The 61,912-nt window shown below is 37.7% G+C and overlaps 1 protein-coding gene and 1 long non-coding RNA gene across 8 annotated transcripts; one reads left to right on the top strand and one right to left on the bottom strand.

Moving 5' to 3' along the window:
- Positions 1-1,714: 1,714 nt before the first annotated feature.
- Positions 1,715-12,466, bottom strand: LOC111260975 (uncharacterized). Of its 4 annotated transcripts, XM_022834131.2 has the most exons (10): positions 11,310-11,376; positions 10,029-10,220; positions 9,071-9,256; positions 6,676-6,984; positions 5,995-6,233; positions 5,316-5,739; positions 4,553-4,732; positions 3,932-4,195; positions 2,649-2,996; positions 1,715-2,346 (listed from the first exon to the last, which is right to left on the bottom strand). In XM_022834131.2, exons 1-10 carry the CDS (start codon positions 11,334-11,336, stop codon positions 2,158-2,160), a joined length of 2,358 nt encoding a protein of 785 aa, XP_022689866.1. In that variant the 5' UTR covers positions 11,337-11,376; the 3' UTR covers positions 1,715-2,157. The 4 variants fall into 4 exon arrangements, with proteins under 4 accessions (XP_022689866.1, XP_022689852.1, XP_022689850.1 ...); XM_022834117.2 differs by lacking the exon at positions 11,310-11,376 and adding an exon at positions 12,358-12,466 and having other exon boundaries at positions 5,316-6,233; XM_022834115.1 differs by having other exon boundaries at positions 5,316-6,233.
- Positions 12,467-12,966: 500 nt separating this feature from the next.
- LOC111260945 (uncharacterized) lies at positions 12,967-45,800 on the top strand. 4 transcript variants are annotated; one of them, XR_002680657.2, is made up of 5 exons: positions 12,967-14,966; positions 32,446-32,623; positions 33,739-33,837; positions 42,162-42,373; positions 45,036-45,800. It is a non-coding gene; the product is annotated as an uncharacterized LOC111260945 (long non-coding RNA). The 4 variants fall into 4 exon arrangements; XR_015311305.1 differs by lacking the exon at positions 42,162-42,373 and having other exon boundaries at positions 32,391-32,623; positions 45,036-45,195; positions 45,463-45,800; XR_002680652.2 differs by having other exon boundaries at positions 32,391-32,623.
- The last annotated feature ends 16,112 nt before the right edge of the window (positions 45,801-61,912 follow it).

The raw sequence follows: 61,912 nt of genomic DNA, 5'->3' as shown, positions 1-61,912 counted from the left end.
AGTGTAATAATATTCTAAGCACATAGTATCAGCCGAAACATGGTGACTAGCCAAGAATATATCGATAGTGATAAAGCAGTCCGGTCATCCGATCTTTTCACTTGTCTGCATGGGGCTTCTTAGTTTTCGCGTCTGTTTTGCTCAAGTAGGCACATTTTGCGCAACTTTTTTTTATCATGGTTTGTCAGTTTCCATCGTTCGTACTGCTTTATGTACACAATCAGACAAAGTATAAGTCTGCATCTTGTTTTGGACGCGAGATTTCGTGTACATATGAGGGATCATTATTTCAAAAGGTCTAAAAAAGTGGGCGTAGCTTACGTCCCATTTCAAAAAGCTATGGGTCAATTTTCAAAATATGATGTTCACTATTGGAACATAGTTTTAGTACTTGAAATCGTTATTTGAGATTTATTTTACTAATTAACCAATTAATAATTAAAGACCCATTAATCAAATTATAGTGTTAATAGGTTACGATTTACGTATTCCAGTATTTTTAGACCGTTTAAGATCATATTACGTAAGCGTAAGCCGAGACGTACATTATTGCCACGACACGATGAAATTTCCCAGAGACTATTAAATGCAAAGACCAACAAGCAAGATGCAAAGTGCTTTCTACTGCTTGAAGATTTTACATTACAATCATCAAGACGAACCTGTTTGCTAATGCTTATCCTTATATTCCGAAGCTGTCCTTACTGATCGACGTTTCAGTTTTACTAAGCGTTGGACAAAACATATAGTTACAAAACCCTTGGTCTTTTGGCCTTAATTTTTCATAACAGAGCATTCTTAGCTATGTCAATGACCAAATAAAATCTTTGCATTAGAACAACTTGTTTGATAACTAGGGCAAAAGCAGAAATGACCCGAAACTTTCCTGCTTACACGAGTAAGCTTACTCTAAAAGTAAAAAAAAAAATTCGTTGTTTACTGAAATCCTTGCCACGAGTGAATTCTACCTACTTTATAGAAAAATAACTTTCACAAAATACCATATGCCTACTTGCCAACGACAAGGTGGCTAGTTCATTTTTGTTAAATATCATCCATTATTATACCAATAAAGCTTATACAAATTTATAATGATGAATCGATTTAAACCGCGCTCGTTTTTGTTCAGTCAAGAAAATATATATAGGACGATCAACGTATCACTATCTCTCTGCGTAAATTTAGAAGGTAGTTCCACTCGTACTGTACGTAATTAGTACTGCTCGTAGTATACAATTGCTGTCGCCTTTACAGGTATTGTAGCGACAGTAACAATTCAAAAGCTCACGGGCAGTTTCCAGTCAACGAGGTCTTTAAATGCGAAGTTTTTCATTTAAAAGTTGCGAATTTTTTTAAATCTTGCACGATGTTTTAGGGATTCCTATTACAACGTACATATGACGTAGCTGTTTATGGAAACACAAAAATAAACACTACTGCTTTAATTCTATTGTATTGTATTGTATTTATCTAAGCGACTAATATTAGTATAGGACACATATTAAAGACAATTTTTTTGTTTCATCCAACTGCGAGTTATCAGCCCAAAATGTAGCTTACAAGCAGCAGAAGTAGACTCAGATAATTAAGGCAAAGAATTGCTAGTTTTGGGTCAATTAACCTAAGAAATGATTTTGTTGAAGGAGCTCCTTCTCACATTTCGCAGGGCCCTTCCTAGCATTTCACTACATCAAGATCAAAACACGACACAATCTCACGAACACTTGCCCAAAGTGTGACCAATGACCACTTGGATTCGTATTGCAAGATGACATTTATTCGAAAGAGAAAAATCAAAGATTTTCATACTATTATGAATGTCTATATCTTCCTATAAGTTACGGACCACACTTCCAGCGTTCTCGAAGATCGAGACAGAATACTTTAAACTACAACTTATACCAATTAAATATACAACTTAGTAGGTTTTCTTTCTATCACAGCCCTGTCTCTCACAAGCACTTAATTTTCAACGCTTGCCTAATAATAAGACACTGTATGGTAGACATCACTGTTGAATGTGTTTTGGAAAATATTTTGCATATTAGAAGCGTCATTTTCTAGGAAAAGGACAATTGCATGATTGACTAAGGGCCAAATTGTACAAATAAACAACATTTAATTGTTTTTCTTTTTAGAAAAAGCTTTTGTTTAAATTTAATTTTTCCTCTTCAGAGAGCAAAGGCCCAGTACCTTACACAGATCTTTAACAACTAGCTTCTCAGTAACGATGTTCGTCATAAATACTTTATCCGATTCCGGTCCAGAAGGGAAACTCACACGAAATTCACCGTCTGCTAAGTAGTTTTGCAATTTCTTCGTTTTTTCAGGTGTCCAGGAATTTTTCTGAAAATTTCAACAAATGGTACAGAAACTAACCGGTCAACAATACAAACTTACTTAGTATTAATTTTTGTGTGCCTTTTGTCCTCTTCCATTTCCAACAAAGAAATATCTATTAATTTAATTTTACACCAAAGCGCATTCCCTAGAGTTTTAGGTTGACGCGTCTTATATCAGCATAGCTTATGTAAGTAGAGTGATCAATATCTTAAATATGGAATATACTGCAGCATTTAAAAATCGCGGGACCACTCAAACGCAGGTATTTTTGCCAGCTATTGCAAATGTAGAAAATTCTCACTTACATCGAATTCGCAGCTTGCTAGACTTACACGCGTCGCGAGCGCAGGTACTAGAAATGCTGCAAGAGGCGGCCTTCTACATTCGGTAATATCAACCTGGTATACCGATCTGCCATAGTCGATCATGTGTAAATTGATATGAGATCCATTAACTTCAGTAACTTTTGCGCGTTTTCGATGGAATGTAACGAAGTGTCCTTTCTTGAGACACATAATTTCAGTGCACCGCAGGGATGGTAAACTGTAGATTTCTGATTCCATAGCTTGCCTTTCTTCCAAGGACTCACTGTTTATAATCCAAATGTTGTGCGGATCATTTGCGTGGCTGACCTTGTATGTCGCGTTATCAATCTGAAATATTAAATGTAGACATACTCATTGATTTGTGGCATATTATAAGCAAAATATTCAAGTTATACATAAACGGTAGTTTCTAGCAGTGTTCTGAAGATGGACAACATTGCATAAATAGTAATAATAAGTAGCAAACTCTGCTGAAATAACGAAACGTGATGTTGCAGAATTCATATTATAAAGTCGCCGGTTCCAATTTCACGGGGCGGACACAAATCGATGCGAAGCTTTACTTACGCATTACGGTTCTGTAATTAACCTTATTATTATTATTATTATTATTTAAAGTGCCTATACACGTAGTGCAAGACAAGTACTGAAGTCGTAGGAACGTCCCACTCACTCAGCACGCTACGTATAAAATTAAAAGCCCACAATTTAAGGTGACAGCAAACCGAAGTCCTAAAAATTCGAGGGCCAATGAAAGAGTTTAAGAAAGCGCAAAACGTCGAAACAAGATAGATAATCTCATCTTAAAACCAGCTTCTAATATGTTTATAAATCTTGCAGCAATTTTCGACCAGTTTCAGTCTGACCTCTATCTCTTATAGGATCATTCATGTTAGCACATGAAAAATCTCGGATTATGATATAGGCCGTTGGTTTTTTCAATCTATAAGTTTAATAGAGGACTCATCAGGCTCAAAAACTGATAAACTAACTTGGCTAAAAATTAACCATTCCTCACATGCAGAAAACAAAACTCTGGTTTCAATCATGATAAATTTGTGGTCTTTACTCTAAAAAAACTAGCTTTTTTTTTAATACAGAGAAAAGCGGATTAACACATAATCGCTACAGCAAATTGTGTGCTTGGTTTATTCTTTTAAATATATAAAATTTGTCTTTTACAGGTTAGTTTTAAATGTTAAGCGCATTGAAAAAAGAAAGATTTTCACTTAAAAAAAAAAAAGTAAGATTGATAATCTTACTTTAAGTGCGGTATTCATCGGCATGCTAATAAAATTGGTCGCTTCTTCATCGTACACGATGTCCTTGATTAGATATATTTTCTCATGTACATCCTGCCGTGAGCCGACGAGCAAGACCTGAACCAGCTCTGATCCAACCGCCTTGTCTAGCTTGTCTAACACATTGAGCTCTGGTAGGTGGTCCTCCAGTTCACAAGGAATTGCAAGCTGACAAGTTTTCAGGACACTTTTTGTATTTTTCCCCGTTGGAAGTAAGCGGATATTCTGTTTAGGATCACAAACAAACAGTAAGAGAGTATAGCGGAAGTAACATGAAGATGCTTAATTTGACTCGAAAAATGCCAGTTTTATGCGAAAATAATTTGTATGACTGAATAGCAACTCTTTAAAATAATCCGATAGCGACATGAGATTAGAAATTTCGACTTTTTTAATCAGAGACTGCTTGCTAGCACACATACTTTAAGCACAATCCTAGCAACCATACGTCTGCGAAGATATGATTTCGACTTTACAGTAACAAAATAATAACAATCTATACAGTAAAAAGCAACTTACACATTATGTGTCAAAACAGATATCTCCTGATAATTAAACACTCGTATAATCAAATGACCTTACCTTGCGAGGCACTATTTCTGAGTTGCCGAAATCGAGAAAATATACTTTGACTTGGTCGTTTTTTACGTAACCGTCAAACCTAGCTCGATACAACACATCGTCATAGGGCGCAACTACAATTGTACTGCGCGGACAAAGATGATCATCCGAAGGTTCTTCTTCACAATCGGCCTTCAGAACCTACAAGTTTTTACAAAGTGATTATTCCCATTCTTTTTATAAAACATTCGGCCATACATATTCAAAGAAGGAGTAGAATGTCTCAAATATAACTAACTCAAATCTATCATATTCAGAACTTACTTTGCTAAAGATAATAATCGATTTAATTCTAAATTCGTATAGGTAAACAAATCTGCGTCATCAGGGGTTGAAACATTCGTATCTGGGTTTAGTCTGTTTCTCAGCTCACTTCGCACAGGCGTTCCTCTCTCTCAATTTTATTATAGATTTTCGTGTAAAAGTCAGAAACTGCGAAGCGGTTTCTATGACGCATACTTTGCACTGTTTTGTCTTTTTGAGAAACTTGCCCAAAGGTAACTTTGTTGAATAGAGGACATTCGATAACACCACATAGGTTGTACTGCAAAGAATTTTTTAACTCCATTAAACCGCAAACACCAACATTGGATCTATTTGGACAAAAAATTACTGGATTAAGTGTGACAGATCCCCTTAAAATAAAAGGGGGTACACGCATTCGTATAAGCGCTTGATGCGCGTGTAAAAAAACATCATAAATACTGTCTTTGGGTGGCCCTACCTCATCGCAAATTGCCCTTTGCAGATTGTTGTCTTCTCTGAGCACGATATACACGAAGTGTTTTTCCCTGTCAATGTAGGTAACTTCTGCCAACACGTACCGCCATAAAGGCGGTACCCGTACTTGGAAGGCACCTTTAAGTATTAGTCCGTCGGATTCCCTCGAAGAAAAACTACTGCGCCGGCTTGAGCTGGTTGAAATTGGATCAGTGCCATCTGGTGGATGAAACTCTGCCCCGGTTTGACCATCTCTATCGACCTTGGTTAATTGTTTACCACCATCCTTTAAACCACCCTCAGGATTCCCGTCAAATGAACCATCTTTCGGTTGAGCACCACTTGGATGAGAAGTCTGTGGTAGTCGACTAGCTAAGGCGCCATTGACCTTACTATTGACTTTTTTTTGGCCATCGACACTATTATCACTGAAAATGTATTGCTCTCTGTCATTGAGTTCTAAGTTATAGTCTCTGTTGCAACTAGTATTATTGAATTGCTCATTAACATCGACGAGCTGTTCCGAATGGGTAAATCTCGGCTGATTCATACAGATTTTTTCTATGGCATCGCGAGCCCCTCGGAGTACCTCAATCGTATGCGGTCGAGCATTGAGTTCATTATTCTGGCGTGAAGTTGCCATTAAAGAAGTACTGGAAGGAACAAATTCCGCGGCGTCGTACCTCAAAGGTGTAATAGGTTGCTTCTTGCTGTTAGAGTCACCAGCAGCGTAGTCCTTAACAACGTTGCTAAAGTGGTCCGCCATGGCCGAATCGTCGATATGTGTTGTTGTTACCGTCGTAGTACTTGTCGTGCATACCATAGGCGCCACTAGGGGTGATGAAAATGTCCGAGGCAGCTGTATGCTGAATTCGTCATTGGCGACGTGACGATGTTCTCTTGTGTTTTTAAGAGACAGGAACTGAGTGAGTATACAAACAAATGAGCGGAAAAGACGAAGGAAAATAAACAACATTTATTAGAGAGAACAAAATTGCTAAACTGGAGAATATTGCTTATAGCCGAAAATACAAAATCTTTACAAGAGGATCTTCTACGTTCAAATGAATACGTTATTAAAAACGATAAAAAACATAATGGCATCACAAAAAGTTCTTCCCCAATATGCTTATACTGTAACTGTACTAATGCATTATTTCAGCACCAATATCGTCCTATCTTTTTTCTGTATAGATGGTAACATGGTAGCGTTCAAAGAATGCAACAACTAAAAATATGGCGAGATATTTAAAAAATATGTTCTTCCGGTATGAGATTTGGAGATATACGATAGCTTGAATTGAACGTTATTATCTTAACAGGTTATTTAATTTATATAAATCTGTTCCTAGTCAGTAACGGACCCTGAAATTTGTAGCGGAAGCTTGCTCTGACAATTTGGCATCAGTTTCACTGTTGCCCTGTAGTGCTGAGACTGAGCCATGTTTCATCGGTGGCTTCCCACTAACAGGAATCATCTGGTCTCTGGTTTCCCTAATGACTGCACTCTGATTTTTTGCTCCGACATTAACAGGCAGTTCCTCGACTGGTGTGCATTCACTAACATCTGTGACCGTATCGAAGGAGTTATTACTCACTGCGGCTGTACATGACACCTCATCTGTGGCTGTGGTCCAATGATTACTCGAAGCAGAAGTTAAAACAGATGTAGGCTGAAAAATGCCAGAGTTGAGAGCTATTCGTAAAAGACGCATATTGAATACGCAGGTAGCTAAACTTCGTCCATTTTGCACTGGTTCCACTCGTTCATTTAATAAGAAAAGGTCTTGTGAGTTTATCGCCATTGCGCTGATAAAATACTTTCAAGCAAACGTGTCTGTAAGATTGTCGATTGCTGTACTTTTACATTTTGTTCGTTTTGATTTAATTGCAATCAATTGTAAGGCAAATTTCCTCCAAGTATACTAGTAATTAAAGAATCTCTAAATACTGTGCAATGTTGTATAAAGACCTGATATGCGGAAATACATCGTTCCTCTTTTCTGTTAAACACAGATAACTACCGATTAATAAAGAAATGCAATCCCCTTTGAAGATGGCGGCCAAGCATTCTTGCAAGGCATCTTTAAAAAATTCTCACGTATTCATGTTGTTTTAGAGTTTTCATCATCTAGGCTAACTTTGACGTTTAGTAATCTAGTCAACCATGCAAATTGTTGGCGCAAAAGTCAAAATTAATGAACATAAAGTATGCGTTTAGCGTTCATTTTATTTGATTCTTGCGCTATTTTCAACTAAAACTTAGGTTTCTAAGATTTTGAAATGAATTGTAAATGCTAATGCTTAAATATAAATACCTCGAAATACTTTTAGCTAATTAGGCTGCCCCAAAAACACTTTTTTGTTCTCTATACATGTTTCGGCTACAATTTTTTTAATCACTTTTAAGATAATTAATCGAAATAGTTGTATTTACTTTTCACAACACAGCAGTAAACAGTTTTATGGACGAAATGTTGGTTTTGATTCTTGAGAGCATCTATTCGCCAAACCTAACCCATATTCTAGAAGTATATTTGTATTTGCTATTTGCATCTATATAGCAATTAAACCCAGGCCGCACAGACGCCAACAAAGCTCCTCTCTCATGAATGAATCCAAACTTTTACCAATATTCAAGGTGTGGGTCCACGTTGACATCCGGAGAGGATTCATCACTTTTTCTTTTTACGGCGAGTTTTTCCATACGAATGTATCCATATAACAAAGTATTCGATCCCGGCTAGTACCAACGCTCCCAAACTTATCATAGCTTTTACGTGAAGCCATTTACGTGACATACTAGAATATTTTTTTAATGTTAAAATAGCAGGCTTTCATCATCCTGAAGATGACTCATTATTCCGGTGTTACACGTTTGAGTTGTTTGATGTACTTGATGTAATTCCATTTCCGATACTGATACACAACCATGTAATGCCACTTATTTAGTTACAATTTTATGTAGTCATTGCAGGTAAGAGCAGAAACTTTCATAGTTTAATCCGGACTTCGCTTGTCTTGTACTTTTTTTTTGTCTTGTACTTAATCACGTATAATAAAGGTAGTTAATCTAGTAAAGGTAGTAACCTTTATCTCTGCATTGGTCCGGTTATCTGGCACTCTGGCATATAAATCACTTGGTGCAGCAACTAATATTTTAAATTGACTATGACAGATTATGGCTCTCAAGTGAAATAATATTTACTGCCAACTGCACTAAACGGTGCAGTCATCATTGTAAATACAACCTATTATTTAACGTATTACTTTTCAACTCACCTAGTTTCTAGGATGTCCCCTGGCTAGACAACCGCCAAGAGCATTACGAGGTGATCCCATTCTAAATTATTAACTTGATATGTAAGCCAGTATCGCACGTTCTCTAGTGCGTCTAGTTATGTTCATCGAATACGTATAACAACAATTTCAACAAACTTGGCGTGGCCTATGTTGATTTGCTAATAAATTGCATCAGCCATAGCGCACTATCAGATTAAAACCAATCTAATTAGTGCTGCATTATTAAAGCTGCATTACATTAGCTGTATGAAACGTGCCTTCCCTTGCGTTCAACACCAGTCTGTTATATTAGCACTCAGGCCCTAGTGCACGCTTTCTCATCGTGCCTTAACGAAGTAAGAGACGTGTTTTGCGAAAAAAAAAAAAAGAGGCGCAAAACATCTGTTTTATATGAATCTACCTTTGCTGTATAAAATCTGAGAAAAAAAATAAACACCTGCTATATAGAATACGCACCTGAGTAACATCCTTTTTAACTGGAATAGCCGCGAGTGATGCACGGGTATTTTCAATCGCAAAAACTTGAACTGGAAATTCTAGCATCGATGGCGTGTTATATGTTTTCATGCATTTTATGGCTTGGTTCACGGCCTGGAACGCTTTTTCCAGTGAAAACATTGCCGATTTAACATGTGCGCTGACCTTAAGCGAATAAAACCATCGCAGGATATACGAGATAATGAACAAAAAATTAAGATTAATTTCGAACGTACAGTTAAGTACGCGTGCTGGCGAGACCAGAAGCCATATAATAATATTCTGGAATATCCCATTTTGCTATTTATGCTTCCCAATAATCGATAAGTACCTTTTGTGATGATGCACAAAAATGTTCACTCCACTAACACGTAAGCATTGTCTCACTTTCCCTTAATTCAGTGTAGGTTAACTACATAAAATGTAGATAATCTTCATATAATTTTTCATTGCATTATATTAATAAAAAAATTAATATCAACCATGATGACCGACGCTAGACCTTCCAATTAGGTCGACGAAAAACAAGCAGATTTTGTCATTACAATAGAGTACATGCATGTTAGAGTGATCAAGTTTTACTACGCTTATATCTTTTTATACATTCTAAAATTTTATTGAAAAGTTTTCAGAATACTTTTTACAAGTTACAAGTAAGAATAACAAACGAATATACAAAAAAAACATTTGTTCGTATTGTGTTGTTGTAAAATTTGAATATCGATTTCATCGAGATTATATAATGTGTACTATGCTTGCCAAATTTTTTCGCTGATCTTTGTACAGACTCAGGTATTACAAAAAAAACCTTTTTTTGTCGATAACTCTTTTAGGCTAGCCATGCGTATCAATAGCATTATTTAAGGAAGGGCGCAAACACACACAGTTGTGCTTAGCATGGCTGCTTAATGAAAAAACATTAAATAGAACCTCTTACCTCTTCACAATTTTCGACGCAGTATTCAACGTCTGCTGAAACAACAGACGCTAAAGCTTCCGCACTTTTCGAAGTCAGCTCAATCTTCCATACCAACGCATTAATATCGATCCTTAAATTTGCCAGGCTTGACTGCCAAACAAAAGAAGCCATCCTGGCAACCGTAACGTAAGGCTTGACGGAAACCACTAACTAAGAAAAAACACGGAGCAAATAAGCACTTTACCTCTCAGGCACCATTGAAATAAAATAATAATCATCAGTACTATAATAAAACTATTCTACTTCAACGATGCTTATTTGTGCAATAATTGTTGCTTTGATGCAAGGGGTTTTTAACTGCCTTGTTCTGCAGTTTAGTTACGTGTACGAAGTGTAGCATCTAAATCTTAGCGGCTTTTAATGAGTGAAATAGAAGAAGGCAAAAGCATGGCAACCGGTGAAAAAGGAAGTGAAAGTAAAGGCGAATCGAGGACAACGTGAAGATGATGGAGTGCAGCTTTTTGTTTGAGATGACTGATGGACTGGGTTTGGCAGGCGAGACGTATGGAAACTGGATACCGCCCAGATCTTTGTTTTGTTGCAGTTTCGTGATATTACTAGGTAAAGAAGCATATGGACAGATCAGTCATCGTTAAATACTATAGCTTTAAAAGATACTCAAATACTAATCAGTCATTTTAGGTAAACGACGCAATTTTGAAATTAAAAAAAAGACTTGTTATTCCAACCGTATGACATGCTACCATGGGATCGGTAGCAAAGTGTCATCATTCACTTAAGTTGAAGCGCTAGTAGAAATCACTTACATCAAAAAATATCTAAATTTAGTTCCGTGTGACAGCCTTACTTGCAAAAAATAAATATATATAAAATAAATTTCCGTAAGAATTGTGATGCCGCCGCTTCTTAAAAATAGATGACTATGTTCTTTGCAATTATCATGCACTGTTCATACTATGCCTGCGTATGTAAATAAACGCCGTTTCTAATTAGCTCATAAGAATCTATATTTCCACATTTTTCCGAGCCATTTGTTAGAAGGTTGAAGCTTTTACGCTTCTTGAGTCAAAAAAATCACTTTTCGAGACCTTCTCTAATTGATCAATTGGCTGTATCCCAAAAGTTACTACCGTTTTCAAAAATAAAACGTTTAACATATTAAAAAGTGCATTAAAAACGTACTAACAAATCATTACTAACTTTATTAAAGAATTTATGTAAATTATCATTAACATGTTAAAATTGCTAAAAAATAAACTAAAAAAGTTTATAGCTTACCTTATATAAGTAAGTTGTTAGAAGCATTTACTTTTTAATTGTCGAGCTTTGAGCACTTAATAATTCACTTAATCCATTGCAGGGCAAATGATGTTAGCTTTGATAATAGTATGCATAACGTATTTCCCAGAGACATGGTATCACATAATTTTATACCCACTATAATACGGAGATCTATATTCTATAGCTACAATAGCTGAAGAGATATGAATGTTTGCGTGTACACTAAGAGAACAGTGGCATATTGCATATATGAAGTTCGGTGCCACAACAACGTTGCCCAGTAAGTTTTATTTATATTATTCATAAACATGTTTGTAACGAAAAATTAAATGTAGTTTATATTAATTTTAATTGCTGTACGTACAGTCTTTCAAGACCTTAAAGTTTCTCACCTCGTTTGCAGGGCGTAAACAAAGCAAAATCTCGGTTTTTTTTTTCATAGACAGTAACGGCGAATTCCTTGAATTCGCCACTTTATACGGTACGTTAATAGACGTTACGCTAATAACTCCCGTAACAATGAATTCATGCTACCATGAAACGTTAACTCATAGTGGTTCTAGTCGAAAACCAAAATGCGTCATTTTAAGTTGCGCATATATCGGTGTAAACATGATTGCTGCTTAGTTCGGTTGCGTTTACAATAAGCGCTCAAGTAATATAACACTCACAAGGCTTTCACCAACATGTAATAATAAGATAATTTAATATTCTTATCGAATTAAAAATTTTGAGTAAGATTAAATTAAAAATCCTGCTTGATTCATAATTTTATCTGAAAGACAAACACATTTAACCCAGGCGACACTTCCTAGCAGCTTCTCTGTTACAGCTAATAAACTGATAGCTGCACTGAGCTCCGTGCAGGGAGGGTCCTCCACGTTTACTGAGGACTTTTGACTCGACTGTGCAAGATTTGTGCAAGTACAGGTGCGGAGAGTATAGTAGCATGTCAAGGCTTTGAACGTTTATGGTACATCATAACAATAAAGTGAGTAAGCTGAGACGAGTTAACCGTGCTATCTAATTAGGAAAATATACTCACCCAGTTTGGGTCTGAGCTCTGTCACTAATGCACGATCCGTTTTATTTTGCGATAATAATGTACTTCATAATAAAATACATTAAACTCACTTCTATTTACCAGCGAATAGACGAAATTCATCAATAACAAACGGTCGTTCGTCTGCTCTAGCCGCGGTCATTTCAAATCAGTGATCAACACAGAATCAACAGAAACAATTCTGAAAGTTACAATTAGTCGAAACAATGCATAAAGCATTACTCATAGCGTCGTCGTATTGGTCGAACAAAGCAACGAGCGTAACAGAACTGTAGATCGCTTGCGCGCTATGGATCTTTTATGGAGATATGAAGAATATGGTTAATGGTTATGCACTTACTATTGGTATTATAGCACGTGCTATATTTATAACTATAGCAACTGCAGAGTTCATTTTTCCTATACAATATACAATCACATTTCAACCTAGCTCGTAATAAATGTACAAATATAAAACTAAAACAACCTACATTTCAATAACGGTTCCTATTCCCGTCATCCAGCTCTTGTTGCTGCCAGCCCCATGTACGTGTATTTTGTGTACACTAGCGTATTTTTCAGCTAGAATTGCTCTCTCCGATTGTGGTAAGATATAGATATCCAGTTTCATTAGACGTTGAAGTGGTTTTGCCATTTCGACCAGTGCCTCTATTAAACGGTTTGCGCGTTTAAAGCGCTTCGTTCCCCAACATAATTTCAGTGGCGCGTTCGTAATCCTTCGAGGTTGTTCTTAACAGTTGGACTCAGCCGTCATCTAACTCCATCTGAAGTTCGTTGTAATGCTACCTATGTTTATTTTCTTCGGAAGAAAACCTGTTTTATAGAGTTAACAACGGATGAGCATTTATTTGAAATATTATTTGAATTGAAGTTGCAATGGTATTTTAATTAAACGCATTTTTAAGTAAGTATCATTGTAAACAATACACGAACTGTACGTTATAAAGGAGTCAGGATTGATAGATTCCAAATTCAGATAGATAGTAGTGATATCCTGTGTTACCTGGTTTCATTTTTATCATTTCAAGATAGTTATATCAGGTTGTGAATATAATCCTATTAGCTTGGCCCTCTAAGGTGCTACCAAAAAAGTCACACGACAGCCTCACGTATGTTCTAAACGAATTTTTCACTAGACAAGAGATACACTCAAACGTATTGACACCATAGGTATACTACTGAGGCTTGTACTGCACGACAGGCAAGCACGTAGTTAGACCTCTAAGGGCCTAAAGTTACTGCCTAATTTTTGCAGTGCGATGCTAGTTTCAGCTCGTTGCTATGTCGCCGGATAAGCACGGGGAACTAGTTATTTAACAGTATCATTATAAGATAATTTCTTTTTTCCTAGTGTGAGGCAAACTCGGTTAGCTTCCGGCTGAAAATTTGTGAGCTAAAGTGTACATTAGATAGAATGATATTGTGTCGAACATCGTAATGGGTGTCTTAGTAAGTACGACGTAGACGTGAAAGGCCGGCCGCGAAGAAATGCAAAATTAACTGCGACGGTATTATTCGTTATTAATAATTTTTAATCAATTATTAGTATTAACAATGGAAATAGTATAACCGCCTTTAGAATTTACAATTAGTTAATGTATTCCCTGTTACCAAAGTTTAAATGGAGTAACTGCTGAATACATTTAAAAATGGTAGCTAATTTCCAATTCAAATATAATTAAATTTAAACAAGCTTTATTTGAACATTAGGCGCTAAGACAGCATCAGTTTGAAGGAACTGAGGTCAGTCTAGAATTACCTGACAGGTTCATGTAATATAATTAGCATATTAAATGTTTTAATTCTCGACAGTATATAGTTTTCAATGCTACATGCAAGAATTGGTAAATAGTTTTAAATATTTTCTGTCTGTATTGGTAATTCAGGGCATTCACTACGTATTCTAACTACCCGCTAGCAATGGTCGATAATAATTTCTAAAAAGATATCTACAAAAATCTAGAAGTACATATTGGAGAAGCTTCTATCTGAGACCGAATGACGAAAACTTTCTATGCGTAGCTTGAGAAAATGATTAGCCCAGGTTAATCTTCGTCCAACTATCAAACCAGGGCGTTGTGCGGATGCATTTAATTTAACGACGTCCATCAAGATTCGTTGGATTGCTTGGTATATTGATGAAGCTTTAGGAGATTATAAAGGGGACACGTTCCATTTTAGAAATGTTTGCAGAAAAACTAAATGTAACGTAGCTACATTTAACGTTCTCAGAGTCACAGATGTCTGCGTTACAAGACGATCTGCGAATCTTCCTTATGAAAATGAAGGCGTCGGAAAAACAACTGGTATATAATCCGTTTTTGCGGGACTCAGTACATTTATATAAATGATAAATATAAATGGGCCTAGGAGTGAATTTTGAGGAATCCTTCTTTTTGTTGAATAGTCATTCGAGATAGTATTCGCCAGTGCATACAGTTGAGAAGTGGTTGATCAAGTCACATGTGAACCAACTGCATATTACACGAGAAAAATCATAGTTCTGGAAGGACATCGTGCGAGCTTGAGTGAGAAGATTTTGCGATATCACCTAAAGCCAGAAGGAAGGCGTGTTCTTCATCGCAAAAGAAGTGAGTGATGTAACTTCAGATATTATAGAGGGCTAGAACACAGGAGCGCGAGCTACATCGAACTGAAGAAACATTTACTGTTGGAAAGTGAGCTGCAGAATGACAAAATCAGTTGACGTTCGACACATCTTGCAGAAAGCTTCACACGGGTCACACACTCTTACCTTTAACTAACTTGGAAGACCTTTAGCGCTATTAAAAACAACTGTCTGAAGAAATAGGCTAAATTTTGTGCTAATCATGTGTAAATTACTGGAGGATTTCACAAGGAACAACAGTAAATAAACCAGTGAAGTCAGCTTTCACAAACATGTCAAGTGACAAAGTTAGTTCTTCAGTAATAATTGAAAAATTAAAGGGAAGCTAGACAAGACGAATGCTATCTGATTGATATTTGTTCAGTGCTCCGTAATATGCATGTTTACGCTTCTGCTCGAACTTTTTCTGTACGTATCAAGAACTCGCCTAGAGTGTCGAAACTACACCGCAATAATTTGGAGATTAGCTATTACAATGAATAAAACTGTTTACCAAAAAGGCAGTATTGTGAATATTATTTAGGGTACCTTTTAAGCAACTACCTGTGAAATGAAAACTGGTATATTAGTGACTGATCAACAAAAACAAGTATCAAATAATATATTTCGACAGAAGTTCTCATCGGACTTCTCGGGAGGGTTCCACGGGTGCTTGTCAAAAAACTAATAAGAGCAAGAATAGGATAATAACCAGAGATAGTGTGGGATTGTATAATTATCGAGATGATTCCCATCACAGGCGCAGCAAAAATCAAAGTTACATAGCTTATACGCGTTTCCTAATCTTATTTCGTTGTTCCGTAAACTACGGATAACCCGAGGATTCCTAATCTAAAAATCCATATTCAAGTTACCAAAGACAATCATGGGTATATCTTGCAAGTTGATTGTCATATCAAGTATCTCAATTCATGTGTAAGAGCCTTGGGGATTGTTCGAGTAAATTCCGGTTTAGAACGTTCAGTTTACGTAAACTTGTCGCACACGAGTGCTACGCACGTTCACGTGCAAATATAATTTACTATTTTTATTTACTACCACTAATTTTTTAGCCGAGGCGAATTTTTTTTTATTTAATATGAAGGACAACACAGGGAAACGCTTAGTGTTGCTAACAGTACCAACAGATATGGCCATAGTTCCGTCGATTTGGCTTTTCCGTGCATTTGCTCTAGTAAAAATAGCCTATCGTCCGTCAGCATCTTTGTTGCTGCTATCTTTTCGCCAATGCTTTTTTGTTCTTTTTGATGTTCGTTAGTGGCCTCCCAATGGTTTTTCTTTTCTGGATATGCTTGTATTTTTCCCGTGCAATCCCCTGTCGTATCGTCTTACGTTAAAAAAAAAATCCTTTCTACCTCTAAAATTATGTTATCAAGGATACGATATTGTTCCAATTTAAAAATAAATCAAATAATAAAAAGTTTAATCTGAGTTTTCTTAGAATCATTCGTTCTTACTCGTCTTTTTGATCAACGCCTTCGTTATAAAACCTTCTTGCTTAATCGAATATTACGATGCTATGCATACTCAGTAAGGCTATGGCGTTCGCTAACTTGGAAAGTATATTTGAGGATCTGTTCTGGCTCGGATTGATTTTCAGAGGACTCGACCGTAGAAAGATATACCTTCTTCTGACAGGTCGCTTAAAGCAACCAAGATTATTCGACGTGATCATCTTGTTCTTAAATTATTTATAGAGTGATCTTTGCGCCCTTCGAGCTGCAAATAGGCGAACGAATCCCAAAGTATACATTGCGCTGAGAGATATTTGAAGTTAAATTCGGAACAATATGGGTCCATCTTTTACTTTGAATGGCATTTGTCTGGCAAAGCTCCGTGAATAGGTAAGAGTTAATTTGTACTCTAGTCGTTAAATATCGACATCATTTATGATGCACATACTTACCATACATTTTTTTAGGTTTTCAGGCCATTTAGATCTTACCTATACACAGAGTGAATTTATGTCACTCCAAATCAATCCATCCTTGTGTGCGTGATATATGCATATTAATTATTATCAATTGTGGAAATGATGTACATGGCTAACTAAGAACAATGAATGGTAAGTTGTAAACAGGTTTTTAGAGACACATTTGTTATATATTGAAATACAATGCCAGAGGTTCAATGGCAATGCGATATTGTGCTCGACAGTTCTATAAATAAGCGCAGGCTGATCATAAGATTCGCGAGTGTAGTTGAGTTAAGAACAAACTTTTACGATAAAGGTGATGAATATTTTTATTGTTTTAATATTGTTTTATTGTTTGATCCGCTTTGCCTGAAGGAACTCAGGAGTATAAAGCTGTCCGGTGTAAGTGATCGACAGTGACTCACAGCCATTCATTATCATGCTGTTTCCTGACACTATGAGCTAAATGGAATGGTCGGTTGGTAGAACTAACCGCGGATGTTGTTTTGTATTTTACCCCCACCGTTTGTATTCAATACGCTTTACCTTTACACAATTCATTTTTATTACTCGCCCTATCCGACTCCTACTGATGATTTTACCATACAAGCAAAACTATATTAAGTTGTTTCTATTATACTTTAAACCAATCTCCAACTCGACTTCGTTTAATACTAGAAGATAACTTAAAACAGCTTCGAGTTTGAGGTTCTGTTGATATCCAAGTAATTCGCAGGTAGGTACCGTATTTACAGCATTGCCGGCAAGGGTATAATTTGAGGTTTCTTCGCTACTTTTGTATGCACCTATGCCCCAACCAAATTAAAAGCTAGCCCCTTAGCATACCATTGATCGTGTCTTCTGCTGTTCAACTGATAATATTACGTATTCCTTAAAACACTACGAGGGCTACATGAATTTGATATTATAATACTTTAAATAAAGAAGGGACTTTCCGTGTTTTGGTAATAGCTTCAAGTAGCGCTAAGTTTATCAGGCGCGTGTTTACTTTAAATAGTTAGCATATAATTTTTCCTTTTTCATTTGTGATATTCTAATCAGCTTTTGACCTCATTAAAACGGACTCCGCTATGGATGTATGCACTATGCTCAAAGACAATTAAGGGAATCATGTAGTTTTTTATCGCTTTGTTCCTCGTCTCCTTCGTATATAAGGGAAACCAATTTCGTCGAACAAAAAATTCTGTTAATCCGTTTAAACTTTCAAGATTACTTTTTGAGCTATCCAGGTTCCTTCGATACTTTAATCATACGGCCGTTCACTTCAGGTGCCCAAAGTAATGATCAAATGGTCTGAGGAATGAACGGGTTCATTATGATACGGCGTATCTTTAAAGCTGTCGATAGTCATAAGCGTATGTCGGAATGGCTTCAAGGGTTCTCTGAGAAGGCAGCAATGTCTTGTGATGTCTGGCTACGTACGGTATCTGTTAAAGTAAAATTTACTCAGAAAACGTAACTTGTACAAGGCATAAGTGCATGTATCAAGTGGAACTGAGTGGTTCAATCGCTTAAAACATTGGCCTCCTCTTATAGTTTTCTTTTTTTTTTTAACAGAGAACGAATAGTATAGGAATAACTCCTGAAGTTGTGCTAAGATCTTCTATCTATCCTACAGTTATGTATGGAACTCGACCAGATGGTAAAATGCAGCCTTACTATAGGTAAACTATCACGCACAGCTGAATGCGTCTCTTAGAGTATATGGTAATTCATTTTTCTAAAACTTTGTTAGGCGGGTGTTTCACTAATAATTTTTGCGTTTTTTGGTGAGTTAGTACCATTAACTTGAAAGAACATCCTTCTTAAGTTTCAATAATGATCGAAAGCGTTTTATTGCTTTTTATTGTCCGTTGACTTTGATCGAAAGTAGATCTATTTATTTTTCTATATATATATATATATAGAATCTTTAGATAACTGTATTATAAAACTTGATTCATTCTCTGGAAAGGACAATGTAATTAGGTCCGGAAGCCGTTTATATATTTTGTATATTTTTGCCGGAGTATATATTTTGTAGCACAATTATTATTGTATAATTATTTGACTGAAATTCGTCAACGAGATTTAAGCTCATAACGCTTCAGATTTTTCGTCGCTTAACTCAAGGCCATGAAAAGTGGTCACTATAAACATTAGTACAGGTTACACCACATGTTGCTTTATTTTTAATGGAATATGTTCTGACAACTGAATCTTAATTCGGACCATTCAAATGGCTGTAAAATAGATATTATGAATTAATGTATCGCACATAAGAACTTAGTTGTGAATATATTACATAATAATAAACATCTGACGTTGTTGTCTTCCATTCAAATAGTCAGTACCAGCTACAGTATTTATATTGCTCTTTACTAGCGTAGGTGAATAGGTTTATGTATCTATGTGATTAAGATCAACTACGTAGGTCGTTTGAATAGTATAAAATACAAAGAACACCATATAACAACCGTTTTAAAGTTAAAAAACTGTTAGCAGGAGAAGCATCGTTCTGCTTGATATACGACATTAGGACGAAAACGGGACAGTTTTTACGAAGAAAACGGACCGAAAAATATAGATGAAAGGCCTGCTATTACTGTCAAACATTTTTTTAGAGTAAGCATTAATTCCAAATATAAATAAAAACATAATACACTCAATAATCAAAAATTAATAGTTCCAAATAAAAATGTAATACACTCAGTTGTTTTTCAAAAGAGGATAGTTCAAACGACGGCCCAATTAAATTCAAATCTCAGGTTGAAACAGATTTTACACTCACACCGTATTTCTGAAAGGTCGCAAACGTGTTCTATCACTAGAAGATTAGCCTGTCTATAACATTGCGCAATATATTTCTTCGACCTGAAGGACAGCATATTGAGACACAGAAGAGTTTGGTACTTCTATAAACAATAACGGACTTCTAGTTTTTTACAAACGGACAAGTATTTTTTCAAGCAAAACTATTTGTTATTATTTTTGACTAGATTCAATTTGTTGTGTAGAAAAACTACTGCATAAATATCTACAAACCGAAGCGTATTGAATCTGTTCCAGAGTTTGAGATCTGTTTCATTAGTTTAAGCTCTTTTACTTGTGCTAGCCCCATCTGTGCCTTGAAGCCCAAGGTCTCTTCCAGGTCTGCTTTCAACAAGTTTTCTTGCGTTGCAAACACCGTTTCTCTACATGGCTCTTCTCGACACGTCCATATGAGTACACGATGGGGATTTACCCGAGGGACGGAAAGTCTTTCAGGTCTTCTACTGGATTTGTGAAATAGGAGCTTAGCTGGTTAGCTGTCTAACCCTTATTTTAAAGGACGAACAAAGGGGTAAGCCTATGAGAAATAGATGGTTTGTTTTTAGTTGAATTGAGAGAGAAAGTTCTAGCGATATAAGAGACGTTTAAACTCGACGTTTAGAAAGGTCCAAAGCGAGAAAGATGTTTTTTCAAGGAAAACTTTCGACATCACTGTCAATACGAAACCTGCTATTGAACTGTATGCTTCCATTCCTTGTACAAATGTCGGTCTTGTTTGTCTACAATAAATGCATCACTCCAATAAACGGTAGATAGCCAGCTACAGGAAGTAAGGCGACGTTTTCACCTATTTAGGAAATCCGTATTAAGCAAATTCGGTAAATTTCAATTTCGATAATTTTTTAACTAGTTGGGCTGGAATGATAATTTTTAATATGTGTTTAAGCCACTCTCATTTATTGTTTACATAACTGGCTCAGTGCTCTACCAGCTTCCAGACAAGCGTCTATAAAGCTACAAACCATTCACGTTATCATATGTAATTTTTTCATCTATAGCTTTCCAAAGCAAATCAATTGTTTATTTTTTAGGAAAGTACCGTAACTGTATGGATTTAGGAATTGAGGCCAACGTTAAAGATTCTCAATCGAGGACGTAATTGAAGCATAACGATAAGGTGTATCGTTGTCATTAAGTAACCAAATTGCGCGCTTTCGGTTACCGAGTCAACGTTACTTTTCATACTGACACATGCTCCTTGCGATCATTACAAGCGTTACCATCATTTTACATCTGAGCCAAGTCGACGATGCCATTAAACTCCCCGAAAAATTTCTTACCGGGGCGACGCATGGTTTTTTGCTCGACTGGCGATAGGTTTTTGAACCGTATGATCCAGGCCGGTTCTTTTTTAATCAATTTCTATATTTTCAGTACTTAGCTGGTAATCCTGTAACACCTTACATATGATATGCCAGTTTAAGCCGACGAATTTCAATCTTTGCTCTCGCCTAGAGCCTCCCTGCCTTCACTCATCTTCGATGAATTTTCGCAGTGCTATGGGCTTTGAGGAGCAAAACTTCGGCTACCGAATGTCGAGTTTTACGCTAAAAAGCGTTTTTTTCTGAAATTAGTATTTCGTGAAGTAAGCCCAATTGGCCTTCACTCACAAGTTTCTAGAAGACATGGAGTATTTACCAGCCCTCGTATGCTAGCGACGCGTAGTTTAAGAGTTTTTCAATAGCAGAGTTCGCCGGATTCCTCTGTAACAGGCTGAGAGGTTAAATCTAGAATTTGCCCATTTGCTTTTATTCTATAGGATCGCATGTACCAGTTCACCCTGCTTCTATGAAGGGTATATTTGAATTAAGACGCAATGTGAATTATAAGTTAACTGAAATGTATTTTATTAGTAACACATTTTCAAGAGCATGCGTTAAGTATGGTTTAGCTATTATTCGAAGAGGGAAGGTTTTTGCAAGTTTAGAAACCACAAGGTAGGCTACGTTTAGATTGGTAAATATTATATAATTGTATTAGATGTGGAACAAACGGCTCTTTCAATTAGAGGATCAGAATCAGAAGCGTGACTTTACGTTGATGTTCACGTACACCGAGGAAAAATTATGTGCTCCCTAATGAACAAAGTCTATAAAAAAATAAGCTGTTTTCAATGTGTCTATCCATAGATACTCCCGTTGCTTAAAGTGAATGGTGTAACAATAGTTACGATGTACTATTATAGAACCATTCGTGTAACAAGCTTATTATATTTTTAGGCGAGGATTTCACAATATCTATTATATTTTGAATCCTAATGGTGTAATAGACATGGACTAATTATGAATAGTTTTGAAGTTCTTGAAAGGTTTGGTCAGCAAGTCCCTAAGTTAGAAGCGACTTTCATTTATTCACCTTTACTGGTAGTAGGCAGGCACTTCATATAACCTAACCTAACCACACTATATTTTGATATCACAGAGAGTATGCAGAATTATTTGAAACGCTGTGTCATATAGATTATACGAGTCTTTTTGAGTTCGTAAGACTAATTTATTAATTATAAAATACTAAGTGCTAAAAGATTACGCCGGGGATGATATCTATTATCAGTTCTTCACACCTGGGGTACCTAGATATATCGTTGCGTTCGTGGAAATCTAGTTTTCTTCAGAGTCTACGGCGGAACCCATGCAGCAAATCGACTGACGACATGTCTGTTTAGCCGGTTCGACAATTTCCACCCGTTGTTCTTCACCGTACCCGGAGCAAAGTAATCCTTGTCAATCTTTGCGAATTTTTGTTTTCAGTTCCTAGGGTTTGTTTTGGAAGCTTCTGTTGCTCGGAGCTTAAACCGATGACATAGGTAGGGGAATAGAAGTAGCGAGTCGGCTAGGTGACATGCAAGGCGATATTAGATTACTATTTGTAGTCCAAGAGCTCCTTTAAGGAAACAGGCCTTAACGCAATTTTATTGTTCGAGCTTTTCCACTGTAAAATCTTCCTAAGTGCCTGGTATCCCATGCATTGCAATCGGAGCTACTTTGAAATCAAAGAAGCTAGAAGCGGCTGGAAGAGACAAGCGAGGGAAAAATCCGATCGTCCATATGGCCAACACTGACTTCCTGCATTTGTCGGTCACGTACGCAATAAAATACCTGCTGTGTGCAGAGAAGAGCAATCTCCAATGTGGAAACGGGCTTACGTAGGCAGGGAACAACCTGACGACGTACAAAATGTCAGTGACCGCTGTTCTGCCTCGCCTTGTAAACTTTATTGCTTCCATCTTGGTCAGAATTACCGTCGGTCTCAAATCTGTAGCTGCTGCATGCTGTCGGGCTAGAGCTTGCTGCACTTAAAACCTGTTCGATCCGTATATCACTATATCTTCCGCATACAAGACGACTTTAACTGTCTTCCTCAACCCTCTTATTTGACCAAAGAGGTCCTTCAGCGAGAGAGAGAATAAGATTGGACCTAGGCTGTTCTCTTGAGCCAGGCCACTTGTCGATCCTAAAAGCAGAAGTTTGGTTTCTCCGATTCCAATAGCTATTTCTTTGCGTTTTGCAGCAAGGAGGTTGAACACATTCATAGGGGTACCTATTTCGGTCAGCGTGAGCATAACGTTGTCGCTGGGTGCAGAGCCGAAGGCTGCCGTGAAACCGACGGAGACCGCGTATGACAGATTAAGCAGCATGGCCGATGCTCTCTTGGCATCGGCCATCAGCATTTCACATCTTGTCTCAATTATTATTATTGCTTACTGTATTGCTTCAATCTCCTGATCAGCAAACCTGAGAGCAGTTCATAACAAACGCTTTCTTTCGCTACTTCCTGTCACGACGATTGAACAGACACAACAGAACACAGTTGAACCGCCCCTTCCCTTCTTTTTGGGATCACTAACAGGGTAGCATCACTTCACTGGGCTAAGAGTCTAGTCGCATGTAAACATCAAACAATGCTATTCAGCACATTACTAGAACAATGACGCATTTAAGATGTTCGTTGCAGATTAGTTTGGCCTGGCGGCGTTCTCGTTCCGTAGGTTTCCCAAACCTCACATTAGTCCCCGCACTATGAAGTCTTGTTAAAATATTACGATGTATTGAGATTCCCTCTTTCCACGCTGCATTGGAAATGGGCATCGCGTGTGGTATCGTATTCCTTGATGCAATGGCTGCACTGTGCACTGAAAAGTTTCATCCGGGTGTTGCGCGTAAATTTTAGTGTTCATCACATTGGGTATAATGACAACCTCGTGGGTGCGACATCTAGGCATCGTAGTGGAGCTTGACGTTTAGCACTCCATGCAAATACAACTTAAGCAGTAAAATATACCGCTTTTAATATATGAGCACGAATACTTGCGCTCTCTGAGAAAAATTGATTTTCACCCTAAAACTTTACCCTATCTCTGGCTGCGTTCGTCGCAAATATATTGACAACTGAAGGTCCTGCTTGTTCTAAGAGACTCGGTATCGAGGTGAAATTGACTACCTAGCAACCAAAAATCTGCGGGTGTGTTCGAAAACGCTGTTCTCGAGTCCAGATCGGCAAAACGAGCGTTGAAGCTGCAGGCACTGACCACAGAATAGGCAGAATGGGATGGCTGGCTGGCTTCTTCACCAATGCGTACGGTTATTATAAATCAGCCGGCCGAACATAGGCTGCTACAAGGCTTAACCACGTAAGGCAATAGCGGTGTTCTTTACTGGGTACAGCGTGGGATACTTATACTACGGCGTCGTGGTCTGTTGCTTTTTGTTGCCGGGCAAAAACAGAAATGCGCTAAGTTAAAAGGGCTGGTTGCTTAGCTCTCTGTTGGAACGAAAGTGCCTGTATTGTTCAGGGCTTCCGGGAAAGAAGCGCCAGGGTTACAGACACTCACGATTCGGCTGTGTAATCCCTAGCGCCTTCTCAAGGTCCGGCCTTGATTTAGGCTCCGTGACTACCTTTGCGAATCGATCGTGACAATCATTAAGACACCGCGTACTGGAGCATATACTGCAGTCGTCAATGCTGCCAGAATTTACTTTACGAAGTCCTCAGCTGTTAGTGGTAGTGGGACTCGTCGCCTATCATTTGGCCAAACAGGTTCCGTGGGATCTAGTGATACATGAAACAACTTAACAGATAGGTAAAAAAAGATCATCAGAATCGTTATGTTGTAAAAATGGAAGGGGATATGGCTGCAGGATAAGGTGCGTACAACCAAAATTACAAGGAGACTAGTCAAAGATGTTAGCGCGTGGGTCACAAGAAAGCACGGTAAATTTACGTTTGGCCTATCGCAAATACTCAGTGGGCATGGATTTTTTTGGAAACGATCTATCTAGAATAAATCACCTGACGCCGGTTGCAGGTACTCTACGAAGTATAAATGACATCATTGAACATTTTCAGAGTGCGGTCTGACAGCTTTTGAGGATCTCTTAGTAGAACTAGAAGGTGAATGGGTTCCTTCTCCACATCTGAGAATAAACAATTTGGTTTTCAGAACGGTGTATTTCTTGTTCCACGTTCTGTTAAATGTATTTATTACAGATTGTTTCTCGAGTCTTCATAAATCTGTAAATTGGAAACGAAAGGACTGAACACTTTATTGATGTGTACAGTTCTTCAGGTAGTTTAAACGTGCGCGAAGAGTAAGACGTGTAGTCAAAAGTTGTCCACAGACCGTACTATATATGCGTAAAATAGTTAAAAGCCGATACATTCATTTGACTCTAAACAGAAGCTCGGCCGTGGCCTCTGTCTTTGGCCTCGCCAATAAGTTATTAAGCTCAGAAAGCGCTTAACGTTTTGACATCGTAAGCTCTTTCTACTTCTCCACTGTTGTATTTCCTTCTGGGTATTTAGCTCTGGGACTTTCTTCTGCGCTGGCTAGACGAACAGATCTATCAAGACAATATGGCCTAATTTTTCCCCTCTGTCAATAACATCCTCAACATCCTTCGAATTTCCCGAAGAACCTTGGGCACAGATAAAGACTAGTAGATCGGATCGGCGTCATAGGTCGAAGTCCTAAATGCCCTTCTACCCAGACCTAAAACAAACCCTTAAGCCATACTCTCTAACATGTAGAAACACTTCAGTATACGCTACCCGTTCCTGTACCCGTTTCATGTTCTCCTTGAACATCCTAAGTGAACGAGCGTTTACTACAGCTTCAGTCGGTTATCAAACAAACCTTGTTCAATTTCCTAACACTAAGCATCTTTGTCATTTCGATCGATCGTACAATGGTGTGGACGATGTCATAAGATTCACCAAAATAATTACCGATAGGGATATTTTCTACCTACCTTCTGCATTGGATGAACAGTTAGTGTCGCTCTATTTGCCCTGCTGGGAAAAATAGTGGTTGACACAGCGGCTCATGGAGTTCAAAGCATTCATCATACCCTCCAGGGCAGCGCTCTGAACATTATAGCATTGGCAATAGCCAATGCTAATAGACAATAACAGCGATAGACCTAAATGATTGTTCATTGCAGTATTGTACAGTACGTTTTTTATTATTATTATTATTATTAGTATATTTGTAACACACTAATAACCATCACTAATATTGCTCACCACGATAATCGATTTCTTTTCTTCGATCGATTTTATAATTTTTTTTTTTATTAGCTTCACTATTAGTAGCACTGGTGATGATCAGTCGAGTAGGCAATACCGGGATATTACTTTGTATCCAAGGGGAATAGTTCAAAGGAACTCAAAAATTCTTTGTGATGGAAATTTTGCATTGCCTGACTAACTCTTACATAAAGATGTACCTAGCTCATGCTTTAGAATACATCACATTATTATACTGATGTTGATGTCTATCTCATAAATTAAGAGAGGAATATTTGAACTCATGAATATCTTTACTGAAAACCTGTCTAAGAAAGCGATTGCTATCAAGAGCTCCCGGTTTCTGGCGGCAAAGCGCCATGCGAACTTGGCGAGTGTATATTCAGAACATTTTAATGCCAAAAAAAAAGGCAAGGTAATAAATACCTCAAATATGTGTTCATTACAACGATTTAACAATCTGTGCTTTATGTGTCTTACGTCTACTGAGAGATATACTACGCTTTTATATTGTGGTTGCTGCTAGTGGTCTAAAAAACATGGAAAACCACTCATTCTTAATACATTTATAATTCCGTCATAAAGTTTTAGGTAGAACTTAGTTTTTTACCTAGTCTGTAATAAGTATTACCTTGTGACTAAACCCCAATCAGACGAAGCTATGCGTAAATGCTACTTTTATAGATAATAGAGTAGAAATGAGCGATAAAACGTATCAGGGATGACTTGCTGCTTTGGCGTTCTTGCAAATCGAGCAGGTTCCACATGCGTCGTCATGTCAGCTCACTTGAGTCCTTCTATTGTGTTCGAAATGTCTACACAACAATCTGAAGTCTAACACCTCACAGTATGGAAAGAGCAAACACCTCGCCTTTAGGCTGGCTGCTTGTACAGGTTATCATCGGACGTAGCAAGTTATCTGTATGTAGTGGAATAGTTCCATTATTGTCTACTTTATACGAACCTTACACAGACACTTTACGAAATCATTATGAAGGCCCTGTTTGTTTGTTGTCTCTATTGGCTTGGCGGCTATTCAGGGTAAGAGGTTTCATTTTATGCCCTGTACTGGAACTCACGTTTTTGGTGGGCCCTGTATTTGATTGGACGGAATCAAAATCGTTGTATATTAAATAGAAGTTAGCTACCAAAAGTGTATAGCTCCATCAGAATCCGGCATCGGTAAAGCAAGTATTGATGTCACCGTGTTCACACGAATCTACTCAACGTAATCAAAAGTAATCTTCTTCGTTTGAGTGATAAGGACCATATCATGGTGTCATAGTAATAACATCGAAGAAGCAGAATTGCGGGTGGGAATTTTTAGGTGACTGATGATGCCTAGGTGAGTGCATCCCAAACACATTCAAATTACTGCGTTCTATTTGGAAAGGCACCGAGGCATGCATGCACTATGGCGAAAACTAGAGAGAAGAATAAGACATTTTGGCTTATCAACACTCGTTTGGCTTGATTACTCTACTTGAGCTTTCCGCGTAGATATACAATTTGCAGTACCAACGTTTTACTTGATGAGGAGCGTGCATCTCATTTTCAAACGAAAATATTACTTCGGTGCCAATGCAATGAAGTCTATGCTTTCAGCAGGGGACTTCATGTTACTGTCTTCATAGGATGTATTTGAAGTAGATATTAAAAACTGCTATTCAGATGTTACCAATGCTAAGCAAAATAAAGAACGAAATCGTTTTTAGTAGTAATAACAGTAACTAAAGTCACAGATGTAGGTAAGTTCATAATAATATTAGGAACCTTATAGAAAGAATATCGATTGGAAAAACAAATTAATTGCGTATAGGAAGAAAGAACAGCTTGGTTCAAAGTATACCGGAATACGCAGATGCAGAATAGGTCGCAACTGTCAATGGAACGGCATATTTTGTTTCAATCAAAGTTCACAGGTCAACAATAGAAAAACATGTTAGAAACCCTAGTTACTAGACAATTGTTGTTCACTGTAAATTCCTACTACAGTTTGCTGTCCAGAAAGGTCGTACGTGCAATCGGCGTTTCGGGGGAAAGGGTGTATGTTTCAGTTACCCCTCGATATGTTTGTCGTTTAAATAACGAATGTGTATAGCAAATGCTATTATTTTCGTCCTTCTAGCTGAAGGTCGCTATTGCTATAGCGACATAACGAAACACGAAGGTCTTTTATTTCAAGAGCAAGAAAGCACGTGAACGCATATATGTATGAGAACAGTAGGCATAAGCACATGTATTATCATTAATATCACTGATATTATCGCCACTTTGATTGCTTTTCTGACTTATGTAATTCTGCGAGAATTGTCTAGGAAGATTAAAAACTGATCTGTTTATCATAGTAAATTTTCCAGTTTCCGAAGAATTCTCAGCTTAGCACAATGGACCCCATAGAAACATCGCATCTTGCTCTCGTTCTGTGCACGAACTCCCCTTACGTTTGTCGAAAGCGTCCATATGGTTTTCAAAACACGCATCCGATATCTTCGAATAATGCAAAAACGTAGATACATCTATCGTCCATTGCGACATTAAATTTCGCTTTGTTCCTAGGATCACAGCAGAAAATTTTCTTACTAACAGAACGTGGCGCTTAGGCAACCTCAGTAATGTACTGGGCTATTGCAAGCGGAGCCGTATTTTGAAGCTAAAATCATTCTTCTGAACTATTTAGGTTGAAATAAGGGTTTTTAATGCGTTCTATAGGTACCCTCCGTACTTTTTTACACGCCAGCGCTATGAACAATCTAGTTAAAGTAAGTCGATAGTAAGATATGTGGTTCCTGTCCTTAGAGCCCCGTAACCATGCGGAGTTTGATCGAGAAAATATGCGGGTTGAAACCAATGTTAGATACTCCTTTGCTCAATCCAGAAAGAAACTGAGACATGATGATGAAAGATGACGTTGTCATCACGTAATTACACTGCATGCACGTCTTTGATTGCCGTTTATAAATCTTTAGTAAAACTCAAGATAGTAGGCTGTATTCATTGTTTCATTTTCAATCAGCATCTCATAGTAGCAGATGCCGTTTATGTGCATCGTAAGTACAACCACCTACCGAAGCCTACCTAACACTGCCCTGATACTGATACTGATATTTTTTCAAAGCGACGCCATTCTCCCGTCTGACGCTAGCGATTGAATTATCCTTCGTCTGTGGTGGTGTGCTATTTACCCATCAGAGCTCGCCTATTGGCGATATATTGCCCAGAAATTATTCAATTTTGAAGCTTGCTGGAGTCGTCTGTAACAGCCCAATATTTTCTTCCAGAGCCTAGTAGAAGACTTACGACAAATCACATTTTTTTTCTTCTTAGTTGATCCTCGGTCATGAGTACTTTATGAGTTCCAACTTGAAAGACTGTTTGAACATTATTATAAAGTCCTTAGATGCGTGCGGTCGATTTCGTGGTCACGAAATCTGCATATGTGTCCTTCAAGTTGAATACGTGTACAAAAGCACGCATAGATAGCTTTCAAAGGGTGTACGAAGTCGTCTTGACCAGCTGATAAGACTGCGCACTTGGGCACTGATAATATTAGTATCATTTCATTGTGATTACTTTGCCATGACCTTGTGTGAATTAAAACTTCCAAAAATATCGAAAAGATTGTGTCATTCTGGATTACCTGCGTATATCATGTAATTTATTAATAATGTAAGGAAAGCACTCTGTGATTCCTTAAAGATAAAGACACTGGCGGAGGGATGCCTGGAAATCTTGAATTCCCAAGCATGAGCTGAGTTCACCTATTTTACCTATTTGCATCTATTTTTTCGATGTCACGTGTTCGCTTATCTGTACGTCTGAAGAGTTCTTTAAATTTACAAAACGATAGCACCGATTTCTCAGGCATTCTTGAGGCTCAGCCGCATCTGAAAGTCTGGATATTGTTTATTCTATGTCAGGTGATCTGTTAATATGTTTCTTGAGTCCCCGTATCTCAGATTATGGACTGTAGAGAAGAGGTGGAGTAAATATAGCATATTTCATGCACTTTTAAGAGGTACTTAAACACCGATTGCCAATAATAGACTAATTCGCTGTTATGGCTCCATAAATAGCTGCCAGCAGCGTTATTCTTAATTCAATCAAGTATGCTAGACATTTTAAATCAATGTATGGCTTTCGGTAATAATGGGTAGTCCGTTGTAGGTAGAAGATAAATGACATCTACATGTAGTGTCAGGACCTAATCATTAACAAACAAACCAATGTTAATAACGTTTGCTAACCAGTTTTGTATCGTGTTATTAAGCGAGCACTGTTCACAGATGTTGACTCAATATAGCGGCGTTTCGTAACTACATTATTGTCCTAGTCAGCATCAGGTAATGTGAAGATTCGTATATCTTTTGTTGTGTTAGTGTCTGAGAGCGAGTTACAAAACAGTGGCTGTATCCGCCATGTGGCCACAGATGTCCGCTTCTTGAAACCTCTTTCCGGCCACATACACTCCAGTTGTTGCTTGCGGATAGCTTTCGATCATGATCTGAGTCAAGCAGCTGTGTCTCAAAGTTCGCTAGTAAGTTAATGTCATGTGGTATACCAAAGCAGATAGCACAGACCTAGTTTGCAGGTATTATAAAGGCATTTCAAGCGATTAAAAAGAGAGAAGAGGGCCGGTTGAAAGTGAGCAAAACATCTGGTACCGAGTGAGGATTTATTATACATGAAAAATTTCCGCTTACAGCAACCATTGAATGCTTGTACGTTGGAAATGCTAGAAGTACATAACATTTATTTTACGACAACGGCGAGCTTCCTTCCCTATGGCAATATTACAGGCATTCTTATATTCACTAATTGTTGCTAATGGTTTATATTGTTGCTGTTCCGGCTGTACTCTTCTTTATTACTGTGTCTTTTTCTAATAAAGGATAGACGAGACGGTGTCTGTGAATACATCCACGGCACGGGTCCGAGCCTCTAAATGAGGCCCGATGAAGCAAATTATAATGCGACAGTTACGTCTACCCCTACATCCTACACTCAGCCTATGCCAAGAAACGCGGTCATCGCAGAACAACACTGGTACTTGAAATTAAAAGAGATATATACTTCCCAGAAGGCACAGCCCGAGACTTGTAACAACAACTCTACCCGAAAGCCACCTAAATTAATATACGCCCTCAATAACGCCAAGATTAACAAGATGGTCCGAGCGTCACTGCTTGTAGTTGTTCTCGCTTGCTTATTTTCAATAATATAAAAACAAAGCTAAGGTCTAGCATAAGCAGTACCTCGACATTTACACTGTATTATAAAAACACCAACATGGAACTGTTAATTTTCTGTGAAAAAATACAATACAGTATTATCAATACTATGTGAGCAAGCAGTGAGTTATTCTCTCCACGTAAATATATTATTATTATTATTTTATATATTATATATTTTATATATTATAGATTGTCGCAATCTATAATATATAAAATTCATCAAGAAATCTCTCCTTGGCTCGAAGAATGTATTTATCGGTCGAATTTAGCCTTTTCAATCTTTCTAAATATGGCTCTACTAAAAGGTTATGTGTATCACGGCGTATATTACAGAGTATACTCTTATGCAAAAAAACCTCAACCTGTTTTCTAGGTCTGACCCTTACACTTCATAACATTAGTAAATGCAGAGTGAAGCACACCATGCATAAATGCAAATAGAATTCGAAGTACTTTGTATGATATTTCGACCGCAAATGTCCAAAAAAAATCGCGTTTTTTTTAGGGGAAGTCTTATTGTAAAAGCGCTAGAGACAATAGTAATTATAAACGATGTAGCGGATAAATAGACAGAGCCTCATGTATTTTTGTTATATTTAAACAAGTAAAAATATTAGTAACGCTTTCAGCTACCCATTAAGGAGTTTCTTCAAAAAATTACAATATATAGTATGGCTCCTTTGCCCGTAATTACGTTCGCCTGTACAATTTGGCTTTCATCAAATTTGCAATTTCATTTTCAAGGTCCGCACAGGCACTCTTAAAGCCTGCTACGATCGTCTGACATGAGACAGGATCTATATTTGTACCTATTTAGGGTCGAGTATATATGGATTTAATGTGAATTAAGAAGATGCGTCTTTGCCTCTTTTACCTTTAGAGAGCTCAGACGGTTCGAGTGATATGACTGTGACTCAATGCTGCGAGCGTTTCAGTTTGCGTCCATGGATGGAGCTGTCATCGTAAACGTCGTGCAATCAATTGAACGCTGGTATCATACACGAGTATTTTCGTTTGGAACCAGCACAACACCAGCTACTGCGTCTACACACCTTGTAGTCATCCTTTTGCGTTTTCCTTGATGGATACGAATTCAAAGGACTACCCATTATGGTAATGCTATAGTTTGCGTTAGCTGCTATAGATACATGTTGGCCTTATATAGACGCACACGCTGTCGGGTACTGGAGTTGTACTTCCTAAAAGATTCTTATCGTTTCCCCTAACGTCTTCTAGTTGATCCTTTGCTTCGAATATAGAAAAATTAGCGGAAGGCGTGTGCATGTTGTTCTGTTATGCATATTGTTTCTTATGGATTTTGCTGTTAACTTGTTCTATTTTTCGAATTGTCTTATTGTGTTACTGATTTGTGTTTTGTTGAGGGGTCCTTAATCATGGCTCCCTTCTTTAGCTTCGACTTCAGATTAGGTTTACTTTTCAGTATGCTAGACGAAAGATTCGAAATCCGCCAGATTTTCTTGGGCAAAGTTTCACAATATCAGTTCATTCCAGAAGCCATCTCGCGCTTTAGCATTTTAGATTCGCAACTATTAAAAGGATGCTCTACTGGCTAATGTTTCTGAATTTTCCGGTAGCATCGAACGCTGGTTTGAACTAGTTCACCGAGCAGCGTCGAGTAGTAGAACAAAACAAAAAGAAAACAAAAAGAAAAAAAAAACAAAAATATAATGGATACAAAAAGTAATTTATTCAGTTGTACATTTCGAGGGAATCGTTTATTTAGAAACTAGTTTCAAACATCTTACGCAAATTTAAGCCCCTCAGGTACAACGAAACATGTTTCCCAATTCGCGTTTTTTTTAGGGGAAGTCTTATTGTATAACGGTACTATGTAAGTAATGAGGAAAACAATCAAATATATATTTGTGATGACTGAATTGGTTATTTAAAAAAAAAAATTGATTTAAGAAGATTCTATATCTACGTTTTTTTCGGTTTTTTTTTGCTTCACAGTTTGTGACGTAAAGCAGAGTACTGTTTCTTTATTTTTAATACTAGAATAGAATACATAGAATATTAAAAATGTTTTTTCTCGAGAACTAAAGTTAAGCCTAGGTAGCTAGCGTAAACACACTGTTATCATAAATATTAGCTCTGATCAAATCGTATCAATAATTCAACCTACAACCAACTTTTTACCGTTTTTTAAAGTTTCTGTGTAATATATTTTGTCGTTTGCTGGCGTTTGTTTCGGTTTTGTATTTAAGCTTTTCTCAGAGAACATTATCGGAATATTATCTTCTTGTAATGAGGTCCCACCAGGAACGCAGTGAATCCTATCGTTCACGGTTTTACTCAGCTGATATGTACGTATGCGCACGACTTTTCTTTTGTGGCTTAAATTATTGTATTCAAGTTTTCCTTTCTGAAAGTCAGCATATGCATGCACGAATGCAGCAAATCGAAGCAAGCCTTGTTCTCTTCTATGTTAAGTTACCTAATCGTGCATTTTCCTAACCACTGTCCTGCTCAAACTTTGAAGTTTTCGGAAGATGTAATGGCGGCCTTTTGGACGATATCGATCTCGTAACTACGATTACGACCTAAGAGATTACTGTCACTTCTTCCCACGATTTTAAGAACGACTCCGCTTCAGACTATCACAGCCCAATGATATACACTGGCTTGCTATGAGTAGGCATTTGTTGTTGTTAAGAATAGGGCAAAAATGGTAGAACCACACAATATCGCGCGTAATATCATACAAAATACATATAACATGTTATTTGAAAGCCATGCGGCTCAGACGAGCACTTTTAGGACATCAGTGTAAATCGAATAATGATTAATCAAATTCAGTATTGATCTTCTATTTTTCGTTTTATAATATATATGTGGCAAGTAAAAAAGGATTGTAATTATAAGCTATTCCTGATGATCACCAATCTCAGAGTGGCGCAATGCTCGTTATTTATTGTATCTCACTCACGCAATTGCACGGTATAGCACGGCACGTTCAAGTACGTATTAGTTAGGTACTCCTCTTCTAACACACTGGTGCTCCCAGGACAGTGTGGGATAGAGTAGTTACTAAGTGGACAGGGTTTTCGGCTATCAAAGCTATGTGGCAGGAACTTTAGCGTCTATAGCCATCTGTAATACGCGATTTCTCTTTTTTTGCATTAACACAAAAACAGTATATGGGAAGTATCGAAAGTAGGAAGAACGGAAACCCGCAGGTGCCACCTAGAGTACGCATGTGATTGGCAATCATCGCTTAACATTCTATACAAATCACTGTTAATTTTCGGTGTGGATCTCCTTAATTTTTTTTCCCTGTCTCTAGCCGATATACACAATTCGTGTGTCCTTAGCTTACAGAACTGTTATCTAGAAAAGCGTTTGTTTGGCATCTACAGCGTGCATTGGCACTATGTGTTGCTATTCAGCCGCATCATATAAGTTGGCAAAAAAATTTTTTAATTGTCGAAGTAATGAATCAATGTGTTTTCGGATCACCTAAACATACTTTTCAAAGTTGACATCAATCCGGGATGATTTACGGTTTTGCCAAAACAATTATACTAATGGCTACATACTGGATCGCATGCAGCGTTAACTTTTTTATTGCTATCAATCACAAGCAGCTTGTTACAGATCACAATACCAATTGTACTTGCTTGCACGCACCGCATCCATCCAAGATGTTATTATGAACCGTTATTATACAACTCAGTTATGTGTGTACAGTAAACCGGAAAAAACGCAATGTAACAATTCTTTGCTGACGACTTTTAAGCATAAATGCGTCAAGAGACGGATATCTAAATTAGTTGACAAACGCTTGACGCGATATCTGTTTCGCATTTTTGGCTATCGTAACTGTGTCCTAGTAAGGCACTATCAATTTGTTTGTTCTTGAAACATTGCTTCTGGTAGATACGGTATTAGTAATGTGAAATGTTACACTGTAAGGGTCACTATCGGAAAAGCTTCCAGCGATTTAGAAGGTTCTTCGAAACGACAATAACGAAGTTGCCAGAAGTGCATTTTCGAAATTGTGCGCCAGTCTGAAGCAGTCGTCGATCACATTCTGAGCACCTCTACCCCTTAAGATTATTGCCAAAACTCTATTTCGACCGTCTGTTTCGAATGGCAATTCAGCCAGTGTTAAGTCGCTTGCGTTTTCCTGTTGATAGCAAAATCAATCAAGGACAAATCCTTTCACTTCAAATTCAGGACAGATCCTTTTACTTCTTAACAATATATACACTTAGAAAATCTCAGAATGCCCTAGAAAGAGAACTCAGGGTCATTGACTTTTTAATCTTGTCCTTAGTTGGACCTGACATTGGTGACTTGGTTCACGACGACCGCCAGGCGTCTTGAAAAAATTTTAATCTGCCGTTTGTCTTCTTAGGTCTTGGTGAGCGTCAAAATTAAGACAAGAACGCTGATAAAAGGATAAAATTATGCAAGCTGTAAGACTACCTGAATAAAGTGATAAAGAATGATCAAATCCCACATGAGTAGCGATCTAAAAATATTTAACGTGAGTGGATTGACAGTCTATTATCCTAAGGTCATTAAACACGTGGATACTGCAAACCAAATAGGGATTGTATTTTGGCTTCAATGCACTAATAAATACGTACATGGAATCTGCAAATAGATACTAAAATCAATATTATTTCTGAAAAACACCACTTGTTTCATATATATATATATATATATATATATATAGATACGTATATCGGGAAAATTTAGGTATATTCTGTCTCCTATGCTGTATAAAATTATCCTTAAAATTGAAATTATTTAATCGATATGTCTAAGAAGAGGGATAGCTATAACCACATCAATTGTTTCAAGTCTATAGAAGTGATCTTACCGCTTCGACCAAAAACAAGTTGTTATTTGGAGAAGGTATGAAATAACGATTACATTATCGGACAGCCTAAATAAACTTAAAAGCTTCTAATATATGTATTCCAGGAACATGACATGTCTTATTCTCGTCAGATATCCTGAAGTGTTTTCACACTCGAAGCAGCTTTGCGGGTAGGGTTTTTCTACTGCTACTAGTAATATTATCCTTATTGACTCACGGAACGTTATGCACAAACGAAGGCAACTGTCAAGTACACATATCATATTTTTTCGGTTATGAGGTTTGGCAGAAAAGGAGTTACTTGAGCACCTAAACAGAACTACGATCGACTGCAGAAACCATCCTTTGCAGGTTGATATCCCGTATATTTACTCGTTATGCAAATCTTGACTATTTGCGATATGGTGTATTTGAGATAAAGCAGACCACTATTAGTACTATGAATATCGCTAACGGGATATCTTATAGATTGTCTCGCATTGCCACCTGCTAGAATGGTACTGAATAATAACACATTTTCAGCGGAACCATATTAGTAAATGCTTTCAACTAAAAAGAAAACGTTTGCACACGTTAGGGCAGCACATTGCGTCCAAGGTCGAGGAATAACTTCAAATCTACTACTAGACGTAATCTAGTTAGCAGGCAATTTGTTTTTTGTTCAATGTGTTATTATATATCGTTTTTAGCCTTCTCTTTTTTGCTGCGGTACGTGTATGTGGTGACATTATCTCACACACAGAATGGAAGGGTTTTGAGGGTCGTATACTCAAGCCGTTTGGAACTACTTACTGGGCTGAACTGCGTGTTTGTCTAGCAGACTTTTAAAACAGCATGGTAGCAACATGCTATAGTAACCATTTGCCAAAGTTAATACTAGCAATAGCCGCATGTTTACGGTTACCATCGCAATGCACACAGAAAGATACCCATTAACGTTTGCAGCACGCCGCGTTCGACGTAATTGGCGTTTAGGTGCTAACAAGTAATTGTAAAATCCGCATCAACAGGTACTACATTTTAGTACTTTTCTCTTAGTCGCGGAACTATTAGTTCAACCAATAGCAACATGTTACCATGACACACGAGGAAATACGATTTCCTAGGGGCGGACCCATTCTAATACTGACCAATACAAGCAAGCTTGAATGCTTAATTTCATTAAGTAACTACGTTCAGAGTGAAGTTTCAGCTTTAAATACCTTAAAAACATGCGCAGCTTCCAAAGTACTCGTGAGGACCTTTTCGTGAGCTCTGAGAAACGGAAAATAGCCAGGAGGCTTGAAAAAAGGGCTGTGACATTTCTTAAAGCGATTCTGGTAATATAGTAGGTTTCAGTTAGCATATAGCTAACCGGACATCCCACGAAGCAAGATTCACACAGATAATTTAGACATGCTTATCCCTAATCCATGACAGCTTTCTCTTGGGGTGTAGTTCTTATAGAACTGAAGTGAGTGTCAAAAATGTAAAGTTTTCTCTGGGGGAGACATTTTTTTAATCATTGAATAGAAAAGATAAAATCACGTGTCTCAGGCTAGAAACGGAGCTACACAGCGTTTTTGAAAACTAGACATTAGTTATTTTTAAAGTGACTGAAATTCACGCAATCTATGCTTCTACGGTTAAATGCTTGAACTTGTATAAAGACACAGGACACATTATTTAGTAGAATAACAGCTCGTGTGAAAACCATTTTTCAATGAAGGAGACACGCGCGCCCTAAAAGATTTCTCTTTCGGTTCAATCCCGAAATTGCATTGATATAACAAAGACAATACAACAAAGAGTAATAGTAAGTTAGATAAGCTTGGTTTCGATAAGCGCATTTGACTTTTTTAACTTCGAAATAAAACTACTGAAATGTTTGTCATTTTGATCCAATAGCTCTCGGTAGCTGTGTCCTGCTAAGACTGCGTTCTTTAGGTTAATTAAGCACCACCGAAACGCCAACATAACTAATCACGCTTGAAGCAGACCACAGTCACAAAATAGTGTCTCTGAAAAATTTGTGTGATTTTCATTCATTTAATGCGGCCATCTCACAATATTTCGGTGACACGGAATCGAAACGATGACCGTTCAGCAACAGTAACGCTCAACACTGATTCTGAAATGTTTCTCAATATATCATCTGCTCCTAAAAGGTGAACACTTTTGCAAAAAAGAAAGCTTGAGTGATCGTATGATTGCAACCGTTAGGCGATGGGTCTAAACCGGTCCAGTGACCCTAGAGTTGTCGTGCGGGTCGTCGTGCTGGGATGGCCTGTTCATCATAGAGACACGTTATGGTGTAGGTTCGAACCAGGACATAGATAAACCTCATATCGTGCCAGGAGCCAGCCAGCCAGCCAGCCAGCCAGCCAGCCGTCTGATCGAATGCTTCATGGCGATATCGAACGTAAGACCCGAAGCATGGAGTTGTACTGTGTGAATAATTATGCACAGTAGCAGATTCGACGTATACAGAATTATTTGCTCGTGTCAAATCGTGAACTCCGCTCCGTAGATCTGAGAGCACTTTCGTATGTGTCTCATGTCCCTGAAAGGACATGTCGCTCGTTGCTCATTTTTGCCTGGTATAGCTGTCAATCGACGGATACTGTGACAGAAAAAGTGACAAGCTTTTTTTTTTTGATTATGACCAATGCGCGATCGTCTCAAAAAAATACAAATCAGTATTTTGCAGAACCGTTTTAATATTCACATAATAACAGTACTGGCATTTGGATAGAGCTAAATGGGAAAAGGAAAACTTAAAGCGGTACGAAATCCGTGATACGGCGGCATGTAATTGAAAAGGATTGAATTATGCATAAAAGCTTAATAGCTTTTTTTTTATCGAGCTCTATCCCCCAAAAAGTTGATCTCTTCTTTATTTTGAAACACCCCCGCTAAAATGGGGTGATGTCATAACGTAAATACGAACGTTGTGGAGAACAAATGGTACCAATATGTGCTATCTTCTTAAGTTTTGAGGTTTCTGACCCCATCTGAATTATGTTGGTTTAACAAATTTTGATTGTAAAATGGTAAAAAATGATTTAAAAAAATCAACTTATATAGAGTTTTATATGTAACATTTACGATTTTGTGAATTTTTACTTTGGATCTGGGGATGTAAACGAAAAGTACAGGGTAACTTTTATAGAAGGCTTAAGCGTTTCTTGCGAATATTTGCCCATTTCATTTAGAAGTAGCTTTGTAAATGTAGTGGATAGGCTAAATATACAACAAACGGCCCGATATATGCCTTAGCAAGCTTGGCGATTTTAAGCTACACGAGGTAGGCATACGTCGAGCATAATTTCAAGTAATTTAACTATTTGGGGATGAGGAACCAACAATCGATGATGCTCATTTTGGCCTCTAGGACAATATCTATAAGACAATAAACAGACAAATAATACACAGTTGAATAATACCATAAAGTTTGTACATTTCTGTACATACGTGTGGATGTGTTTATGCAATGCGTAATATATTACTTGCAAATTACCGGCACAACAGGACGCGCAGACAAGGAATCATTACACCTTTTTTTTTTTTTTTCGATGAGCGTTCTACTACGATCTAAGTGAAATTACTCGGTGAAAAAAATCCATAGAACTCAATCGGCCACGTTGCCACTTGCCAACCCGCCATGAGCCTTCAAGAAACAACGGTGTATGGGATTTCGAGCCTGCATACAAACAGCCGGCCAGGCGTAGGAGTTTTAACGAAGATGATAGATGACCTGAAGCTGCAGTGGGAGTAGGACAGTATGGACAGGAACAATGCATGAGCGGCTACAACAGAGCTGACAGAACAAGGTTCAATGCTAATTTTTTACCTTTTGACATTAGCAGTTACATCCGCAGAAGCGATAATATGGAACAGTGGTATAGCATAGGCATGGTAGTAGAAGCAGTTCTGCGAATCGTTCAGGCTAGAAATGTTAGGTAAAGGTCCACTTGGTAGTGGAACTTCATGATCTTTTTCTACGATGAGCATATCTCCAGGCTGTGAACTTACTGCTGATATCGGTGTTACTACCCAGCCCGACTCGTTTCGATAGTAGTACTGTTCCAAATTGAACTCCTTCTATGGAGAGTACCATAATGACGGGAGCAAATGTACGAACGCCGCGAAAGCAGTCTCGCGTGTGCAAAAATGAACCAGAACGACTATGAGCAAGCCAACGACGAAGAAATCATAACGAAATTCGAAGTAACGCAAAGCCCAGCTTTAATACGGGTTTTAGAATTGGGTGCAAACAACATATACCTACGTAGCTCAAGAATTAAGCAGACGTAGTACCAAGCAAGCCAATAAATTGGAGGGTCCCCTGACGAGCATCTATATATATATATATATATATGCGCTGTTCATGTGTTGCACATACAAACTTGAATTGGTGCCCCTATATGCGTTCTTTTTTGCGCTCTTTTACATATTCCGCCGACTGAAGTTAGGGCACATTATTATTCTATTATACGTACTATCATGCACATATGATTAATAAGAAACTCCTGAGTCCTATGCCAGCCCATGGTCTTAAAAGGCTGGTAAAAGGACTATATCAGGGCCGTTCTTTAGCTTGTTTAGCAGAAGCAATTTTTTTCGCTCTTCAGAGATAGTTGCCATTGGGGGCTATTCCTGCATTGCTGTCTCAAATAGGCCATAAATGGGTACCCCATAAGGTTGCTTTATACGCACACAATGCTTTAAAGAATATTCAATAGAATGCCTTTGTCGACCAGATGGACTTGTTGAACTTTATACGGTTTTCGTTTATTGCATCGCTTTGTTAAATTATCTGTTTCTGATGACTAATCCTATGTACAATTGAAAGCCCCTTTGTTTGCTTTGATCTTATCCGCATTATATCCCTTTGGTTTTTTTAAATTTTGAGGTACCTACACCTGCTTAAACAAAAGTCGAAGTATACGAAGTAATTTGAGTTAAAAACGACAAGCAATAAGTGAGAGTCGATTAAAAAAGACATTAAAACAATCTAAAAATCAACCATACACCCGTTTAGAAAAACGTTCATACTAGTTGTAAACCAAGATAAGTAGAATATGATTAAAATATAACGGTAACGGTATCGATCCGAAATTTAGATTTCTGCCGTATCATCGAAAATGATTCGTATAACCAAAATTGCTTTATCACTTTTATATAAGCTTTCTCATTATTTAGGACGTGCAATTTTATTATTCATTCTCATTATTTAGTCTAAATTTTCTAATTATACTAATAAGTTAGAAGAACGTCTTGTGACAAAACAGAAGATATTTTAGTTAAATAACTCAGATATTCAGGATGGAATAATATCAAAAACATGGAAACCAACAGTTAACGTCTATACCAACTGCGTTCTATACCATTTTCTTATTTAATACACTCATCCAAAAAATCAATAAAGCTCGAGGAGGTAGTTCAGCAAATTAATTTTAATTTCTCTAAAAAAAGAAGTCCGCTGTGCTACGCAACTACTTCCCCATCGTGTACGCCACTTTGTATAACTATTGTTTTCTGTATGTAATTATTGGTATGGCTGTCTTCGTCGTCTGTGTAAATCTGTCATCCTTGATTCGACCTGGTCAAAATACGGTGCTCAACTTAAGCGATCTCAAGTGTTTTTATCGTTTGGAAGATTTTAGTTTTAATTAAGCAGAGCCTAAAATAGCCTTCGACTTCTAGTCCAATAGTGTACTGAATACTAGACAGGAAGAAGTGCTAACCTTTATAGCTATCTGCCAATTGAACACTCTAATGAAATGTAAAAGTCATTAGTATTGCTTCTCGTTTTAGATGGAGTGGTGTTTTTTGCAAATAGTCAGCCCGTTCGAGTCAACAGCATTCGCTCGCAACCCATACCCCAAAAAAAAAAAAAGGGGAGTCTGCGTGTGTGATAGGGAGTCACTAGTTTAAGCCAATCGGGAAAAAGCAAGAGCTTCGTTATCGACTACTTTGAAACGTCGGAGAAGTATCGCTTACGCCTTGTCCGATCCGGTCGCAAATCGGTGAGAGACTTTAAAGTTAAAGCAATTATGCATTTTGAGTGTTCAATAGAAATAATTGCAGTTTTTTTTTCACGTTCAATATTCTTGAGAAGAAGCATAATTGTGGGAAAAAAAAACACAGAGCCAATTGACATTTCAAATGTGAATTACAGCAACCATACTCTGTGAAAATTTTCTATTATTAAAGCCAAAATTTCTAAGCACCAATACCCTAATAATTTCTAAGCAATAGTGCCTATGGCACGACGGAAGAAAATTTGGAATATATGACAAGTAAAAAGAGTAGTTAAATTTATGCCAGTCAAATGTACTGCGCGGTTAAAAACTCATTAAACAAAAATAACTCACTCACTAAACCTCAGTTGAAAACCTAACCCGAAATCTCAGAGTCGTAAATTTGGCGTCCTGCCCACTGTCCACAGGAGTAATAATAATGATGTCCGTCGCTTAAAAACCTACAAGAGACCTTAAAGATAAAAGGAAATATAAATGGAGATATCTATGAGGGAAACAGTGTGCTGCAGACGAAACAAAAACTAAACTATTACCTCTATGGCAGTACCCCGGAAGATGAAGATCGCGGTCTGTCAGATCTGACGCTTACTTTGGCAGAAATTTAAGGGTGAGAGAGAACGGACCCATATAATCGGCTCTCTCGTTCTACCAGATTTCTTCATTTTAGCTTAAGGGTTCGCACCGTTACTATTCATGGTGCTGTTAGTTAACAACTACTACGATTCGTAATGGAAGATCCCCAGTACAGATTAAGCAACAGTTCTATATCGTTATGAATCATTTGTTATGAGAGAATTTTAAAAAAACGGCCGCCCGTTCTAGTCTACTGTTTATCGTTCAGACCAGTATAATTTAGGTTCTAACCTTATACGCCTTTTTATACGAGTATGTCCAGAAAATATGCGAAAGGAATGACAAAGCTTTTTTTAGCTGAGTTATAGGATAGGACCGCGTTGCCTTTTGTTTAGTTCCTTAGGCTATGATAAAAGATTAAGTCGGTTCCATTGGCGTTAGCACCATGTAGAGCTGATACGTTTTACTCTTACATTATACCGAGAGTACTCAAATAAGAAGCCGGGCAAATTCTTTCAAAGACGTGACAAAAAATGACGGCACGGAATAGTTCATACCGAATAGAAGAGCTAGATATCGTACAAACTAGTTGAACAAGAAGTAAGCTCAAGACACGAAAGAAGCTCAAATTCTCTACGAATATAGCGTATTGCTTTCACGTGTAATAAGAAGTACCTTTAAAGTATATATTAGGCGCATATATTATATTATCTTTTTCTTTTGTATTACACAGATTTCTTTCGATAATGAATGTTATACGGAAAGCTAATTACATAAGGCAGAAAAAATCTAGCGATTTTCTTTGTCCGAAAAGCTAAAACTGTCATATCACTTATTTGCCCCATTTATTCTTGGCACGAATATATAGACATAAAAATGCAGCTAGACACAAGGAGGCAAGAGAACTATTCTCATTAGCCTTTGAAGTTAGAGCACTTCGTTGAGTGCTGAACTTATCAACATACTTCTGCTTAAACAACAACGTAAAGCGGGCTACGGCAGCACCGATTTCATTAGATTAAAGCGTTAGGGACGACCTGTAGCTATAATAATACTACCCTGAAATACGCTAAAGTTAAATCGCATGCCGGCTTGACCTCGCTGACGAGGTTAATTATTTGCTACTAAATAGAATATTATAAATACAACTCATGTGTATTTTTGCTATTCTTAATAACATTGGTACCATTTACATTTTTTTTTTTATCGAAATGCTTATGGTAACTGAAGAGGTCAATTGCGATGCACAACAATGCTCGTCGCCCATCTACTTTTGGTATGACAAAAAAGTCTGAAATTCTTCACTGCGCTCGAGCGTATAGTATAGTATTTTCTAACGGATGATTGCTTAAATAGCCCACAATTGTCGTGTATGTGACTTTTCTTACTTAGTCATATTCAGAAGTTTATTTTCTCTGATAATTTTATTGCTAGATCTGTTGTGGTAACCGATTTGCTTATCTTTGCGAAACCGGGGATCCTGCTCACTTGAAAGAAGAACAACGACAGTTCTTTCTGTTCGTCCCTTTGGATCTACTCTGAAACTTTTCTTCAAACGATTTTCTTGCTTCTATGGCGGCTTTAGGCGAACATCCCTTTCCGAATTAAAGCCTATTACTACGACACGCGCTTTTGTTCTATTTGGGTCGACATGTTCTGTTAGGAACCTGTTTACTAAACCATCTTTTGCCATTCTAGAGGACACGTTAGTAACCATGGAATACCATCGATATAAAAGCGTGCACTTAATGGTACTTTTCATATCACTTTACGTAATTCGGCTAACAATTAAAGAAAAGCGCAATTAGATTTTTTCAAATTTTGGCGCCTAACACATATTGGACATTGAACAGACGTTAACACACGAAGCAAAGATTTTCAAACCTATAAGTACCTCGTTGAAAAAATATTCCACCCAGTGTGATTCTCATTGAACCTCATGCGTTATAAATTAAGAATTTTCTCCTCCTAGCATTGATCTATTCATTCCTCAGCTATCAATGCAGGAGAGCCTACCCTCAAAGCTGTCTGCGTTTTGCATCGTGACAAACTTCGTTTGTGTCACTTGTTGTAGGCGAACGATCGCATGCTATGGGTTAGTGCAATATCTGCGAGAGTGACAGAGGAAAATGGGGCTATTACTCCGCCGGCCATAAACCATTACGAGAAACATCTGTCCATAAACGACGCTTACACCTGACGTGAGGTCGTGGTGCTCTATTTTTGAGGCATGGGTAAGTTCTGTATTCATATGCCCTTTAACCTCGTCTACAATACAATTCCTGTTCGAGGCGAGATGTCTAGAGCACCGCAATTCCTATTTTCATTTAAGTAGACAATGATCTGTGAGTATAACCAGTTTAGCCAATGAAAATTAAGCGGAAAAATTATAGTTACCAAAGTATTAACAGCTTCAAGTAAAACATCTGTATGATGCAAGGGGCTTTGTTTAGTTCGGTCGAGGTCACTCAGTACTTTTACTATCTGTGGAGTATACGCAGTCCCCACATAGGTAAAGCCCATCGTAAATTTTCCTTCCCTCTGGCGAGAAATTATTTATTGCCGTCTGCATGTCCTCGCTCTACGAAACTTTCGGACGCTTATGGAATCGCTTGCGGAACGATGCCCGGAGCTGGAGATAAAATAGTTTGTCGAAAATGAAGAAGTGAAAGGCCAGGACATTTTTCCTGAACCGGAAGTTGACACCCGTCGTCGCCAATTGTTGATTTTTTGACAATTGTAAAGCTTCCAGGTGGAACTAGTGAAAAGGTTATCTACACCATTGCTATTAAAGTCTGTAGCTACCCCGTATTAAATAAATCGCTGGTTGTATTCTTTATTTTGAAGAGTCGAGATTCGTGTTTAAAGTCGTTGCTTCGCTTGTGATTATGAGCAACGCGACTGCCTAAAATTGCATTGTATATTGCTACTATAGTCCTTTTTAGACTTAGCTAGGTAACATTCGTAGATTCTAAAGCATAGACAAATCGAAAGAGCCTTTGTCGATTTATTTTTGCGTTTGGAAGATATATTTTTAATTAATTCTTTTTTACATTGAAAGAAGAAGTTTCATATTGTAATTGTTAATAGGACCATTTCTCATTAAACAAAATCAGCTCATAAATTTGCTCACAGAACTATTGCGTCATTTTAATCGAATTTCGAAGACTATCGCATCTTACACGCCCGTATGGAGAAGTCTTCCCAGGGGATAAATATTAGGTCGTATATTAGTAGGCAAGTGCACTACTTTTAAGATAACGCTTCGAATAAACATATGTATGTGAATTTATCCACTTTGTCAGATTTGACCCCCGAATTGAAGTGTACCATTTTTGAGCAGACATCTACTGCCATTACTGCACTATTGCATTTAACCCTACAAACCACTGTGCACGAGGCAATCGCTTTCATTGCTGAACTTTCAGCGGCACTTACCTAACCTCTTTTCTTCAAACTCTTCTGCAATGGCTTCAAGGTCCTTTTCGACTAGCTAGCCAAATCGCTCATGGTTATTTGTTTACAAGCAGCAAATTTCCAACCCTTGCTTTACCACGCCTGAAGAACCAACACCAGCTTGTAGCTAGAGCAGCAGAAGAAGCATTGCCAGCACTCGTTCCGTTTATGGGCCGTGGGCTCAGATCATGGCTGACCCCAATCTGTTAAGTGGTTCGCATATCTGTAAAAGCTTGAAAAGCCAAAGCAATCTGTGTGGGGCACTTGAATACGTGTGTTTGTGTGTGCAACGGAGGAGACAGTCAAAGAGGGCTAAACTTGACTCTACGTTGAGACTACTGTTAGTAGGTCTATATTTTACAGAAGAATAGTTTTGTTTCTTACGCGTATAAAAGAAGATTCAGACGTCTATCTGCAGCACGGAGTATTAAGACGCAACGAAATTACTTGCGACCTCTTCGAGCGCTTCTTTGAACCTGGACGGTTCTCTCCTACAGCAGCAGAGATCGCCTGTTTATGTGCGAACGAGATTTTCCTTTCTACGGTGCACCCTATGCACCGATGTTGATGGGCCCATACACACGATACTATCAACCCTCAGCATCACATATGTCGTCGATTATGCTACACAGCTGGCGTTTATCATCCGAATAGAGGGAAAAGAACTGAACGGAATGTAATGGCAGGACCACCAAAACAAAGACTGTCAAGCAGCCATTAATAGTAAAGGAAACAGATAAATAACAAAGAACGATAGCGTGGTTTTCAGCTGTGATTTACGGCCAGAAGCACACCCGAGACAGAAGGCAGAAGCTAGCTCTGTATTCTATAGTACAGCGAGAATCTGAATATACGCCCATACACGCAACAACTGGCGCTTAATTAATCTATCGCACACAACTATTACTTGTAAGCGAAGATACTCCGGGACACATAGCTTATCATCGTACGAGGATAAATGCAATAGGATTGTGTTTGACTGACTGGAACAGAAACGCAAAAAACTGTTTTTATTATTTGCTTTTTAGTCTACATCATAATGCTGCGGTATCTAGAAATAGCTGAGGAAATGAACTGAAAACAAACAAAGAACGGAAGATAGGGGCAAATTTTGTTAACCAACATACGGTACATCCCTCTGCCTGCAAATAGGAACCAATACCGATAATGGAAGAGGAAAGCTGTCTGTGATGAAGTAAACCTAAAGGCAGCTTGAAATTGCCGTGGTGAACCGGCAGAACTCTTAGTCGCTATTCAGTTCATAGTAGACACCTATAGGTATTTTGAAGTGAATGTTTAGACGTATAGCATAGCCTTTTATGTTCTAGATAAACATAGGGGATGAATTTCCTATATTGATAGTAGGTCCACATTACAAACATATAATTTAACATCATTGACACTGAGAAATCTTACTTCACTAAATGCCATATTTATAAGACATAGTACTATTATATTACAGAATAAGGATTACCGAAGGCAGAATTAGCAAATGTTAGCGGAGTAGCGGAGTTCAATTTGCTGGCATCGCTTAATCCTGGAAAAATATCCGTTCTTTTTCGGAAATTAGGTCCAAAATTGACCACACACATATATTCCGTACTAGAAGAGCGAATTACGTATCTACAGATAAATTACTGGTAAGCTATAAAGTCTTTTAAATAGCCTCTGTTAAAGTCGTGTTCGTAAGAACGTGAAAACACTTATCAGTCAGTGTGCTTTAGAATCATTCGTTCTTCTACAGATAGCAAACTCTTGTCTCCAATCCCAACTTAGTTTTCCTAGGTCCACATTTTCCGGCTCCAAAAGGTAAGACGTCCAAATTGTATATATCCAACTTCTGAGCCTGTTTATTTTAAAATTCCTTTTTTTACACACCCTATGCAGTGCAGGACCATTTGGCAATATTATATTTTAGTACATCATGCTGCTTCAAGAATTGTAACCCAATCACGTTTAAGGTTATGGGGGAAAAGTAACCCAGCTCCCCGACCTACTAATATCTAACCTCATACTAAAGCTATGGTAAGCGCGTGAGTGCACATGACCACATATTTTGCTACTTGCTTACCCGTGCTACAGCCATTTACTGCGTTATTTACAGCTGTTATCATAGACCCATATCGAAGAACTTCGCTATAGTTGACCTACAATTTGAACGGTTTGTAATACGATTAAACAGGGTTGGCATAAAGATTGTTTGCAAACAATGCACACGTTACCCGTCCACTTAATTGAATATACTTTCATTCTTCATTTAATAACACATGTTATAGATACACAGTTAGCCGTAATAACAAAAACAACAAACCGCCTTCTGAGATTTTTGACGACCACTGGAGAAAATGTACTTCTACTACTCAGTTAAAATAGACAGTGAATGATACCTATACGATTGGCTGATAATGCAAACTGATGAAATATAATAGATCTCTATTAGTGTTTGTGTTGTTTAAGCATTGTCACTTCGTGAAAATCCATAGTATATAAGAATCCGCACTGAAATGCGCGTGTGTAGGGCAAAAATGAGTCTGCGATGTGCTGAGGACAAAACGTACGAAGATTTGTATATAGATTTCATTGAAATGTGTCGTTCCAATGACTTTCGCGAACGCATTTTTTAGGATATCACACTACAGCATCAATCATGTGTCTCTCTCAACCGAATAATACAAATTAAATGCAATATAAATGTACTTTGTATACTTTTTAATCGAATGTCGAACGAATGAGCGTACAAATATTCAAATCGAGCGCCAGGAACGGATTTATGAAATCCTTTAGACAATGTTGTTTGTGCAAAAAATATTGTTACCAAATTAGGAATTATGTAATCGTTTATAAGGTATAGGTGAATCCTAATTCTATTTGCTTATCTTTTATAGATTTATTCAGGACAGATCTTAGACCCCTTACACCATATTGTTAGCCTGCTGGACCTGTAAAAGCGTGCTCATTAGGTGAGTGTTGTAAGCTAATGAGACTGATGTATATTGTGAAGTACTCTGTGGGGCACAATAGCATTGCTTTAGCCCCTGTCGCGACTAGCATATGAGACATGAAATCGTTTACTTCTATGCAGAAAACACTTTTGTGAAATTTAGAACCCAGTCATAAATGTTTCAGGTGAGAGACAATGTTATAATTAGCCAAGAAGCTGTACGGGAGGTTAGATATATCTGAAATACAAACGGACGAATGGCTTTAATCATTTGGCACGGAGAAATACATGTACATACATTTAAGCATACTTATATAATTTAAGATTTCATTTATATGTGAATATTTATAACAGTTAGGGGTAAAACAAGCTACAATTGTGAAGACAGTTTTATATAGCGTTACATATAGACGTTTTGCATCATAAAGTATCACTGTTTTTGTGAAAAATACGGAGTTGTCCTAAAATGCTACGTGATTCTTAACGTCTATAAATATAGTAGATGACAGTACCAATGAAGTTATTAGATGGATTGAGCAAACACAGCGCTTCGTATCGAAATGGTATTAGTTGTATTTTTATATAAATTATTTTTACAGGTATAAATTGTTCAATAGCCAATACAGTATGTTTCGACAGGAAAAACGATGAGGTAATATTCTATTACACTATACCTGATGCAGGAAGTCAAGACGTACCTCTTCCTGTACGTATTCAAAATTTGAATTTTCTAAGTAACACTGAATGCCAGTGTTCACTGAAAGTATGACACGAGCGCTATAATCCAAAAACGAAATACCATTTAAGAATAACCTAATAAGTTTGCTTGTACATATGTCCGCCTGCATCATTTAATAAGTAATCAGATTCATCTAAAAAAAAAAAGACATATAGCGTGTGACATTAGTGCGGGTTCGAATTTAGTCAACATGCTCGCTTTCGTAACGTTCATTTTATATCGAGATTTAGTCACTGCGACAGGACAGCAGATCGTTACGGTCAGCGTCGCACCTCGGTCTTTTAAAACTGCAGAGTTGGTCGCACAGTAGGCTCACAACAGGAAACTGACTTCCTTAGCTTCGCCCTAGGAGTCCACGTAACCCCCATCTAAAGAAGCCTTACTGGAGCCACTTGCCGTCGTTGCTAAGTTGACATCCGGCTGAATTTCCAGGAGGTCGTACGTCGGAATCAAGTTGAGCATGACATTAAACGGGACTATCACTTTTCCCCAAGTAACTTGAACATACACTGATCGCTATGACACATTAATACGTACATAAGTAAAAATTGCTATGGGCAAAGGAAAGTGGTCATCGTACTCCAACGCCAAACTGAAGCTGTTGTTGCCGACATTGTCTTAGAAGGGTAAGTTTGTTCGAATCAATGAGTTAGCATAAAGGATTTGGTTATATGGTAATAAGATATGAAGATTGTTTCATAAGGAGGAAAAAGAGAGCAAGCTATGGGTTTGCATTGTAGATAGCACACTAATACAGCACACAAATAGAAAATGTATTATTTGGACCACGATTAATCTCCATTACACGCTTTTAAATAGATCAAGGCTTGAATTCCAGCAGCTTCAGTGCTATGAAGGCCAGCAAAGGATTATTGGACCGCAAAAGAAGGTCTTCATTAAAGAATCATCAGAATCATTAGAAGATTCTAGTTGCTGATATGCATAATCATAAGCTATCTCGTTTGAACTGTAACCAAATATTTATCGATTTACTAGCCGCTATTTTAAAGACCCATCATTCATAGCTTGGTTCTTTTTTTTGTAACGTACGATTTGGCAGATTTAGTTTTATCATGTATGTTAGCCCTCACTGACCCATGTTGAACATTAACGCACATACACTTTAAGAGCATTTTTCGAGCAACGCATTGTTACTGATCACCGTAACCCCTTACTACGCGCACATTGCACAGACGCCTAGAAGCAGCAGGACGTTGGAATCTTTCCTCCGGAACCGCGGCTTTCCCAGATCATAGATTCAGCTCGCTCGGAGTTTATACAACGATCAAAAGCGACCTACTGTATAATTAACTGAGCACTCCTCTACCCAAGCACAGCACTCGGCTCAAACGTTCGTAAATAGCAATAAAATTATAATCTTTACAAGTTCGATACTACCACTATATCTATCTATCTCAACATAGGACTAGACACAGTGAAAAAGGTTATCAACGGTGCGGTAAGCCAAGTTTTCAAGTACAAACTAAAATCAAGCTTTTCATTGCCTTCTATGAAAGGGGAAAAAAATGTCTTGGATCATGCAGGTAGAGCAGGTAGAGGTATGTAAACACTTTGGCTATACTATAAACCTGAACGCTGCTATATTCTCATGTACATGACTTTATCTGTTAAATATATAATCGTCGTCGCTTTTTAGTCTTCAAATATCGATGAGTGCTTTAAAAAATAAGGAATGGATCGCCTACGTAATCTCTACATTTGCGGAAAAGCCGATTTTTTTTTCTCGAAAAGAGAAAAGAATAATAATAATAATAAGAAGAACGTAACTAGAAGTTCATACCACTGTCCTCAGCGAGCCCGAGTCTTCCGTGGCTCATGCCACTGAGCATCGGAGCAAGAAATAAACCGAATTTATACAGTCAGTCTTTTTGATTTTCTGTCAGCAGATTTGAGAGAAGCGCGAATTGGCGTAATGTGGTACTTGGAAACCAATAACAGGTGTGAATCTGACAGAATTCTATAAATAAATTGGCTTGAGCAAATTACAGGGGGATCAGAAGTGTCCTCTAGAAGAAATAGCGATATTTATATTGTATCATTTATATGAAGTATGCGCTTTTGTCAAGTAGAAAAGCACGTAAATTATTGGCAGGAATGTAGAGTATCTTGTCAGATGTTTGCCGCGGCCGGAGTTCAGTGGTACTCAATGGACTTGTGTAGACGTTGCGGGAATGGAGCTAATTTCTGGGTTAACTGAAAACGTCGTTGTTGATCATAAAAAATGTAAGCGATCGAAACTGAGCTTCAAGCCTTGCCTAAAGGTTACTGCTTTGTCAGCCTTCAAGGAAAAGCGATTTTTCTTTGATCAAGTGTTACAGTACAGGGTATACCAGTTTTATTTTACTATACGCTGTACGACTACCAAATGCAGTTTAGCCATTACAACCAGCAGATTGAACCTACATCGCTTCCATATATTGATTTTAGAAACTAGCAGTAAAATTCAAACTTATAGACTGCCACGAAGGCACATCAGATCGAAGTTAAGTAGGTGGTTAGGTTAAGTCCCACATCAACAAACGGCAAGAAATTTTTACAAGATTTTTGGCTTCCTAATCGCTTTTAAGACTCCTAACCTCTGTTCGTCTCGATTACAGCCTTAATTAGGGACGAAAACCACTTACTAGTTTGTTTCGGTACATTTCTTCTTTAATCTGGAACTATTTTTCATAGTAGGCGTAAATCGAGGGATAGTGGTGAGCAAACACTCCTTAGGTTTTGCCTCAGGTAAGCTATGCACAAGGAACCTATCAGAATAGAACCCCAGTCTGATAGCAGAGCAAATATCTTAAAATGATTGAAGTTTGAAGACCCCAAAAGTTGCAAAAAAACTAAGGAAAGCTCAAAACAATAATTCTTTCTGACTCAATCAGCAATAAATATCCTCACGTCAAAAACGGGGGCGCACCTATCCGGCGCTGCCATCGAAACCGCTTTCTTTCCTGTTCCTCTTCTGGTAAGCGGCGCTGATTAACCCATAGTTTATCGTGACGCTGAGCTCCAGATAAGATTTTCGCTAGTAAAAATTTGGAACTCAGTTTATAAAATAGCCCAGGGGGGGGGATCTTGCACGAAGTCGACAGAAAGTGCTTTGTCTGTGCTCGGTTTTGCTCAAAAGTTCCTGTGATTACAGCAACTTCTTTGACGGTTCCCATTTTTTTCCTTAAAAGTTTTACATCGGCAACCAATTATTGCTTTGTTAAAACCCTCCTTGTTTCCCTGCATACTTCTATAGATCCTATAGAGTTGTTAAGTTCAAGAAACAGAAACTTATTTCTAAAAAAAAGATTATTCAAGAAAGGAAACGTGGCTCCTGCTAACTGAGTGTTAATTTTGCGCGCTAATTTTGAGATCGAACGTAATATGATTCGTTCTTTATTGTAAGAATATCTATAAATTTATAAATGTTTATGTACTTAATGGGAATGTTTTTCTCTATTTTGCATAAGGCTTCCCTCAATATCCATATATTTCGCACTTATACGTATGGCATATATGTACGCAGATAGTTTCCTTCTTTAAATAAGCTTAGCTAAGCGCCATATTATTCTCGCTTGGAAAATAAAAAAAAAAAACGCCGAGAAGAGCCTACCTAGTAAACGAAAAGAAGTTCGGAGCATTGGCTGCAGCACCAGCTGCCCACCTTATAGGATGGATCATCCTTCTGGCTAGCGGGGTAAGAATGCGTATGACGGGGCGCCGCCACCCCACCACCCACTGTCAACAAGATGAAAGTTGCATGAGAAAAACAGCTGAGTCTACTAACAGAACGAGGCAAAAGGAAAGAAGATGTTATTGGATTAGACTCTTCAGTGTATCACAGCCGCTTCGCAAAGACCTTGATTATACTGATCTTAATAGTGGCGCCTTGCTGTATTTTTATTACACACAGAGTTATTGAATTCAATGATGTCAAAGGTTTTTACTTTTTCAAAGGTTTCAATTTTATCTAAACTTGGATTCCCACGCTTAAACAAGAATGCTCAAGACGACGCTTTTTGCAATTGTGTATGAAAAATGATGAAGCATTGTCAACTCTGTAGGCTAATTAACATTTATATACTTTTTTTTGGTGAACATTACATAGCCTATAAACAGTCCTTTTATATCTGTCTCATCACCATAGGAACAATTTAGAACTTGTCTATCTATCTTATTATTAAGTATAATCTGTGTGTTGTTTGACAGATCTTTCCCTAATGCTTTTACAGCGAGAGGAAAAATCCGTTTTATTGGCATCGACATACATCCATAAATAATACTTGTGCCTAAAATCTAGAAGGAGAGCGTTCATTTAGTACGGCACATTGTTTATATCATAGGATCGAAAACAAATAAGGAAAGAGTACTTTTGATAAGTAGTTTTTCGTACATAGGATCTGCAGTTACAGCTTTTACAATCTACGCTGCCAAAGAATGTCGCGAAGCAGGTAACCTTTGCAGTACATTGCGAATATATATATATATATATATATACATATATGCAGATTGCAAATATCCAAGAATACCAGAATATATATATATATACGTTAAACGTAGCGCATAGGGTCATCGAATGGCGCATAATTCCCTTGCATAAGGCTTAGTTCGTATTGGTCTCTCTAAAATCGTCAGCTTAGGATATTGTCATCAAGATGGCACCGTATTAAATGTTAATGGGTCTTGACTTGTCAATAATCTATCATCGTCGTTTCCTTTTGTACGTTGGTCGTGGCGGAAGGCACACGAGATAACAAAGCGATTAATCCAGTGAATATTCCGGCTGTCAGACTTCCAGGTCTGTGGAAACATTTTGATCTTCCGAATCTGATTTAATCTTTTGCCTCTGGTATTTTTGGCTCCGTAGGGGTGTCAACATACTTTGGTTATTTTCTTGTTGCTATCTAGAGACGGACAACAACTTGTACTATGGAAAAGAGTCACAAATACAATACTATTTATTAGCTAGGATAAACACTTCTCAAATCTCACTGTGGAACCGGGCTAGCTCCAAAAAGTGCTCCTTTGGCATGCTTAGGCCGAAATGGATTTGGTAATTTTAATAACATTTGTCTTATAGTGGGCCTTTTATCATCTGCAAACAGACACGGTTAGCTTGAATGATCTCTTTATCGTCTCTGCAGGATATCTGAACTATTGTGTCTACAACAGACGTCATCGGCGAACGAGTACTTGAAATACACATTGCTGGCAACTTCATTGCAGATGTTTATTCAGACTCCCCGGGGCATCTTTTTCAGTCCATGACGTTTCGATTTCTCTCGTAGTTTTAGAGATCATTGTCACCGTCTTTTACCTAGTTACGTACCGATCAGTCCTCCTTTGAATATATAACGTTAGCTAGCTACGCGTGGACCCCACAGTTGTTCGGGCGCTTCAGTCAACTTGTCGATCCTGTAATCCTGATATAGTTGTGTGGTTTTTTGCGCAAGTACTTGCCTTTACTTTTGCAAGTACTTTGCCTTGCTTAGTAGCTTTTCAGACTTTCTCGTCTTCGTTGAGGAGATCTTCGAACGTATCAATTGTCGTTGTAATATTCGATTGGGTTTCACGTTCTGTGGCGGACCACCACCAGGTAGTCCGAAAGCAATAGTTCCAGCATCTTGGGCTGTTTTTTTTTCAAGGAAGTGGTGTAAATAAAAAATGTTCTTTATTAGCTAATCTTCTCGTACTGCCATACACAGCACGAACAATTGAGCTGCGCTAAACGTTTAGTACGTTTATTTAATTTTTTTATGTTGCAAAACGTGACAACATGTTCACTGCAATCGCGTGCGCTTTATGCCGTCTAATCTTTGCAGAGATCAAACCTATCTTATTACTAAAAGGGTACGTAACGCTGTAAAGAGTTTTACTATATCGAAATTTAACTTACTATGCTAATGTTATAAGCTTAAAAACCATTTCCTATGTTAGCCTTTTTGGCTGCAGGTAAAGCAAATTTACGTGTTTACAAACCTCTTTTTTTCCCTGAATCAACACCACTAAATTCCCTATTCTACTACCCCCTACACACAGAAATTAGCCTCTAAGCTTAATTTAATTCACTAAAATGTTGTGACCCCAATTCCGATAAAAAACTTCCGACTTGAGGGAAGTATTCTGTATCAACCGGTATCGGCACGGTGGTGAAGCTTTAATCATTTATTTTCGAAAAAAATTTAACAATTTGCCTTTTTCTATTTTTTAAGAGTCATTCACTTGAGTCTACCGAACGCGGTTTTGCTGGACACCGGTACTTCTGCACAGAGTTATTAGGTATGTTTCAGAGTTAAGCATTCTGTGTATATTAGCAAGACGCTATTATGGTTCGATGTTTTTCGACAGTCTGTTGCTAGAAAAGATCGGGCGAATCACTAACTGGCGAATCGTTGTTACCAGGCGAAGAGAGAGGACGACACAAGCCTTACAACAGCTGTATTTCTCTACTTTATTTATATGCGTTATTTGTTTTAGACATATATTAACCCCTACGGCCTGATCTGAAGATATATTGCTTGTCATTTTTCGTATGAAAATCTGTAATATACTGTGGACAGCATCACCGAGTAGTGGCAGACAAGTGGGATGTATCTGTTTGAACGGAAATCTGTAGTTGTAAAAAAAATAAGCCCTTGACGATATCTACGAATGGTACGCTTTCTGGGCTAAAGACCAGAAGCCAAGTCTATAAAGATCTCGGTAAATGTCATTTTGGGTGTTTTTGTCATGAAAAGTTTCGATATGTTAACTTATACAAATTGGTTGTTTTATCGCAACTACTATACGGTTATATGGTGTGGATGCACCACTTTAAAATACATCTTAATCTTCTTGAAGGTGTTCAAAAACCGTTGCTTCCCTCATTTCGTAGGTAAAGCGTGTTCGAAGGAGACGAAATATACTTACCTCCTATCTCGAAATAGTAAAGTGTAGATGTATTTAACTAAACCCGAAGAGCAACTATCAAACGCAATGTTATTAGTGGACGTCCCAATGCATGACTGAAGAACTTTATATAAGTTCTTTCTTTGACATGAGAAAAGTGTATGGATTAAACTAAGGTCGGCAGTACCAAGCGGGTCGCATAGTAGTTTTGCGGTTTATATTCCCGCTAGTCGTGGCATCGAGTTCAATAGAAAGATGTTTGTACTATTTTATCTGTTCTTTTTGAATCCTTTTATCATTTATTTTAATGATTTTTGTCCTTCCATTCATGTCTTCATCATGCTACAGATAAGTTTTGCGATTGGTTTATACAGGGCAACGGGTTGTGAAAGCTCTGTAGATTTTGAGGACTTCTATTTGAACGAACTTTATCTATTCTCTATTTTACACTCATCCAGGGAATTTCGTTCGCTTTGACCATGATGCTATTAAAGCAGTACGCGAAATCTTATTTCATACCCAGTTTGTTTTTTTTTTTCTATTACCAAAACTTTGTTTTTCAACCAAAATCGATCTCTTAAGGTACTTGCATCAAGCTGTTTTTCTAATTCAACCCCCTGAAGTGGTCGGATCGGGGCGGACTTTTGACAGATCGCTAGTGTGCCACATAGAGCAAAGCTGTGTAATATGGCGTCGATCGGACGAATACTTTTCCTAGGGGCACTTTGTTGTTCATTCCATTGAATGTAAAGTTCTTTTGGGCAAAGTAGTCGTTTTTTTTTTAATTTTTTAACCTTTTTTTCAGCTTTTTTTTTTTTTTTTTTTTTTTTTGTAAGATTCTTTTTATAAGCTTGTGAAAAAATTGTAGGTGCTGAGGTATCTTTTAGTTAGGTTTTTGTCGAAAAATTTTCTACTTACAAAATGGTAGCAAATGTTTACATAAAAGCCTATTATAAGGGGGGTTTCAATGAAAAACTCTCGCAAAGCTGGATTTAAATGCAATGCATATACTTTTACTCGAATCTCAGTTATCTGGTTGAAAGTGCTCCCTGAACGGCAAAAAATGAAAATGGTACTCTATATAACAAGGTTTATTTTTGACGCCAATCAATAGATACCGATATGCTGAATAAATTTTTAGTGCACATCTCTGTAACTAAAATTTCCTGTACATATTCATATACCTAATCCTCAGTTTTCAGGTTGAGAATGCCGTATGAAAGATGAAAGCTTTACACGGTGTCCTATATAAGGGAATTTCTTTTATCACAATCGATAGACATCGACGGGCCGAATAAGGTTGATATTTTTTCAGTGAAAATTGCGGAAACTATATTAGTTTTATTGATTTCTTTATATAACAAAAGGGCAAAAAATTCTTTTTACGCGGATCTTTTAACGAATTTCTAATAAATGCGAGTTGGAAAGCTGAAACTGCAAATGTAACGTAAACTGTCCTCGAAGATCGTTAATGAATTTTCAGTTAATTTCTGGTTAGAATATGCAAATGGGGCCTTATTAAATATTTGTGTTTCCATTCAATATAATATATGTAACTATTCATTAATAGAAGAGGTGGAAAACATAAAAAGATATATTTTTTTAACATTTTAAACCTTATGACATTGTAGAAATAGAACATATATATATCGAATAAAACATATAAAACGATCATGAATTGCTTATTAGATATTCATTCAGTGGAACATGTAACTGCTTATTAGAAAGAAAAGAAAGATAAAAATACTTACGCCTTGGTGACGTGACAGAAATAGAATCAATAAATAGCTTTACCAACGCCAAGATCCATTAAAAGTTTGATTGGGGTATGTCCCTCAAAAGTCGGCTCACGGCTGACCTTATTTACGTTTGTTTCAAAATCAAGGTCAGTCATTTAATACTATAAAAGCCCAGTGGTTGCACTGCAATAAGGTACCAAAAAGTAACATATAACAAGCATAACAAAATTTCTTTAGAGCAAGCTGATCAAATAAGTTCAGACGGATAGCGAGTTAAATGACGCAGGGTAATTGCAGTGGAATAGCTACTGGTGGATATTCATTGTAGTCTGTGTTATACGAAGCGTAACATCAACAGATCAGATAAATCAGCGGCCGAACAGACGCAAGGTAAGGCCGCAAACTGGCTAGAATAACTGAAAAGCTGGAAGCCTTTTTATGCCTGGGGTCATGTGGGGTCTGGTCGCGTTCCTTTTTACGATTTCCTGTTTTCAGCATCCTTTATATATAGACATTTTTCAGGCCCATTGAGTGGGTAGAGGGCTTTCAGCCGCTTGGCGACATGGCGAGTATACTTATGGCCAGGTCTAGTTTTTTTTATTACATTTCTTGGTGTTTTAAAGGCTTTTATGATCCCTGTGGATTTGTTAAGCGGGCTGCAACGTTTTGCTGTGTTCTTCGAAATCTTTTTGTTTCCTTCCAGAACCCGTACCTTCCGAGATCCGTGTTACCGTGCTGTGAACCGTCGGCCATTTCAGTTGTCGCCTGTTTGATATTCACCACTCGTATTTACCCTGTTTTCTTTTTTGAAAATCTAATGGAGAACAGGGTGTGGTATAATAATATCATCTGCAGAGCCTATGCAGATGATCCATTTGGTACTTTCGATGGCCGACATAGACGTAAACGACCGGGTGCATCTTCAATGTTTCCCATGGAGAGAAATTCGAGAATTAAACATTCTCGTGTCCCATGCGTCGAAGGACTATGAAAAGTATATATATGAACGACCTTATATATGAATTAGTTGGGGGCCGTCGAATATTTAGTCAATAACATGATAATATAAACGGAATTTAATTGAGGACCATCATGTTTATTATTATATGTATTAGCATAGTTCGGCTTTGGATTTTCTTATATTTCGTTTTAAAAAAGAAGTTCGGGAATTAGGTAACAAGGGAAAAAAACTCATGTTAGCCTAGCTCAAATTGCTCGCAGCGAAGTAGCAACAGGGGAAAGGGAAGCAAAAAGAACAACATGGCGTCAATATGGCGTTTTCGCGGAAGTTGGTTGTCATTTTTTGCATATCTTCGACAACTTTGAAAACTTTTTACCTAAAAGCACTTACCAGATGGTATCTAGTTTATCACTTTCAATAGCCTGTGCTCGATCTCTGGCAAACTTATAATACCATTATTCTCTGAAGAAAGGCACCCACGCTCCTGACGTGTTGGCCTATATACCTTCTTATACCGTTTAACACAGAAAACATTTTCTCTGTATTTATTTTGTTCAGCACGAGATAGAGCAGATGATAGTTTTGGAATAGGAATTGGCTTGGGGCGTGCTGGCAGGTGGAATAGAATAATTCGGCCGAAGTCCAGTATTTTTGGATATATTAGAGGAAGGACATCTTCCTTAAACCTTCTGATTAATTTTGTCTCGGCTTCTCGGTCAAGATTGTGTTCAACGAATTCTGCCTTTTCCAGTCTCTACGCAGCTCTTGTTTCGTAGCTCGTTGCAGAAGCAACTTACATGAAACTACATTATTGCGATCACAAGACCAATAACAATACGATATTAGTTAGGGAGCGACATCTATAACGTTTGCTTGTAAAATATTCGCTTTGCACACGCAGCCATAGCCATATGTATAGGAAGTCCGATCTACTTTGTTTTTTAGAAGTTGACCGTATACCAACACACGTTGCTTCAAACAGCGACAGTTGTGTTGACGGGGCGCCCAAGTGCCAAGGCTTGAATGTATGTCCTGACGTAAAGATAGATCAAACGGGTTTCAACTGATACACTGGTTATGTTTCCCGCTGCTTTTAACGAAAGATGTGGATTTCCATCAGCAAGCGTCGCTGTCAACGTCTTAAAGCTAATACTAAATCCTCTGAGCCATAATTTTAAAGCTCAAAACCTCCGCTTTCAAAGAGTGACAGAGTGAAATTGCGAGTTCGATGACTGCCGAGAACATATATGTGCAGCATTTCTATCAACTAGCGGATGAAAACCGTTTTTTTTTTTGTATCAGGAATTAGTTTACGCCGAAAACCCTCGTCCTGGTTTTTCATCTTCCGTCAAGTACAATTATGCATCCATTGCTCCTTTTTGAACAAATTGCTACAAAACTACGTTCGAATCGAAGCGCAAACAAACTTCATCCCATCAATATCATATGCCTTTACATTAATAAGTATATATATACATATATGTAAGAATCTTACGTTAATAAGAATATTACTATATTTGAAGATTCTCTTTAATAAGTAACTCTGTAACATAACTTCGAACCTCTCTCTATAGTTTTTTAAAATTATTCTTGCATGGTGCAAATATGTGTAGACTCTAACGTTCTTCCTATTAAAATTGAAGATGAATCTGGTGGAAATCAGACCTCTTGAGATTAGTAGTATCCCGATGAAGTAAAATCTGAGGCAACTCGGATCAAGCATAGTTGCGATAAACTGTACGTAAGAAAACGGTACCCATTACGTAATGTGCATAGGCTGTTTTTGTGCGAATGATGACACCTTACTGTGTGCGGTCGCGTTCTGCACAATCTGTGAGACAAACATAGACTCTGTCATAAAAATCGAGCTAAAGTAACTTGAAGAAAACCAACAGATATTATGGCCAAACCGTTCCAACACTTGCGAAACATATATATTGAAGACGGTGGATTTCGCCCGCGAACAAAAATAATGCCCTATGTGACCTCCGAATAAACCTTTGATATTTACTGCAATGATCAACTGTAAGACAGTGGAACTAATGACCTTCAAAGTAATAGTCTTTAATGCTGAAAAACAAAAGCTTATTTTATTAAGATATTAAGGAAGAAGCAATCGTCGAAAAGCTTACTAAATTTCCGAACATTATTAATCTGGCTGTAGATAGAAAAAAAGCTATACTGATGGTACTGTCGGTACCAACTTCACGAGTATCGTTAAAGCTAG

Source organism: Varroa jacobsoni, unplaced genomic scaffold (genome assembly GCF_002532875.2).
Source record: "Varroa jacobsoni isolate VJ856 unplaced genomic scaffold, vjacob_1.0 scaffold_54, whole genome shotgun sequence".
Taxonomy (NCBI): Eukaryota; Metazoa; Arthropoda; class Arachnida; order Mesostigmata; family Varroidae; genus Varroa; species Varroa jacobsoni.
Note: the sequence above shows the minus strand (reverse complement) of the source record. Positions and strands in the feature narration are given on the sequence as shown.

Excerpts from the sequence above, each read along its gene's own strand:
- LOC111260975 (XM_022834115.1), bottom strand. The coding sequence starts at position 11,336 with ATGCTTCTAACAACTTACTTATATAAG. Across the intron at positions 10,221-11,309 it reads TAACAACTTACTTATATAAG|TTAGTGGTTTCCGTCAAGCC; the intron begins GTAAGCTATAAA and ends GTTTTTTCTTAG. Across the intron at positions 2,997-3,931 it reads CGATGAATACCGCACTTAAA|ATTGATAACGCGACATACAA; the intron begins GTAAGATTATCA and ends TTAATATTTCAG.